Source organism: Podarcis raffonei, chromosome 2, assembly GCF_027172205.1.
Source record: "Podarcis raffonei isolate rPodRaf1 chromosome 2, rPodRaf1.pri, whole genome shotgun sequence".
Classification (NCBI taxonomy): domain Eukaryota; kingdom Metazoa; phylum Chordata; class Lepidosauria; order Squamata; family Lacertidae; genus Podarcis; species Podarcis raffonei.
Window position 1 is genome coordinate 44,364,740 of NC_070603.1, and position 51,795 is coordinate 44,416,534.

At 42.9% G+C, this 51,795-nt stretch overlaps 3 protein-coding genes across 10 annotated transcripts in view; all 3 read left to right on the forward strand.

The window, feature by feature from the left end:
• LOC128407684 (volume-regulated anion channel subunit LRRC8E-like) overlaps positions 1 to 2,278 on the forward strand; it is an 11,098-nt gene extending 8,820 nt beyond the window's left edge. For all 5 annotated transcript variants that reach the window (XM_053376368.1, XM_053376365.1, XM_053376367.1 and 2 more), the window contains exon 3: positions 1 to 2,278. This exon is cut by the window's left edge and continues 288 nt beyond it. In XM_053376368.1, the coding sequence (XP_053232343.1) occupies positions 1 to 1,965 (1,965 nt within the window). In that variant the 3' untranslated portion in view covers positions 1,966 to 2,278.
• A 5,354-nt stretch (positions 2,279 to 7,632) lies between these two features.
• On the forward strand, positions 7,633 to 11,829 carry LOC128407686 (volume-regulated anion channel subunit LRRC8D-like). 2 transcript variants are annotated; one of them, XM_053376374.1, is made up of 2 exons: positions 7,633 to 7,934; positions 10,793 to 11,829. In XM_053376374.1, exon 2 carries the CDS (start codon positions 10,819 to 10,821, stop codon positions 11,827 to 11,829), a length of 1,011 nt encoding a protein of 336 aa, XP_053232349.1. In that variant the 5' UTR covers positions 7,633 to 7,934; positions 10,793 to 10,818. The 2 variants fall into 2 exon arrangements, with proteins under 2 accessions (XP_053232349.1, XP_053232348.1); XM_053376373.1 differs by having other exon boundaries at positions 7,635 to 7,934; positions 10,664 to 11,829.
• A 5,187-nt stretch (positions 11,830 to 17,016) lies between these two features.
• MAP2K7 (mitogen-activated protein kinase kinase 7) lies at positions 17,017 to 48,916 on the forward strand. 3 transcript variants are annotated; one of them, XM_053376369.1, is made up of 12 exons: positions 17,017 to 17,207; positions 24,489 to 24,536; positions 37,164 to 37,314; positions 38,173 to 38,239; positions 38,381 to 38,494; positions 38,819 to 38,938; positions 39,066 to 39,173; positions 40,402 to 40,581; positions 41,370 to 41,450; positions 41,955 to 42,097; positions 43,019 to 43,064; positions 43,455 to 48,916. In XM_053376369.1, exons 1-12 carry the CDS (start codon positions 17,084 to 17,086, stop codon positions 43,590 to 43,592), a joined length of 1,320 nt encoding a protein of 439 aa, XP_053232344.1. In that variant the 5' UTR covers positions 17,017 to 17,083; the 3' UTR covers positions 43,593 to 48,916. The 3 variants fall into 3 exon arrangements, with proteins under 3 accessions (XP_053232344.1, XP_053232346.1, XP_053232347.1); XM_053376372.1 differs by lacking the exon at positions 17,017 to 17,207 and adding an exon at positions 24,770 to 24,829 and having other exon boundaries at positions 24,508 to 24,536; XM_053376371.1 differs by lacking the exon at positions 24,489 to 24,536.
• Positions 48,917 to 51,795: the final 2,879 nt, after the last annotated feature.

The window sequence follows — 51,795 nt, forward strand, 5'->3', positions numbered from 1 at the left end:
AAGTTTCCTGGGACCAGCTCCAAAATTGAGCATTTTATCTCCATCGTGAGCAAGTGCTTTGACTCGCCCTGGACTACTCGAGCCATCTCTGAAGTCTCTGGGGATAACCAGGAAAATGCATTCTTAGAGAAAGGGTACCGGAGGAGGAAAAGCAGTGCTCCCAGCGAGACAGCTGAACTCAACCCACCCGGGGGATCGGTGTCAGAAAAGAAGGTTTCAGAGTCCTCCCCGGTTAGCCTATTGGACAAAAAGGAAGGGGAGCAGGCCAAGGCTCTCTTTGAAAAGGTGAAGAAGTTCCGGCTCCACGTTGAAAAAGGAGACATCCTTTACACCATGTATATCCGCCAAACCGTTCTCAAAGTCTTCAAGTTTCTCGTCATCATTGCCTACAATGCAGCCTTGGTTTCCAATATCAGCTTCATTGTGCCATGCACTGTCAGGATGGAGGATATGACGGGCTATGACCATTTCTGCTGCAACCACACCAAAGCCCACCTCTTCTCCAAACTGGCCATCTGCTACATCTGCTTCCTTGGCATATACGGCATGACGTGTCTCTACACGCTCTACTGGCTCTTTCACCGGCCGCTGAAAGAGTACTCCTTTCAATTTGCACGCAACGAGACAGGCATCAGTGACATTCCTGACGTCAAGAACGACTTTGCTTTCATGCTCCACCTCATTGACCAGTATGATTCCCTCTACTCCAAGCGCTTTGCTGTGTTCCTTTCCGAGGTCAGCGAGTTCAGACTCAAGCAGATCAACCTCAGTCATGAGTGGACGGTGGACAAACTGCGGCAGAAGCTGCAAACCAACGCCCAAGGCCGGCTGGAGCTCCATCTCTTCATGCTACCAGGGTTGCCTGACACCACCTTTGAGCTGAATGAGCTGCAGTCCCTGAAGCTGGAGCTCCTCAAAGATGTGACATTCCCACCCTCAGTGACTCAGCTGGCCCAGCTCCAGGAGCTCACACTGATCAACTCTCCTGTCAAGCTCTCTTTCACCTCTCTTATGTTCTTCCGTGAACAGCTGAAGGTAATGACTGTGAAGTTTGATGACATCAAAGATATACCACTATGGACCTACAACTTGAGAGGCTTGGAAGAGCTGCACATCTCGGGACTTTTCAGTCCAGAGATGGGCCGGGCAGGAACTCTGGAGAACCTGCGCGAGCTGAGAAATCTGAAGACCTTGACTCTGCACAGCAACATCTCAAAACTGCCACCTAGCGTGTCTGATGTTGCCGCCCATCTGCAGAAGCTCAGGATCTACAACGATGGGACTAAGCTAGTGACCCTCAACAACCTCAAGAAGCTCTTCTCTGTGCAAGAAGTGGAGTTGATAAACTGCAACCTGGAACGCATCCCCCATGCTGTCTTCAGCCTAGTGAACATGCAGCAGTTGGACCTCAAGGATAACCAGCTGCAGTCCATTGCGGAGATCATCAGCTTCCAGCATTGCCGCAAGTTGGTGTGCCTCAAACTTTGGCACAACCACATTTCCAGCATTCCTGAACACTTCCGCAAGCTCAAGACCTTAGAGCAGCTTGACCTCAGCCATAACCGCATTGAGGTCCTCCCTTCCCAACTATTCCAGTGTTCTAGGCTGCACACTTTGGACCTTTCCTATAACAATATCCAGGTCATCCCCCCTGGGATGGGAGTCCTGCAGAGCCTTCAGCATTTTGCCATTTCTCACAACTCCTTAGAGGCACTGCCAAACGAAATCTTCTTCTGCAAGCAGCTCAGGGTTCTCAAAGTAGGACACAACAAACTGCATCGCCTCTCTGACCGAGTGAGTTGGCTGCCTTCGCTCTCCACGCTAGACTTGAGAGGAAACCCACTTCAGGCCCTTCCCTTGGAGATTGGCCAGTGCCCAGTGCTCAAACGGAGTGGCCTGCTGGTGGAGAGCAGTCTTTATGAGGCGTTGCCTTTGGAAATTAGGGAGAAAATGGAGGATCAGTGATGAGGAGAATGATAAAGGGGACAGGGGTGTCCTCTCATGTGTTGGCCCCATTGAGTCCAAACATGGACTGAATGGGGGAGCTGGCTGAAGTTCTATCTTCGGCTGGAACCAAGGAGGGAATGGGAACTTTTCACCCTAATAAGGGAGCAAAGGAATTGAAAAGACACAACAAAGAGCAAAAGTAGAAAGTGACTTTTTAAAAAATAAACAACCCTGTTTTCTGAATGGATAAGACCTCAGGAATTATCCATTGGGGCGGGGCCGGAAGCACAGCTACACCTGACCAAATCATCATTATAGCTATTTTTGTACATGTGTTGTGTACTGGTGTATCTTTGTGAAATGCCCTGGGGCTTTGCGGGATTGTTTTGTTCAAAACTCCTTTCTCTGTTCCCTTCTCCTCATCAATGTGTTCAGCTCGCAGGCCTGTAGCTTACAAAGCCCATCTTTTGAGCTTATTAGAAAACGTTCTTTTCTGCAGTTTCAAATGTCTATATATCATGGGGTGGGGAATCAGGGACAGGCAACTCTTCAACAGGTAAATAGCCTAATTCCTTTTACTTCTTTGTTCAAAGAAGGGCTGTGTTCCTTACCAATGGACGGCCAGAGCACAATGCCTTCACATACCACTGACTGTAAGGAATCTTATGTTTGTGTGTGTCTGTGTACCTATGCATGTATATCTTCATCCCTTCTGATTTCTGTTTTTGTCACATTCTAATCAGGGTGACAAAGGGACGCGGGTGGCACCCTGGGTTAAACCACAGAGCCTAGGACTAGCGGATCAGAAGGTCGGCGGTTCGAATCCCTGCAACGGGGTGAGCTCCCGTTGTTCGGTCCCAGCTCCTGCCAACCTAGCAGTTCGAAAGCACGTCAAAGTGCAAGTAGATAAATAGGTACCGCTCCGGCGGGAAGGTAAATGGCATTTCCATGAGCTGTTCTGGTTCACCAGAAGCGGCTTAGTCATGCTGGCCACATGACCTGGAAGCTGTACGCCGGCTCCCTCAGCCAATAAAGCGAGATGAGCGCCGCAACCCCAGAGTCGGTCACGACTGGACCTAATGGTCAGGGGTCCCTTTACCTTTACCTAATCAGGGTGACATTGGTTTATCAGTTCTGCTTGAGTGCTAGAGCTGAACTTTCTGGCTGTTCAGATCTCTTCCCACTTCAGGCTAGGAGAGCCCAGCACCTCAGATCCTCTTCAGAACTCACTTCTTCTCTCATTACCTTCTCACGTAATTTCAGTGAGCACCACACATGGAAGAGAGGAGGAATCCTGCACTGTGAAAACCCATCCTCACTACCACTCATGAAATGCCACCTCATTTCCCCCTGGAGCCTTTAATCAGTTCTTCACATATTCTAATCCCATCATAGGTTAAATTAAGGAAGTCACTTTCTCACTCCTCCTATAAGCACAGACATTCGTTCTACCCATTTTCTGTAATCAAGGCAGGTAAGTGCCTTTTGCTTAGCACATGAAGGAGATGTGGGACACACACACACCCACACCCCGCCGCCGCCTTTGATTCAAGTTGGCTGAGCTGATTTCCCAGGTGGCTTGGGCTTGCTTCTGTTTCATCCCTTTGGGTCTCAGCTCTCTTATGGCCTCTTGAGACACAAGCAGACTCTTCTGGGCCTGCTATAGCCTGGCCTTCTCTTCCTGCTTTACCTGATTGCAGAGCACTTTGGGGCATGTAAAAGCCATTGGAAAAGGGACCTTGCTTCCTCAATGGCAAAGCAACCCAAAGCTGGTCTCAGAATCCTACCGGTTGGCAGCAGACTGCTTCATATCCAGTTAAAGTATGTTTAGAAAAAGTTTATTAAAGATAAGAGAGGGCTGAAATGCATGGCAATAAGAAACAACAGTGCACACTTTTAGCAGATGCTGTGCTAGCGCTCTCTCTCTCTCTCTCTCTCTCTCTGTGTGTGTGTGTGTGTGTGTAATGTTCCTAACCCCCCACTTGTCTTTGCTCATAGAGTTGCTTTGTCCTTAGAAACCTCACAATCTGGTCCGAAATAGTTTAGTTCATATGTCTTCTGCCAGATTCAATACATAGAGGTGGTTGGATAATGATTTCACCTTCCATTTGTTGAGAACTAGTTGCTTGAGGGAACTTACACAATAAGGGAGAGGTTGCAGTAGTCCTGCGTAATTATTGTTTTGGTTAATGAAGTCCTAAATTCAGAGCCTGCTGAACAACGAAGGCTGAAGTCCTGTGCACACATAACGGGAATAAATCCCACGAAGCTCAGCTGGACTGGCACTTGAGTCAACATTCATAAGACCAAATAGAAAAGTGGCAAGGAGACAGCCATATCTATTTGCACTCTTACCAGCAGTTCTTGGGACTCAGCTGCTGAGCCTTGGTTTAGACAGGAGCAAGCTGTGCCCTACACTGGGGCAACCAGTCAGCCAGCCAGCCAGCCAATGCTTCATACCTGGGAATGGCACAATAGGCCTCATTCCTCATGCCATGGTGGTTGGAGGAGGAGGAGATGGGTGGGAATGTGAAGCAATGGGTGGGAAGGAGAACCTGCTATGTGACTCACTGGGAGAAACCAACCAACATAGCTGCATTTTGGGAGTGCTTCTGAGGCCATAAAATTGGAAGAGGCTGTTCTGCAGCAAGGTTGTAAAACAGGCCTATTGTGCAGGAACATGCTTTAGTAGCATGAATAACACTGCTGGTGTTAACACTGTGGTGGGAGGCCTGGTGTTTACATGAGCATGCACCAAAGTAATTATTTGGCAGTTCACACTTTTGTTTTCCTGGAAAAATGCATTTACAGTGGTACCTCGGTTTAAGAACTTAATTCGTTTCGGAGGTCCGTTCTTAACCTGAAGCACCACTTTAGCTATTGGGCCTGCCGCCGTGCCGCCGTTGTGCGATTTCTGTTCTGAACCTGAAGCAAAGTTCTTAACCCGAGGCACTATTTCTGGCTTAGCGGAGTCTGTAACCTGAAGCATCTTTAACCTTAGGTACCACTGTACTTAAAAGACTTAAATAACATGGGGGGGGGGGTAGAAGAAACGCCAGCAGAATTAAAACAGATGTAAAACATTGTAAAAGGCCAGAGTTAATGTAAGAGATCTTCAGTTAATTGGGTAGGAGGCATAACTTAGTGGTAAAGCACATGCAAAAGGCCACCTTAGTCTCCAGGTGAAGGATAACAGGTGATAGGAAAGATTCACCTGCTTGAGCCGCTGCTCAGAGTAAACATTACTGGGCTAGATCGACAAAGAGCCCTACTTGGTATAAGGTAGGATCCTATGTTCCCATGTACTTGGTACTAAAAGGATATAAAGTGCCAGCTGGACTTCCTGGAGAGGACATTCCATAAATGCGGTGCCACCACTGAAAAGTCCCTTTCTCTGATCGCCACCAGTCTAACCTAAATAGGTTGAAACACTTAGAGATGGGCCTCGGAAGATGACCTATGCATTTGAGCAGAGGCCATGAGGCTGCAATCCTAACCCCAGCAGCTGCGAGTAAGCCAGGCAAGCGAGAAGCACAGTTCAAGGCCACATTCCAACCAGACACCTGAGGGCCAATGAAGGGTGTAGCCTCAGGAGGAGGCATGGCCTGGGGAGAGGTGTGAAGGGCCTGCATCTCTCCCTCCCTGCCCAGGTCTGAAGTTCCCCTGGGAGGTTCAACTGGTGCCTTTATTATACACCTTTAGATGCCAAGCAAAAATGTTCCTCTTCAACCAGACCTTGGGCTGACTGACATCTTGTACCCCTTTAAAAATTGTGTGTGGGAGGGGGTGAGCGGGGTTATTGGTTTATTTGTTCTTGTTTTTATCATGTATTTTGTGCTTTTATATTGTATTTTTAGGTTGTGAACTGCCCTGAGATATGTGGGCAAAGGACAGTATACAAATGTAATAAATTATCCTCTAAGCAGTACACCACCTTAGGTTTCAGGCAAGGAGTTTGGGAAAACACTGCACTGCACCACAGAGGAGTCTGTCAGAAATAGTTGGGATTGTCACTGTGTACATCCACTGCCTTTGATATGGGCAATGACTGAAAGGGTCCAGACATGATGGATTAGATGTCGGACTGGATCATTTGCTCCAGTAGCTACTTATGCCAGTATTGGATACCTGACAGATTTATATTCTCTCTTCGATCAGAGGCCTTCAACTGGTGGATTGGGGACTCACTACCAGGTTGCCTGATCTAAGGTGGGTCACAACAGCAGCACTACCACCATACAAATGTATGGAATGTATGGAATGAATAGGTCCCCAAATACTTGTTTGGATTACATAGGGGTCCTGTGTATGAAACCACAGAAGATTGTTGCAGCTTAAACATTTATGTGCTATGTCACTAGGTTCATTGGCTGTGTGTTGGAGCCTAATGCCACCTAGTGGTTAAACTTATTCAAGCACCTCAAAGAGCAATCATAAAATGCACTTTTATTTGTGAAAGTTGTGGGTGTTCAAACTCTACTAGACAAGGCTTTTCAGGTCTAAGTCAAATAGCTGATTCTTCAAACCCCATTGAAGACTCAGCCTATGCACAACTGTGATTTGCTCTCCTGTGCGATCAATTAGCTGCAGACTTCCTTTTGGAAGGGAAGGTTATACATTTTTAAAGGGAATAAATAAATAGGTGGTCACTTTCTATTCCCAATTTAGAATTAAGCCTCCTTACCAATCTTCACAGCATACAGATTTCTGGGATCACAACCAACCACATTGTTCAACTGTCAGGTCTTGCAAAGTTGTATGTGGGTAGAGCGGGTGATTATGTTTCTGTATTGCACAAGTGAAAAATAATGCAACTTTAAGGAGAGATTTTGCAAAACTGAATCAAGGAATACAGTACATGAAACCTTGACCAAAAAATATGGCATCTGTGCCAACTCTGACCACACATCAGAAAGGGCGGGACCCACCAGCTGATACATGCAAAAGACATGAGTCAGTCAGGTTTCAGGTCTTGTTATGGGACCTAGAGAAGCTGAGGGAGCTGAGCAAGAACAAGTGGGTGGTCCAAAACAGGGACAGTAGCTTAGGGTGCAGGCATCACAACAGAGAAGAGTCCCTCAGACTGGGGCTAAGGCCTTATTGGGTCTAGTTGGCAGGGATTGGCCTTTGAAGGTCACCTGACTGAATGCTCAGGTAGACCAGTATTACATATCGTTGAAGCAGAGTTCAGCCTGCCAAACATGCAGTTAAAGCAGAGTCCTGGTGCTGCAGAGATTAAGACACCAGTCTGCTGGGAGTCCTGGTTAGTGAACACACAGTGGGTGCCATGTAACAGGCCTCTGCCTCCAGGGAGCTTGCAGTCTACAAGAGCCAGTATGCTGTGATGGCTATCATGTTGGTATTACACCAGGGATACCTGGATCTTCAAACTGACCTGTATCAACTTGTGTGCCCTTCCCTTTCTCCTGTGTGGCTAGAGTTTCCATGTGCGTCACATTCTTCAAAGTTTCAATTAGTCCTTGATTCATTCTGAAAACCTTTTAGCCTCGTTATTTCACAGTTGTGTAATGCAGGAACAGATTTCTTGCTCAAGCCACTCCACCCACCCCGATGACCTTATGGCTGTTATTATCAGCCTTCCCTACCTCACAGGGTTCTTCCTTCCTTCCTTCCTTCCTTCCTTCCTTCCTTCCTTCCTTCCTTCCCCCCTCTCTCACATTTTTCCACTGTGAGTTACAGAAGACAGAATAAGAAGTGTGAGTGAGGGAGTTTGTCACAACCGGTAGCAATCCCTTTGCAAGCAAATGAATTCCGAGCAACGAGTTTTGCTTCCCTCCTCCTTCCTCCAGTCCTTTCGTCCTGCCTGGAGCTGCCATGGAAACGGAATAAAGCCTCTTGCACTGAGTACAGTGTGGTGTGCAGGCTTAATGCACAAGCAAAGGAGAGGGTCTGGGAGAGGAAGATCCTTGCAGACGGGAGAGAAAAGAGCAGAGGTTGTGCATGAAGAGTTCTAGAACCGCCTGCAGGTGAGGAATTGATGCCAAATGGGATAAGGAAGTCAGAGAGGGAGAGAAGGTTGGCATGTAACCCACGACCAGTGTTATAACCACAGCCAAAAAAATGCTTGTGTCTATGCATGCTAAAACCACCCTTCTAAATGATATTTAAGGACAGCCTGCTGCAGATCTAGCAACAGTGGAGTGGTTCTGTTTCAAGGCTGAGTGGCTGGGAGTGCATGTGTTTTGTTAGCGGATGTTTTAGGGTGCCCCCAACTGTTGATATTTTGTGGGAGGAATACAAACACATACTGGAACTTTAGGTTTGCACAGTTAAAGTGGATTGCAACCCTCTGTCATCCTAGTATCACAAATTCACTTTAAATAAACAACATTGGACTTTTCACAGTTTACAAAGTGATGGGGAAACGCATTCAAAGTATGGGATGAGTGAATTATTATTATTATTATTATTTATTAAATTTGTATAACACCCTATACTTGCAGGTCTAAGGGCAGTTCAATGACACGTAAACACCCTGCACGCAAATAAGGGTGAATGTCAGATAAATACTCTTTGTCGTATAACTACCCCATAAACAAATCAGAACAAACACTCAATGAAGATCAGACATTGTCCAACTATTGTGTAAGCTTTGTGCAAGCATATCAGGATGAATGTTGAATAAACAGGTTCTCTGGAGGAGCCCCGAATATCGTGGACGAACAACAACATTTTCAGCAGCAACAGCCAAAAGGAATTGGAATCTAAAGCAACAGCTTCTTTCAGAGACACCAGGATTAGATCCTCTCACAAACAACTTTTAGCACAAATGTGCAAATCACTTATTGGTATCTCTGCTTTTCAACTTCAAGTAACAGTAATTCTTCCATCTACTCAGAGTAGGATATCATTAAGCCTAGGCCATTTCCCACTTGCCTGATCCACTGTAGGACGTGGAAGACAAAGAAGGGGAAATGGAAAGTTGCCTGAACGCCACAGAGTAAACCACCCTCTGTATGGCCTTAAGGCATTTTTCCATCTTTCCGCTTTCCACAAAGCGAAGTCTGGTTACCGGATCTAAGGAGAAAACTGTGAGTAAGGAAGTGTTGTTGTTATTCATGACTTGGAGATAGGTCTTGCTTGGTGAGCATCTCAGCAGATGGCTATATGAATTATATTCTTAGAATTTTTTTTTAAAAACGTATTGAATATTTTTCAAGCCACTCCATCTCATTGCAATTATTCTTATTATTCAATTAGGTATATATACCCTGCTTTCTGCACCAAAAGCATAATCAAGACAGCATGCAGGATAAAATAATAACAAAAACAAACTAAAATGCAATGTTAAAAGCAATAACAAGGAAGCCACAATAGCAGCAAAAAAGCAAGGTTATTTTTTAAAAATTAAGAGTCCATAGGTCAGGGGTGGGAAACCTGTGGCTCTCCAGATGTTGCTGCAGACTCCTCAGTGGCAAAGGTTGATAGGAGCTTGAGGACGCAGCTACATTAGTAAGGAAAAGGTGTTTTATATGCGTTATAACACTGTGACACCAGATAGCACTGTGGAATTCCGTCTTTAGCCAACATGCTTTCCCGCTATGTTGTTTTACAACGCGTTTTCCTGAAACACTTTTTTAATGTGTCTAGATCCAGCCTAAGACCAGTGACAACCAGAGGGCAACAAGTCCCTCCCTGCCCTAGATTATTTTTTTTCCACATTTGGAATGGCAGTTCCAACTCAGCATCCACAGATGCCCTGCTGCCCACATTGGTCCCCCCCCCCCCGGGCGAGGGAGGACAGATTATGAGCTTTCATCTTTTTCTTTTTTAAAAAAGTAAGGCTTTAGCCTTCCAGGAAAGTTATGAAGCAAAACATACAGGTACCCTTCTAAGTGATTTCTGCAAGATGGGGGCTGCTGCCTGTCAATGCTTTTAACCAACGAATGAAGCTGTGATTTATAAATGTGTTGCTTAGACACCAGGCATTCCCCCTGTCCTTTAGCACACTTTTCCTGTTTCTGTCTGTCTTATTTCTAGTCTTTGGATTCTCTTTACTTTGCCCTTCTTTTCCCCGTAGCAGCCAGGATGCATCTTCCCTAAGGTCTCTTAGTGTTTACTAGTGTTTACTAGGGCTACCACCCAGGTAAGTGGGTGCAGGATGGCAGCCTAGACTTTGGTTTATGGTTGACACTCAGGAAACAGGAGGTTCTTGTGTCTTTGGCAGCTGTATGGCAGGCAGAAACTCAACAGGTTAAGGCAAGCCATTCCTAGTATGGAAAGCCTTGCCATAACTGTACTGTCTCTAAGTTTGGGTTATGCCTGACCACTTTGTTCATTAATGACAGTGCTATCAATAGTGCCACACAATGCCTGCTGTACAACTACCAGGAGAGGAGCATTCAGTGTGGCAGCATCAAAATGATGGAACTCCCTCCCAATGTGCATTATGCAAGTGCCTTCTGTTTTATAATTTCAAACACATTTCTGTTTAACTAAGCCTTCCTTGAAGCGTGACCAGTTCTGTATTTTAGTCGTTTATCGCTGAACAGTTTTAATGTTTAACTTTTTATATTGTTCCGTGTAACTTTGTATTGCTCACAGTTTAGGTATATAGATAGATAGATAGATAGATAGAGAGAGAGAGAGAGAGAGAGCGAGCGAGCGCACTAGCTAAATGTGCTAAACAAGCAGACTTTGTTTCAGTGCAATAGCCAAGGATGTTACTCAATTCCCACTTACCATTTGCTTCTAGTGATGTTTAACCTGACAGAAGTGACCTTCGTCGGTGATACCCACACTCGGTTCCAGACTCTAAAGCCTTGGTGGGATGTCCTGATGGACTACTTGGTAGTAGCGATGCTGATGGTCTCTCTCCTCTCAGGTACTCTGCTGATTTCTGTTGACCATATGACCTGCTTGCCTCTGAATTACAAGCTAAATGAGACCACAGCAGCTATGCTCAAGCCTGGAGCTATGGACAGTGCCACCAGTGAAGAGTTTTCTACTGAGAACAGTGGACGCCCAATCAACCTTGACTACCAGCAGTACCTGTACATAAACCATGTCTGCTATCAGAATGCTTTGCCTTGGTTCTCCAAGTATTTTCCTTACCTAGCACTTGTCAACTCACTGATTTTAATGGCAAGCAGCAACTTCTGGTTCAGGTACCCTAAGACGTCCTCAAAGATCGAACACTTCTTATCCATCCTCATGAAATGCTTCGAGTCCCCTTGGACCATCAAGGCCGTCTCTGAAATGGTCTGCCAGAATTCCCTAGACCTACCCAAAACCATGGATACTAGAGGGTGTCAAGAACAATTTATTTCCCCTTCATCCTCTCCTATCCTTGACTGGAAGGAGAGGGAGCAGGGCCGGGCGCTCTTTGAGAAGATCTGCAGATTCAGGGCACATGCTGAAGGTGCCAGCTTGATTTATATGGTCTACATGGGACAAACAATCTTCAAAGTTGCCAAGATCCTAACTGTGCTGGGCTACACCTCCAACTGCATAGGAGCCATCTCCTTTGAACATGTTTGCTGGCTGGACACAGAGAACCTCACCGGCTACTCTGTTTTCCTCTGTAACCACAGCTTGGCTTTCATTCTGCAGAAGTTGATGGTGACCTACCTGTTCTTGGTATTCCTCTATGGGGTGGTGGGGGCTTACCCACTGGTGTGGCTGCTGCGGCAGCCGCTGCAGAAGTATTCCTTTAAGCAAATGCGAGAAGACAGTCACTTTCTTGGCATCCCAGATGTCTACAACGACTTTGCTTTCCTCCTGCACATGGCTGATCAGTGCGACCAACTATACTCCTGGCGGTTTGCCATCTTCCTCTCAGCCATGAGCAAGAGCTCTTTGCTGGATGTGGGCCTTGAACACAAGGCAAGTATTGAAGGGCTGCAGCTGCATGTGCATTGATACTCAAGGGCATCAGAGAACTAAGGCTTCACAAGCTGCCAGGCTATCTAGATAGATAGATAGATAGATAGATAGATTCTTTATTGTCATTACACACGTGCAACATTGCACAAGTGCAACGAAATTGGATGCCATCCCTTAAAAACAACAAAGCAAAACAACAACAACAACCAACAAACCACATTCCAGCCACACCCACACCCATCAATCTCCCAGGTCACACTATCGAGTTACAGCATTCAAAAGGGCCACAGCTCTCGGGTAAAAACTGTTTTTCAGTCTATTTGTCCTTGACTTGATGTTTCTATATCTCCTGCCAGAAGGCAGTAGTGCAAACAGACTGTATCCCGGGTGAGATGAATCCTGCAGGATGTTGTTTGCTTTCCTAAGACAACGGGAACCGTACAATTCTTCCAAAGATGGGAGAGGTTGACCAATAATCCTTTGTGCTGTGGTTATGACCTTCTGGAGCACCTTCCTCTCCCTAGCTGTACAACTGGAGAACCAAGCACAAATACAGTATGTAAGAATGCTCTCTATGGAGCCTCGGTAGAAGGACACCAGCAGTCTCTCACTCAGATTGTTCTTCTTTAAAAGTCTGAGGAAATAAATTCTCTGCTGGGCCTTCTTCACCAGAGCAGTGGTATTTGCGCTCCAAGTCATGCCCTGATCGATAGTTACTCCCAAAAACCTGAATTCCGCCACCCTCTCCACCCGTTCCCCATTGATATGCAAGGGCTGAATGTCCGCCTTTTTTTTCCTGTAATCCACCACTAATTCCTTGGTCTTAGCCGTATTAAGAGCCAGATTGTTCTCTCCACACCAAACACAGAGCCGCTCCACCTCGTCCCGATAGGCGGACTCATCCCCTCCTGAAATGAGCCCTACCACCGTAGTGTCATCAGCAAACTTGATGATTTTGTTGCTGGAATAGGTGGCTGTACAGTCATACGTATAGAGAGCATAGAGCAGGGGACTCAACACACAACCCTGTGGTGAGCCGGTGTTAAGGCTAAGGGCTGTGGACATATGTGACCCTACTCTAACCCTCTGAGAACGTTCTGACAAAAAATCCAAAACCCAGAGACAGGTGGAGTTGGAGAGTCCAATCGCCTCTAGCTTGGACACCAGTCTATGGGGGAGGATAGTGTTAAAAGCTGAGCTAAAGTCCACAAACAGCAGCCTCACATAACTCCCCGGCTGCTCCAGATGGGACAGAGCAGCATGGAGAGTGGTGGTGATAGCGTCCTCTGTGGATCTATTTGCCCTGTATGCAAACTGGTAGTTGTCAAAAGTTGATGGAAGACAGGAAATAATATGACGGCGCATCTAGGGCCCTCTTCTGTGAAATGGAAGTCCTGAAGCTTGCAAACAGTCCCAGCCAGAAAATAGGTATACTAACCTTTTTCAATCCGCATTGGTCAAGATGGGCCCCACTGACCTAAGAAGGCCCACAGTGTTCCACATCACATTTCCTGACATTACAACCTGGGGCTGTCTCTCTCAGGGGTCTCCACCAGTATCTCTCTAGCAACTTTGGCAAGATGAAAGATGCACTGTTCAGACCTGTCCTTGTTGGGCTGGGATTATGAATATGGATTTCATATGGATATGAATATAGAAGAAGGGGTACAGCTCAATAGTTAAGCATGGGCTTTGTATGCAAAAGATCCTGGGTTCAATCGTTGGCATCTCCAGTTAGGGCTAGGAAAGGCTCCTCTCTGAAACCATGGAGAACTGCAGCCGGTCAGTAATACTGACCTAGACAGATCAATAGTCTGATCCAGTTTCAGGAGCCTCTGCTGAAGATAAGGCAAATTCACAAATGCATCCTTTAACTTTTGTTTCTGTTTTAATGCAGTAGTTTTTATTAGCTGCTCTGCAATAAAAACAACAGGTACCTGCATTGCCTGTGAACTTTCCTCCCTGGGGTTAATAACAGCGCGCTCTCTCTCTCTGTGGTTTTTTTTTTGGGGGGGGTGGATCAAGGAATTGGCACCAATAATTGGAAAACTTCAATAGAAACCAAAGCCTCTTCTGTATTTCTGCTTAAAATAACAACAACAACAAATAATACACTGACCTGGGAATAAGTCCAATAGGGACATACTTTTGAGTAAATATGCATAGGATTGCTGTAGCATTTATTACATCTGTTTTAGCCCTGGGATATTAACAGAGAAGCAGATTTGAGCTGGCATGATTTCCCTGAGCTATGCTGAAAGTAAACACATGAGCACATACAAATTAATGTATAAAACTGTAACATTTTCTCCAAATGATATTTTCAATGTTTGTTTGTTTGTAAAAAAAGGACTCTACAGTTTCAGTTTAAGAGTGTAAGGAGTTGTAGGTAGTGAAGTGATCCACTTTCTGAAACCAAAGGAGAATATTAGTCATATGATGGCACAATGGGCCATCAGTGTGCCTGGCTGTTAACCAGAAGGTTGGGACAGCTGTGGGCAGGATTCCTGCATCGCAGTAGGTTGGACTAGATGACCCTTGGGGTTCATTCCAACCGTATAATTCTATGATTCTGTTTCCAAGCCGCTCATATGTTAATGAAACAAGTGTGGGTTCAACAAGCCCTTCTGCCAAAACAAAGAAGATATGTCCTCCTGCACCTCCCTTTCCTGCCTGTCTTACAGGAATGACACTTTAAGGATATATGAAAAATGTGTCAATGAGGCACTGACACAAGAAAAGAGGTGTTTCTTACAGCAAGAATGAAAAATCACCATAACCTATATAAAAAAGGAGAGGCCTTGTAGCCCTGCAGTCAGAAACAATGATTTACAGTACAATCCTATACATGCCTTTCCAGAAGTTCTATTGTGGTTAATGGGGCTTCCTAAAGTAAGTGGATATAGGATTACAGTCTTAACTGGTAAGCAGATTGACAAAGGGCTAGTCCACATTTTCACTTATGTCATGCCTAGAAAGCATGGGTCCAAGTAGTTTCCTGCAGATTTCTGCATGACCCACACTTTCAAGGCATGGGTCCAAGCAGTTTCCCCCTTGCCCCGCTCCTTTCCAATTGAAAATCTGCTCTTTAGCAGCAGGATGAGAGGAAGTGTGGTTAAGCTGGGAGAGCAAGCTCACAAAGTAACCTTAGTAGTCTCCAGTTAAATGAGACAGCTCTGTGGTGTCCCCAGTTCCAAAAACAATTCAGGACAATGTCCCTTATTTTAAACACAAACAAGGAAGAATGCCAAAAACAGAAAGGGGCAACATAGTGGAACTCAGAAGACAAAAAGTACTGTACTCCCATAGAAATGAAATGGCCTGTTATGGTTTGCATTTTGCTGGAAGAAACCTATATTATCAGAATGTTCTGGCTGAAGGCAAAACATACTTAACTGTAGCTAAAGTCACACAGGTGATGTTATCTAAATTAGAGATGACAGGCCATGGCAGGAAAGTCAAAGGAAAACGAGTATGTAAAACTAATTAATGCATCTTGCCCCCCCCCCCCCAGCATTGCACCTTCCACAGAAAAATTCTAGGAGTCTGTAAGGATTCGACATTTCCTTCTGATACAATCTGTATATGTATTTTTATGTAGGTAAGAATCAAGTAGGTAAGGTGTGGGGAACCCATGGTCCTTCTCCACACATTTCTAGACTACATGTCCTATCATCCTTGATTCTTAGTAATGTCAGCTGATGGTGATGGGAGTTGGAATCCATCATCTGGAGGGTCCGAGGTTCCCCACCCCTGAAGTAGAAGGCATATATTTAAAGATGTGTGTGTCTTACGAGGGAGGCGTATGTGTATATGTATATATATATATATATACACACACACACACACACACACTTTTCTTCTTAAACCCTAACTTGATCACCATCTAAGAGAATGTAATAAAGGCTTGCTTTGCTCTGTACTTAGGTAGCTGTTCTCATAACATGCTTTCCTATGTACTTCTTCATGCAGCGCATAGTTAAACTATGAAACAGGAGGCAGCCTTTTGAAGAGGATTAGACAGATGGAGGATGCTGTCAGTGGCTACTAGCTGTGATGGCTACTAGCTGTGCCTCCACTCCTGGAGACAAAATGCTTCTGAATACCAGCTGCTGGAAACCACAGGCAGGGAGAGTGCCCTTGTCCTCCTTGTGAGTTTCCAACAGGCGTCTGGGTGGCCACTGTGAGAACAGAATGTTGGATTAGATGGGCCAGAAGGCTCTTCTTATGTTTGCACCAGACCCTTAAAAGTCTGCAGTTCACACTTTAGATGGGAAACAGATCCGTAGCAACTCTAAGGAATATAAGCCCAGCTCTTTCGACTCCCAGACCTGTACTCTGTTACACTGGATGTCCCTGCAAACATTCTATTATGGGTACTCCACAATACCAAGAAATAGACAACCTTATAAAAAACTTAGCAAACTGTGATTCCCAGCGGCCTTTCATGAGGTTGTAGCTGGTTCCATTGGTTCCGTATCTGCGCTTCCTAGTTTCATATTTGATTCAACAGGTCGGACCTAGCAGAAGCCAGTGCGACAGCTCCCACTAGTGCAATGCCCTGCAGTGCAATGCATCCTGCTCCGGAGTGTGGGGAGAACCCCCAGAATAGTGCAGGCGGGGGGTTGGGGAGAGAAAGACGGGAGAAAAGGCGGCATATAAATGCAACAAGTACACAAATTATAAAGAAGCACAAAGGAAACCCAAGCGCAGGCAGGAAAAAATGCTCTTCCATATTTGGAGCAGTTCAGCTCCGGCTGGTCTTCAAGTGTGAGAGGTACGGGCCATAGAATCACAGAACTGTAGAGTTCGATCCAGAGGGTCATCTACTCCAACCCCTGCAGTAATATTTTGCTCCCCGCGGAACTTGCACCCAGGACCCTGAGATTAAGAGCCTCAGGTTCTATTGACTGAGCAACCGGGCAGCATCTTCTAACAGCCCTCCGACCCGTCATGACTCCCAGACATGCTCCCTAGTCCCCATCAAAGCTGAGTGGAGATGCACGAATATTGGCGAGGAGAACGTCCAAAATATCATTGACGGCGCGGCGGTGCCGATACTGAGCTCGGGCAGCGCTTTGGAGCCCTCGCGCATGCGCGAGCGAGGAAAAGCCGCGAGGCAAAACAAGCACAGCGGGCAAAAGTGGAGCCGTGCCTTTGCGGTGGGCGGAGGAGGAGGATGATAATATGGTGGCCTGGTTGGTCCTTTCGGCGCGTGCGCACTGCGGTGTTTGTGTATTCTGGCTGCGCGGTGGCGGCAGCGTCGGCGGCTCCGGGGGAGGGGGGGAAGATGGCGGCGTCCTCGCTGGAGCAGAAACTGTCCCGCTTGGAGGCCAAGCTGAAGCAGGAGAACAGGGAGGCCCGGAGGCGCATCGACCTCAACCTGGACATCAGTCCGGCCCGGACTCGGCCTAGTAAGGGAGGCTTTGAGGGGGGAAACGGGGGCGGCGGCGGCAGGGGAGGCTCCGCGGAAGGGCCCCCCCTGCTTGGGCGACTGACACGGGCCCGCCTGGGCAGGAGCCCCGGGGCCGGAGGGATGCGGGCGGGGATGGGAAGAGCCGAGCTGCCCCGGAGAGGGGCCGGTAGGGAAAGGTCCTCCCGGAGAAGCGAAGGGGTCGGGAAACCCGGGGCGCGGAAACAAGGGGGCTCTTGTTTACCACGGAGCCTGGGGGAGGCGGAGGCCCAAGGCCAGGGCACACCGGGGCAGGGAGAAAGAAGCCCCAGGGGAAAGGTAAAGAATCCAGTGGGGAAGGGACTTGGAGGAAGGCGTGGGCGTGGGGGGCGGGGAAGAGTTCGAGAAGGAAGAAACATGTACGGAGCAGAGTTGGGACCTGGGACCCAGTGCCCGGGCCATGATCTGCGTGTGGGTTTTTATAGGAGGACTCAGGGTGGAAGGAGAAGAAATGAATGTAGCAGTAGGGGGCACCGACAGGAGGTCATTGGGGACCTTAGGTTAATCGATCTTCCTGGGGGTGGGAAACCACCTGTGTGTTGAGCATATGATGTGATGGCGTTAGTGGACCGTGGTTCTTTGAGATTTTATTTAAAAACGAGGACAGTACTTAGAGCTCAGAGTTGCTTTCGTGGGGCCAGGAGGAGTTACCATGTACTGTATTCTGATTAGAAAAATTGATATACAAGGAGTTATGCTGTAACTGTTATACTGGAGGAAGTAAAAGTGGATTTAGGATCCCCCAATTGCCATCTTATAACTATGTTTTTAAAGTTAGGGAAGTCTAAGCAACTGCTCACACCCTGCAGTGGAGAGGGAGGAGGGGTGGGTTAGGAATACCATGAAATAGCGATATGCTGTGCTCAGAAATGTCCCCAAGTGTATTCTTCTCTAGATCAGGTTCCTGTCATTTGCTGGACTAGTATCTTTTTGTAAACAAAGAAGTTCACAAGTGCTCTTTATTTAAGTTCTAACTTAAATACAGGAAAGTTCCATATTGTGTATATAGCAGCGCTTCCAAAACTCATATGGTTTCCCCACCCCATCTTGGATTAAAATTGAATGCATCTTTCACCCTATACTCAGATGTGTGTCAGAGATCCTCCTTGTGTCATAGTTTAGTTAATAGTGCATCTTGGTTTACTGTCTCTTTCTGTTTAGTTATCTTCGTTGGTGTTTCTAGGAATACCAAGCACTTGCCAATTGTACAATGGACTATGGCAAGGACTTACCTGTAGCCTCCATATGCTGAGGGATATAGACAGGTGTAGGCATCCAATATGGTGACTTAATTCTTTCAAGACACACTTCAGCCTCTCTCATGACACATTAGATGCTCCAGCATGCAGTTTGGGAATCACTGATGGCAAGATGTGAATATATTCACTTGAGAAGAGAGCTGAGGAAGGAACTTACTTATTTGGCATATTTATAGGCCTCCCTTTAATAAAGTTGTCAGGGTTGTTCACAGCCAGAAAAGCTCAGTCAGTAGAGTATGGGTCAAAACCTACAAACTTGAGCTACTGGTTTTGAACAGACTAAAATTTTCATGATCAACCAGCAGCCCAAGTTTTTATGCTTACTATACCTGTTTGACCCATATTTTGAGATACAGAGCTGAAATTTAACATGGAGTTAATAATTTTTTGTACCACTGAAGGATTTCCCCCTGTAATTGTATTGTATTGCTACTAGTTTACTTGGTACACAGGACAAAATATTAGACAGTGTGTTGATAACATGTATAAGTTTGTCATAAGCAACATAGAATGTATATTACAATGATAGTGACATTGAAAAGATTTAGAATATTTTTATATATTTATAATCTACTGCCAAACGATTTCTAATCGTTTGGCAGTAGATTATTCTAGCTGTATAGTCTGTCTCTGTGAATAAGGCACTTACCTGTGTGGCCAAGGTGAAATTGCCAAGGCGAGAGTGAAATGAACAAAATATATAAATCATAAATATTTTCTGACAAGCCAATGGCTTAATATGTTGATCAGAGTACTTCTGATAGTCATTCTGTGGTTGGAGCAAATCTCCAATTATAACAACTGAGACTTAAGCATGCACAGCTCAAAGTTTTGGTGCAGACACAGGGCTCTTACCTGTGCAGGTGGGTAGACTCTACCCCATTCAGTATAGTGCCTGGGATGTCTCTGTCCCTACATTTGCCTCTACTGCATGCATTTGCCTGCTGCTGGAGCAGAATCCAGAAGTAGCTATGTCACTGAGAAAGGGAGAAGATTTCCCTTTAAAGTCAGATAGAGGAGGAAAAATGTGAAGCTCATCTGTTCCTCACTGCTTTTAAAGTTGAATTACCTCTGGAATATGGGAGCTATTTCAACAGTGCCTGGACCTGCACAAACATCATGTGAGTGGATGCTTATTTATTAATTTTGATGGTTTATGTCCCACCTTTCAATCAAACAATTTTCAAGGCAACTTACAAGCAGGAGGTAACAATACAACCCCCCACCCCCAGTTCACACATACAATCTAGCAGCTGCTGGATGGGACCAGAGCTTGCTTTTCATCAGCTCTCTAGTCTCAGGGCAACTGGCAATTGAAGTTGAGTTTTCTTTCTAGAAGCAAGGGGGAGGGAGGAAGCAAATTCCGGCAGCTGCTCATTCTCTGGCTGATGAATGGGGCCAGACTGGTCTCCCTTTTGCCTTACTTCCTGTGAGGCAGGGGGTGCAGGTTCCCAGTGGCCCTGCTGTCCTGGCCAGAGACAGAATGGGATTGTCTTCTTTTTTCTGGTCCTTGTATTACATGATCTCTGCTGAGATAGAAATTGGAATGTGGTTGTTTCTTATCCTGGTAGTGTGGGAAGTAATTATATTATCCCATGCACCCACGTGGTTCTTGTATCTACATAGTACTGGGGTTTTCTGAATCCAGGATATAGAAAAGCAGTTCCAATAGTGTAATGCTAATATTTGAACTGTTATTTAATATCCAGTAAAGAACAAAGAGCAGATTCAGTTTTGAGACACTTTTCAAATCAGCTCACCTGGTGTAAGATGGCGGGGGGGAGATGGGAAGGGATGTTTTAGCTCCTACAACTAGTTGTGGGTTTAATGTGAGTGTAATGCTTTCTGGTTCCACTTTCCATTGTGGTTTTGTGGCTTGGATGTAGCTTTTTTCAATCCTGAGTCTAGAAGCTGGAAGTGGAGATTACACTGTGTATGTTACCATAGGTTAGTAGCTTATGTGTGTGTAATTAGTTAGGGGAGGTTTCTGATAACCCTCCCATGCATTCAGAGACTATGCGAGGAGGATTGTGGGGCTGCATGAGCTAATCCTGGCTCTATTGCCGCATCTAGCAGCCCTGTACCCCACACTTTACTATGTGAAAAGAGGCTTGCTGTGCATACTTTAATAATAATAATGATGATGATGATGTTATTTATTTGCTGCCCATCTGACTGGGTTACCCAACACTCTGGAAGGCTTCCAACAAAATATGAAACCACAGTAAAACATCAATCATGTGCATCAAGGTCCTCCACATAAGTTGGGATCTTGATGCACAGATGTTGGTATATTTGTAGAACCCCTTCTCCTGTCTGCTAATTGCAGGTGAATTCTTGCTGTGTAATTGGCAAGAGGCAATTCCTGCTCATGTGGTTCTGCAAACCCCTTAACTTTGAACACATGGGGAGAGTCATTGAACTAACCCCCCACCCAATTGAATAGCCATTTCTGATCTAGACTTTCTAAATATTTATTCAATGTACTTCTGTTTAGGTCACATTCTGTCTTTCTGAAATCTTGTATGCTTACTTTTCACACATTTGTGTGAGGGAGATAGTGTTCATGAATGCCTAATAATGTACCCCATTAACCTTAAGAATGTTTACAAAATATTTCACAAGAGTGACAGAGTCATGGTCCTTCCCTAATTAAGAAGCATTTCTTCAGTAAGAATAAGTGCTACCTTCTTATATGGTATAGTGGAACTAGAACCAAGGTCTGTATCCTTCCTACTTTGTTGGATGATCCACAGCTATCTAACAGAGAAAATTTACCAGATCGTAGAGGTAGAGGAGGTTTGTATTCATTTAAAAAGGACAAGACATACACTTGGTTTCTCTAGTGGAATGAGACAAGGGTAGTGGAGGTGAGAGATTAAAAGGAGAAACAAAAGTTCAAATATGTTTTATGGAGAATCCAGATGCACCTCCAGGATTTTTGTTTTACACACTAGCCTCAAACTTAAGTGTAATGTGAGTCTTTCAGTATGCTTTATGCAGAATAAAAAGTTTTTATTGAAGGTGACTTTTATGAATTTCAACTCTTTCTGTTTCATTCTAAGTAGTCCACAAAGGCAACAAAAAGCTATTATGTACTTATGTTTTTTGCCTTACTCTCAAGCTTCTGATATAAAACTCTGATTCACATTTCAGGCTATCACATCTCATTTTGCATGTGGGTATCCTTTTAGAGAATGAAATTTGAGAATGACTTATGTGGCCATGTCTTCATAATTGCAGGCTTTTTGTAAGAAGATGTTAATAGTAGTTTCTTGTAGAATATGTGTGACTTCTGGTTTGTGCTGTTGGGTGCTTATATGCCAGATGTAAATGAACATGATGAAAATGGAGTGTTCAAAAGTTGCCTTGTTAAAATTAACTCTTTTAAAACAGATCATGTTAATCTATTTTAACTTAATAATGACAATTTGAGACACCTTTTAAAATTATTAGCATGAGGCAAGTAGAATTTTGACAAGTTGCTACATTGGTATAGAATTCTCATGCTAATAATTCTTGTAACAATGCTCTTGTGTAAAAACACATTTCAGTGATAATTTGATCATAGCAACTCTATAAAGTTGTATGTACCACTTTTAAGAAAGGGGCTGTAGTTTAGAGAGATTTGCTTCCCAGTGTCTCTTAGTGAACCCATGACTAAAATGAGGGGGAAAGTAAAATGATGACTGAGACATGGCTTCTTGATTTATTTTATTAAGATAGTGAGGATCAGTTCTTGTTTATTCAGGCTCTTACTTGCAAAAATGGAGTGCAAATTGGGATTTCTTATACATTTACAATTAATATTCACACTAAATGGTGGCTTAAATTGAAGTTTTGAAGAGTATAAAAGTCCAAGAGAATATATTTGGAAGTACATCTAGGTTTTTAATGTGAATGATGCCATCATTGGTAGGTTATAAAACTGATTTCATTGTGACAGAAGTCCTACCAAGTAATCCTTATGGCACAGTTTTTCAACCATTTTGGGTCCATGGCTCCCTTGACCAACTACATTCTTTGTGCGATACCCCTGTGGGGCTCAGGAGCCCAGTTATGTAACCCCTTGCCTGTCGAGCTGGCAGCTCCCTTGTGGAGGGCTCCCTCAGCCTCCTCTCTTCTCCCCTCTCCTTGGGAGTCCTCTGGGCATCTGCAGCTGCTGCCTCTGGTCTCTGAGCTGCCTCCCCTGCCCCAAAGAGAGGTGCTTCCTCTCACTGCCCCACAGGGGCCTGGGAAGCATGCCCTGGTCAGCTCCAGACACACCATTCACCTGGGAGCTTGTAGCCAAGGCTTCTGCAACAAACAACTGTGTAAGCCTTTGAGAGGCAGAGATGGAGAAGGCATCAGATGAAGGGAGGGAAGGAAAGAAAGAAAGAAAGAGGGACAGAGGCCAGTATTGCCTGTGGCACCCCTGAACACCATTCAAGGCACCCCAGGGTGCCATGGCACACTGATTGAAAACCACTGCCTTATGCCTCAGTCTGCAAGAAGCAACACCAGAGAGCTTTTCATTGTATGTATATGATTTGATGTTACGAGCAGGTGTACTTTGCTTGCTGTTCATATTGCTTATAACATTATTTATATCAGTAAGCTAGTTAATTAACCTCCATGTGTTATCATGAAGCAAAGCAAGGAGTTCATATCCTATTTCAGATCTTGTTTCCTTTCAGGGCATGTCGTGGTGGTCCAACAGAATGAAAGAATAAATAAGGTGAAGGTTCAGAGAGTGGCGGTTTTCCTTTGATAAGCTAGAGTACGGGTGGGGAACCTAAGGCCCTACAGAGGTTGTTGGAATCCAGTTCCCATCATCCCTGACAATTGGCAGTGCTGTCTGGGTCTCATGGGACTTGGAAGTCTATTAACTTCTGGAGGACTCCAGGTCCTTCATCCCTGAGGTAGAGGCTGTTGGCAGAAGATACTGTTTTTATCAGTTGTTTTTTAATCTCATTAGCTTTCAAAAGCAGGAACAATCATTTCTGCTTCTACTTCTTGGGGATCAACTAAAAACTTTGCGATTTTTTTTTGCCTTTTATTTTTTCTTAGAGAATAGGCATATTTTATAACAAAAAAGAAATTACTTACGTGCATCAGTTGGGGTGGAAGTCTTTTAGAAAGCAGCTTTCAAGGGGAAATGAAGAGAAGTTATTAGCATCTGAGTACTTGGGTAAAAACTAGAACGTTTTGAATACCTAAAAGTAGAAAATATTTCATGAGTTGCAGGGGCATAAGGTTTTGAATATGGTGAGATGTTGCTTTTGAGAGGTCTGTTTTACATAGATAGAATCAAGGAGCATAATTTATGTTATCGTCTTTAGATTATCCTAGTCACCTCTTATGGTTTAAAATGCTGTTAGTAAACGTCATTTTGAGAGTATAGCAAGATCATGGCCTTTAAAGCAAGTCTTTATACTGTGATCAGACCTTGGAACATCACAGATAAAAGGTTTCCTAGGCATCTAGGAATATGAAATATTTGAACAGCATTGGTGCCTAAAAGAAGTGGAGTTTGATTCACATAATATAGTCAGCCAGGTGCAATCTTGGAACATAGACATTTGAGGCTGGCTTTGAAAAATTAGAGCTTTGCCCCTGGGTACTTTAAGTACATTTCATGTATATCTATGATTGTGAAGCACTGGGCTAGTTTGTTGATGAAGCCATAGTGAATGGGTTTTGCTTTCTGGAAGGAAGGAAGGAAGGCCATTGACCAGAACACTGCTGTGCAAGGGAATTGTTGACTAACAGAACAAGAACCATAGCTGTTTTCATGTTAGAAGCGCTAGGGATGTGAAACCTGTGGAATTGATTCCTTACTGTTTGACGCATCACATTTTCACCTTGTCTGTCCCCTTTGTTGGTTTCTTGCCACCTCCACTCTTTATCCTGAAATTGATTTGAATATGAGTTATTTTCATTTTGATGATTTGATTGTTTCTGTTGTGATTTATCGTGTTTTTTTCTTCCTTTTCCCAATCCAGTTATTGTGATCACTCTAAGCCCTGCTCCCGCTCCATCCCAACGTGCAGGTACCAGAACTTTTTATCATCGCAGCTTGGATTTCTTGCATCATTTATTTAATGCTTCCTTCAACTGCATAGAATTGCCACTTGTCTGCTTCTCTTCCAAGTGTGTGTCTGACCCTGCTTCCTTCCCCACTTTCGTATTCTCCTTTACTATTGATCTAGCCTTACTTGCCAAGACTGGCTAGGCAAAGCGGTATGTAAGGCCATGCATGAAAACATGTTTTGATTGTCCACAGCTGCAGTAGTTGCTTAGCACCTTCCTTTCCTGATGATGTCAAAGCACTTTCTGAAGACAGGTAACCATTAAATTTTCACACTGATATTTTCCACCTTCTATCTTCCACCTTCCACTTTAATGTGCCAGAGCCCTCAAGTGGCAAATGGCAGAAATTCATATTGCCATACATTTCCTTAGATTTTCCTGAGTGGAAAGGCAATGTCGAAATGTCAACCTGCATACAGCAAAATTAAGTAGGCTCTGCTTTTTGTGATGTGCAGTTGCCTCTGAGGTAGAACCCAGTAGCAAACTGTCAGTGCTGTTGCACACTAGTTTGCTTTAGGGCAGAAAGTCAAGACTGTCCTTTTAGTCAAGGGCAGCTGCTGTAGGGATTTTAAGATGGGAACAGAGTAGCCTTCCTTAGAGTTGAGCAGGGCTCAGATTTCTATGAAGCTCCTAGTAGTGTCTGCTGCATCCCACAACGGTGCCAGACTATGTTTCTGATATAATCTCAGGAGGGCATATATTTATATGTATTTGTTACCTTTGTATGCCTCTTTCCCCCAAAAGAATTTTGATTACTATTAACAGGTTTTCTATGCAGATTCCTGTCTAGGTATCTATTGGTCCCAAATATGCTAAGCTTCAGAGATGGACCTAAATGAGCTATTTCAGACAATTCACTGGGGCTTTTATTGCACATGTTTTGGAGATGTGTGCTGTAAATATATAATTGCTACCTAAATAAGCTGTAATTGGATAATATAAGGTCAGGTGAGAGAGAGCTTTATTTTATTGTTTTAAGAACATCCATTAAACAGTTAATAAAATTCAGTGAAGCACAGATCTAATGCCATAGCCTACATGATATGGGGTGGGAGTCTACAGCAGAAATAAAGCTAGTTCCTCATTTTTTAGTTGCTGCTGTTGCATGGTGCTGGAATCTTCCCTGCCTCATACAGAGAGCTGTCCTTGATCTTCTGGATGTTAAAATTATGCTCTGGAAGTTAAAAGGATGCTGTACTGTTAATATTGCTGTAGCAATATCTCTTACTAAGATTAATAAATTAATTAGGTTCTGGGCATATTGGTGCTTATAGAATCATAGGATCAAAAACTGTAGAGTTGGAAAGGACCCTGAGGGTTATCTCGTCCAACCCCTTGCAATGCAGGAATCTCAACCAAAGCATCCATGGCAGATTGGACGGGTCCATGGTAGTACATGAAGAGGGTTGCACTGTAAATGTTAAAGTCACAGCCTTGGCATAGCTTATCATGCCAAGTGTTTTCTTTAGTTTATGCAAATGGGTTTCTTCACCTTCTACCCTGAGCTACTTTAGCTGTGCATTGTGAAATAGCTACTGCATTGTTTTTCTACCCTAGAGGCAGCAGTCTTTGAGTATAGAAAGTACAGAGACCAGTCTGCCATTTTATCTAGTGGGTGCTTGCCTTACAGTGCTTTGAAGCCTTTCAGGATGGGAATGTGTTTCATTAGATTACCTTCCAATGCTTTCCAGTCTTGCCTACCACTAGCTCTTACCTGTGCTTTTGTGCTATGCCACTTGTTCTTTGCAGCTGCCATCCAGCAGAATTTCTTACCCTTCCATTTTCAAGTAGTTATTATTCTAACACTTTCTTCTGAAAGCAGCAAATTGGTAGTTTGTATGATTATTAGGTTTAAGCATGTGTTACTCTTGACTTGCCAGTTCATGGCAGCCATCTGAAGTGCACATGGTACAGGCAACTCATTGTTGACCAAGGTTAACTATGCAACCAGAGCAGCTTGCGAGCAAGGTGGGTTAGTTTCACTTGAGTCTGCACACCTGATCAGGTACTGCCACAAAATCCCATCTCAGCTCCAACTTTTTGGCTTCATTTTTTTCAATTATTTATTGGAAAACTTAATTTTAGTTAATTTCTCTTATATTTGAGTGAATGGGAAGATTCCAGCTTTAACTTTGAATTGTTTTTTTTTTCTATTGTGGCTGTATAGAAAGTTTAAAATATGACCACTGTGCCTTTTATTGCCTAGAAGTCTAATGGCAAAGAACAATCCCACAAACATTATTTTGTAAGCTGTCTATTGAATTGGCAGATGGAGAAACTTAGGTGACACTTGCAAATATATAGGATTGGCAACTACCTGTATAAAATACATTAGCTGTGTCTCAAAAAAACATGTTGCTACCTGAAATTCTACATGTGAGAGACCACTGGGACTTTAAAAGTAGACATGCCTAGGATTTTTCTGTAAATGGTGCACTTCCATTTCTTCTTTCTGGGTAAATGTAGTCAAAGAGGAACATGGCAGCTTGCTGCTTGAATTCCAAAGGAATTCACGGATCATATTGCTGGATAGTGAGTGAGACATTTTGCAATTTAAATGGTGCAATGCTACTTTTCCTCTCTGGTACACTTCTCCAATGATTAATGGACTGTTAGTTTTAAAATGGATATTCAGAATCTTTATTCTTTTCATTAAGGTAGAAGTGAAAAGGCATATAAACTATATGCATTTTGGAATGCAGGCAACAATATAGGCTTGAGTTATTTCACTAAGTACTGCTGTACAATCACTATCTAAGCCAGGGTTGGGGGATCTTGTTGGATTCTAATGAGCCCCAACCAGCATGGCCAGTGGTGAGGGATGGTGGGTGTTGTGGTCCAGGAACATCTGGAGAGCCACAAGTTCTGCATTCTGTTCTGTGGGACAGCATTCTGCATTATTATTATTATTATTATTATTATTATTATTATTATTATTTTATTTATACTCCACCCATCTGGCTGAGTTTCCCAGCCATTTCATTTGGAATAGGTAGTAGAATGCTTGGTGTTAAAAATGACCAGGTTTTGGAGGATGGGGAGATTAGGAAGATAGAATGCAGCTGCTAGAATTAAAATAAAACCATTTTTGTGCTTCGTTATGGAAGGAAAGTTTCCAGACCACAAAGACGGAGGCCCACATTTCTTAGCTTGCAGTTTCTGCAACCTGAAACTGCTCTTATCCCTCTACAGATGATTCTGTGTCATGCTCTAGTTAGCTTTTTCATTCAAATGCTGTCTTGGCCTTTGCCTGCTTAGCTTGTCTTCTCAATCACAAGAGGCCTGAGTTATGAAAGGCCTATAGATTGTTGTCTTGGGGGGGGGGAAAGATAGAGAAGCACTTGCAGTCCAGCAGCGGAACGGCAGGTTGGAGGTAGACATTATTAAAATGGCCCTTCTAGGCAATATTGTTTTTAAAGTCTCCTTGTGTGAAAAGAAGCTTTGCCTCCCATTGTTATGGAAGTCCTGCCTACTGTCCGCATCACAACCATTGGAGAATAAACAATTTCAAATATCCCCAAATGAAAAAAAAAATCCATACAAATTGAGCAATGATGACAAATTATGCCACTTGACTTTATTTGCATACATTATTTCACAGGGATGAACTCTAGATTGTATTTTTTAAAGAAAATTAAGCACAGAATTCAAGATTACTTGCTTATATAGAGACCAGCTTGGCCTTATATAGCAAAAAATCACTCCTTCGCAGAAATGTAACAGACCAATGATGCTTCACTGTATTTGTGACTCTGGAATGCTACCACATGCTACCACATGAAGGTCTTTTTAGTAACTAGAAGTAAAAAAACACACCCTTGAGATAACATGCTTTCTTCCTTTTGTCACTTCCATTGCCAGGCCTATTTTTCTTTGTAAAAATTTTTTTATAAAAAAAAATACACATAACATGCTTTCTTCCTTTTGTCACTTCCGTTGCCAGGCCTATTTTTCTTTGTAAATTTTTTTTTTAAAAAAAATACACATTCAAATAGAAAGCTAAAAGGGAGTGTTAAGTCTAGTCTTCATTCTCATTCCCTGTGTGGGTGGTTGGCGTTCCTTGAACCTCACTCATAATCATGTCTGTAATTTGCCTGACACAGGGTTAATTCAGTATATGCCAGGAAGAAACAGGATCTAAGTGATTGAATTTTATCCATTTACTTAGAACCATTGAAATTGGTCACCTTAAGTTGGTCAAATCCATTAATTTCAGTGATATGACTAACATTGGATATAAATCACTGTCTCTAAAGTACCTTCTATAAAAAGGCAGCCGATCTCCATGGCCCATGAAGAATGTATGTTCAGAAGAATGCCAGTTTGTCTGGATAGCTGAAATACATTTGTATGTGCCTTCATTTCATCATCTCTTGAGAGAAAGTGATCTTAGAAGTGACTACATGGTTTGTGAGCCTTGAACTTGCAGGGTGGTGAAAGTATTTGGTTTAACTTCAGATTTTGAACAAGTGCTAAACCTATGAATATTGACTGGGTTTTTAAAATTAAAGGCATGGGGACTGACACAGAGCATAATTAAATATAACCAAATATTTTTGGAAATATGAAGATTTCACAGTTATCTTTCTAATACTTCTGAAGGTCAGATATATTTCCCCCACCTAACCCAGCAGGATTGTGGCTTTAGAAATTTGACTTCCATTAGTTTCAATTTTTGATGGAAATCTCTTTGCTAAAATGCAGGACTTTTTATTTATTATTGCATAGATAGACATATTTCACTGAGAACATATCAGTAATACTGACTTTGTAACTCATTCTCTAGAAGCATCAGGGACTTAATTTCCTAGTTTATGACGATTTAATTTAACCCTTTATCACGTGTGGTTATTTCATGCATTCTTAATCAGAATATTAAATCACATTAAATCCACCGCTTCCTGGTTTAAAGTAACTAGTGGCTCACAAGCAGAAACAAAATGGAGCTATTTGAACTGGCTTTAGGGGAATGCCTTAAAGCTGCAAGGTGGGAAGTTTAAGCAAAAGAAAACATTATTATGCCATGAAACTCCAGGTGCCTTTCCTGAGCAGTCAGGTATATAAGCTCTATCAGCAGTCTCAGTTTAGAGGTGATTTGCAAGAATAATAATTTCCATGATTAAAAATAATAAGTTGGGAATTTGCCCTTAACACAAGAGATCTATTTTTCAAATACATCTGGTGCAAGTTTCTATCACATTTAATATGATGGGTACATTGAGCCTGGTTTCAACTCTGGTTAAATTGCTGGTTTAAAGAAAAGCCTTGTATGGGCATGCCAGCAGCTGGAACTAGGTTGTCCTTTTAGCTTGGCTATCACCATTACAGTAATTTAAGCTGATTTATGAAGCTTGCAAAATGTGCAAGTCTGCTCTGCCTGCACTTCTGCCTCCCTGTTCCTAGCCATTGTCGTTCAAAGTAGAGTTCATGTTGAATTCCGTCAGTGCTGGTCTGAAATGGCCATGTAGGGTTATGCCCCATAGCTGGCAAACCACATCATCTGAAGTATCTGGTGAATACTCCAATGTCAGCAGCCTAACTAGTGTTTCTCTTTTCATCTGCTTCCATTCTGTGTGCAGTACCTGCTTATGCCCATCAACTGAACCTTCCTGCTTTGCTCTGCTTCTGTTTTGGCTTTCTTCCATGTCCTGTTCTTCCCACTACAACCGTTTTCTTCCCCTTTAATGTAACCTTTTCCAGTGCTGTACTGGATTGATTGACCATTTCTGCAGCATGATTTTCTCCTTTGCTGTGGTTCTCCTTTTGGCAGACAGAGGCTGACAGGTTTGCATGATCAAGCTGTAGTGTAGCATGCAGGCTTCTTCGATTGAGAGCTTGAGCGGGGAGCGTGTTATAAGAATGGATTTCTCCTTTACAGACTATTACTATATTTGGATGCAAGGGGGAGGTGTGCAGTGCAGTAGGGTGTGATGGGGAGAATAGCAGCTAGATTTGCCATACAGTATTTTCACAAGCATTAACGTTTCTGGGTTTCTGAATTGGTATATTGATATCTAGGATTAAGAGAGTATACCCTTTATCCTGTTCGGTGCAGCATGATTGATAATCCTCTACTTTCTTCAAGCCCATCAGCTTCCAGGCAGAATTCTCTGCTGCTCTCCAGAGGGTCCCCATCCTATGGGACCATGCTAGTCTGGACAGTTCAGTTGAAACTTTGGTTCATATGCTCACCTTTCAAACTGCACATCAAAGAAAGCACATGCTTAACCCAAGAAGATTAAGCCCTTTTCTGTTTGCAGAAGCATCCTGACTGTCCTTGTGTTGGAGGGTACCTTAGCTCCATTAAAGATGGCGAAACCAGAGAGAAGCTGGTGTCCTTTCATGATATCTGCCTCTCTTTCTCCTTACTTCAACAAACGTGATTCTGCTACTGGTTCTGAAAACTCTTTCTTATGTTATAAAGAAGGGTATAAGAAGAAGTTCAAGACTTCATTAAGCCAGTGTGGTGTAGTGGTTAAGAGCGGTAGATTCATAATCTGGTGAACCAGGTTCGCTTCCCCGCTCCTCCACATGCAGCTGCTGGGTGACCTTGGGCCAGTCACACTTCTTTGAAGTCTCTCAGCCCCACTCACCTCACAGAGTGTTTGTTGTGGGGGAGGAAGGGAAAGGAGAATGTTAGCCGCTTTGAGACTCCTTCGGGTATTGCTAAAGCGGGATATCAAATCCAAACTCTTCTTCTCTTCTTAATGTGGAACCTGCAGATCTCAGAGATAAACAAATCCCAAGTTACAGTTGAATTGGGGGGAAAGTGAAAGCTGTGACTTCTGTCTGTCTTACAACATATGAGTAAGCCCCGAGATTAATATATGCCACTCCTCTTCCATCAATCAGGAGAGGCATATCACATAGTTCAGACCCACTACCAGGGGCCAAGCAAGCACAGTTGCATTGTGCTAGATATGGCACATATGATTCAGATATAAGCCAGCCTGGTACAAAAACTCGTATCTACCTAGATAATTGTTTGTGTGTCAAGGCAGCTGAAATGCAGTTTTTTGGCAAACCATATTCCCAAATAGAATTACTCACTGCCAAACTGGTTTAGTCCCATGAGACTGACTGTATAAGAAACATTATGTTCCTAAGGAGGCAGGAGAAAACAGCAATGAATTCTTTAGAGCAGGGGTACCCAACATGTTGCCCTCCATATGTTGCTGGACTTGAATTCCCATCTTATCTGACCATTAGCCAAGCCAGCTGGGCTGGTGGGAGTTTGAGTCCAACAGCATTTGGAGAGCACTGTGTTTGCTACCGCTGCTGTAGAGGCTTCTGGAACACATTTTTAAATGGCAAAACTGCTACTTCTTTGCCAATAAACTTTGCAGTGTTTGTCCATCACAATACTCTTATTAAGGTATTATTTTCACTTTATAGGTTTCACTCCCTCCAAGGTTAAATTATGCTGCTTCATTGGTCACTGGCTTGCTTTTGTTAATAGAGATTCTTAAGCAACTTTAATCTACTGCTTGCAGTTTGCTATAGGCACAATCCTATCTGTGCTTGACAAATCAAAGTGTTCCCAATAGTAGGAAGCCCCAAACCACTGCTATAAGAGCATGCAATAGAGAGCTATTGGAGAGGTAAGACTGAATGTTTTATAAGAGAGATAATTTTTTAAAAAACCAAGTGAAGCCAGAAGAAAACTTTTGAGATTGTAGCTCAGTTCACTTGTAAATGTCTACTCAGTGTGGGACTTGGTGAAATGATGGTTTTCTATCCAGAAAAATCTATGAAAATTATCATTTGCTTATAACTGCAGTCTTTTTTGTTGTAGACATAATCCTGACTCATCCTTTTGGTATTTTGGCCCCTGGATCCCTTGCTCTTTCAGAACCCTGAGGTACTCATTAAAAAATGTTGTAGGAAAAGAAACAGATACAAAATGTAATTCTAAATCAAAAAATTGTCCCTGATTCTTTAACTTATAAACAGAATATTGCCCGAAACGATCTACAAAAATGGTGTACATATTTAGATGACAGTCAAAAGTGTTTGACGGATTTGAACTGCAGAGGCTTAAAATACTATAGTGATATGCACCTATGTCCAACCCAGAGTCCATTTATTTGAGAAGGTCTGTTCTGAGCATGACTAATGTTGAATATCAGCATATGTTCCAAGAAAACTTTGAAATGATATGGATCCTACCAGATGGGTTTTTAATGAGCTTAAGAACAATCTCTGTTCATTTTTGTAGTGTTGATTTTCAAAATGGATGGGCTGTCCTCTCAATGCAGAATTCTGTTAACTTCACTAATTGCTGTAGCACTTTGCTTTTGAAGTCACTTGCAAAGTAATATACTCTTTTTTTAACCTATGCACACTGGTGTGGGAAGAAAAGCCAAATTATAAAAAGAATGAAAAAGCCAGTTAAAGGAATAAACTCATACTAAGTTTTTTTATTCTTTGCATTGTTTCTGAGAACACTCTTCCATAGCTCTCCCAGGGCAAACCAAAGATATGTTATGGTGCTGAAAAAGGTTTTTTGAAATGCTATGTGTGGCTCCTTTAAATCTAAAGCCTATGCCATTGAAAACTTTATGAAAAATTGTTGCCAAACCTGAGCTTTAATACAACATAGCTGTTCCATGAGCAAGACTGCAGTGTTTCTGAAAACTATGGGAGACCAGGAAGGAATATCACATTAAATAATGGTTTCTTAAATTAATGTAATTCAATAGTGTTTGAGACTTCATCAGAGTTGAATCTCCCATTTTTGCAGCAATAACATTTCCACCTCTTTTAAATAGTTTTTATCCCCTAAAATAAGCAAAAAGGTTAATGCTTTTCATACCTACTAGGTGGAGACAACCTGGAGAGCAGATGTTTGTATGATGACACTTATATTTCTACCATTGATCTGCCAGACTTGATCTGCTATTTGTGGAAACTAGGCCTTAGCTAGTTAGCTGCTTCTAAGATTAGTGACTTAGCTAGTCAGGACCCACCTATATCCCCCAGTCCTTTGATGGAAAGTGAAGCACCTTTAGATTCTTCTGCTCCTTTGCCCAACATATCCTCCAAACTTCTCATTAGAAATTTGTGTTCACTGTTGCAACAGAAAACCTTAATAAAACCCATACTATTTCCTTTATGTTGTATTTATCGCATACATTGTAATTAATGCTTTAATCTTTGCCTTTCTGGTAATTGAATAAGTTTAGAGAAATTCAGGGACGCGGGTGGCGCTGTGGGTTAAAGCCTCAGCGCCTAGGACTTGCCGATCGAAAGGTCGGCGGTTCGAATCCCCGTGGCGGGGTGCGCTCCCGTTGCTCTGTCCCAGCGCCTGCCAACCTAGCAGTTCGAAAGCACCCCCGGGTGCAAGTAGATAAATAGGGACCGCTTACTAGCGGGAAGGTAAACGGCGTTCCGTGTGCTGTGCTGGCTCGCCAGATGCAGCTTGTCACACTGGCCACATGACCCGGAAGTGTCTGCGGACAGCGCTGGCTCCCGGCCTATAGAGTGAGATGGGCGCACAACCCTAGAGTCTGGCAAGACTGGCCCGTACGGGCAGGGGTACCTTTACCTTTACCTAGAGAAATTCAAGGTAGCGCTGAGGAGATTGCTCTATCGGTGCAAGCAGTTCTGCTTGTTTGATGGAAAAACCTCTACACTCTCCCTGTGTCATTCTGGGGAGTCTCTAGAACACGCCCCCCCCCCCCAGCCACTGGGTGGGCATTGGGGGGAAAATTGTTGTGTGGTGGAAGCATTTCATGGACTTCTGCTAGTGAGACCATTTAGCTGAATCTGGCATCTTGTGCTTTTTTGTCAATCTGGACTGCAGAAATTTTCATCCATTTCCTGTATTTTCTTTCTTTGCTTTCAGGTTATACTAGAAGCTCCTTTTCAGGGAATTTAAAAATCCTGCACTGGCCATTTTAGAATTCTCTTGTCCTTAGCAATAAAAATGATTATGCCTTTAAATATATATATATTTTAGAAATAGTCAGCTCTCCTTAATTAATTTTCTAGCGGAGGAAGCTTCCTTTTTGGAGTTGAATTCAGAGGACCTGTACTCCATTGGTTTGCTCCTATCCTCTGCCCAAAAGGATTATGTACAAGCATTTTGTGGTCACTTGCAAGAGAAGCAAGCATCACCTTTAGTAGTTTTCATGAACTGGTACTAATTGAGATGAACCACAATTTAAAAACCCCTTACTCTTCTGTTGCGGGTCTGTCTCACGTCCTCCATGATGTTGTCATCCTATAAATCTTTGTAGTGTGGACCGCACGCTACATATGAAACATATCAAGAAGAAGCTGATCTGAGTGTTAAAACATCCCTTGTTACAATCTCACTTCATGACCTCTTTTGGCTAGCCTCAGTATCCCTTTCTCCACCTGTTATACTGATCTACGTTACACAACACTTGTAAGGATTATGGATGCAATATAAAGGGAGCTCTTTTAGCAGAAGATGTACATTTTGCTACCTTAATAGAGCTTCATTGTTTATATTTTAAAAAGTACAGTCATACCTCGGGTTAAATATGCTTCAGGTTAAGGATTTTCAGGTTACGCTCCACGGCAACCTGGAAGTAACGGAACACGTTACTTCCAGGTTTCGCCGCTCGCACATGTGCAGACGCTCAAAATGACATCACGCGCATGCGCGGAAGTGGTGAATTGTGACCTGTGCACGCGCAGACGTGGTTGCGTTCGCTTCAGGATGCGAACAGGGCTCCGGAACAGATCCCGTTCGCATCCAGAGGTACCACTGTATACCTCTTTAGATCCCAGGACAGAATTCTAGCTAGCATGTTGAATTGCACTGTGATCTGTTATTCATGGCTGACACAGCTGCTCTCAAAGTGGAATTGGGGGATGCCCAAGCATTGAGAGTGGGTTCACTTGTTAAGTATTTTGTACAGAACCTGGCACAATTCTTCCGAATCATAATTCCTGTCTGAAATCATCACTTCAGCCCAACTATCAGGAAACTGGTACTTGAGAATCCACTTTAGTAGCGGCAACCTATCATAACTAACTGACAGTAGCAGCACTTCTCTCTCTGCCTCTCCCACCTTAATATTTGCAACCTTGGGGGGGGGGATAGAAGTGTTTCAGAAATTAAAATTAAAAAATAACGTTGTTACTGAGTTCCATTGAGCAACTTTGTCATTGGCAAGATTGCAATATGGAAGCCAGTATTTCTACTTTAGCCAAGGGCTATTGTTGAGGTTGATGAAGGAAATTGTGTGTGGCTGAGCTTTTTATATTTCAAATGAGCAAGCAAATCCACTGGGGCCGGGGTGGGGAACTTGTGTCCTGCTAGACGTTGTTGAACTCCCACCTCCCGCCAGCATGGCCATTGATCAAGGATGATGCAGGTTGGATTCCGGCTTCTGGAGGGTCACAGCTTCCCCACTCCAGCACTAGGACTTATTCACTAGTTGATTTAAGGGACACCCTGTTCCCATTTTTAGAAATAAGCCGTGGCACCAAGAATATGAGTTGCAGCTTTGTATTCTGCTTGATCTCATGATGCACTGCTTAGCCTCTCAGCTAAGTGGAGGTGAGTTGGGATGTCTGTGTAGAATTGTTGTACTCTGGCTGTGTGCCTCGCTGTGTCTTCCTATTTTTGGATTAAAACCTGTGTAGACACAGGAAACCAGGTAAAATATGAAAGGTTATGGGAAGAATTGCAGTATCAAATAATTGTACACATTGTGCTGGAAAGATTAGATATAACCATTCAGCTACTAACAGATGTTGCTAAAACCTGTGCAGCATGACTTCTGCTTGCCTGTGCTATTCCCAGGATACTGCAGTTTCTTGATCTAGGTGCCCTGAAGGGTCCGCTCTTTTAGATTTGTTCAAAAATAGATAGTCGCCCTTAGAATGCTCTCTTCAGGCTTAGCAGAGACCTCTGTCTAAATATGCTAAGACCAAGCAGGAAGAAAGTTCTTGGTGCTATCTCACATCACACTCACTGCACAAGCCCCTGGGCAAAGAAACTAGGCCTTATCTTTAGTTCCAGAAGCAGGTTCTTTCTAAAAATGGATTTAATTTTAAACCACACATACTCTCCCTCCTGGTCCTAGGCCCAGATTAAACCTGCAAACAACTTGCCAGTATAATATCCACACAGTCATCCACACTGGTGACTACCAATGTAACATGAATATGCCAGTTTATGGCGTATTCCTAGTCAACAGATGCCTACTGTTTTGATATATGCATAGGCACCAACAATCCAATTTAACTTGCTGCATGGATCCTCATATGAGTGAAGCCTGGCCACCCTCTCAGGAAAACAGGGGAAGACCTATTTATTGTGCCCAGACAGAGCTATCCCCAGGATGATACAGTTAAAAGCTGTGGCTTCCACACAGATTTGAGAAGATGGGATTTTAGAACACCTTGGGAGTACAGTAGGGCTAAGCTGACACCTCAGAAGTCAAGGTAACAACTGACTTTTTATTGGAACCACAGGCTGGTTTTCTAGCACCCCTGCCTTCAAGACAAGAAACATTGTGGGCTTGGGCTGCAAAGGAACCTAGCTTGAACCAGGAGCCCATGCATTGCTGCCTCCCTGCCTGACTTTTCCTCTCCTCTCCTCTCAGCATTGCAGCTTCCCTTAGCCAACGATGGAAGTAGCCGTTCCACCTCTTTGGACAGCTCGCCCCAGCATCATCACACTCATCCGTCACGCCCCCGAAACTTTCTGGGCCTGCCTCCTCAGCCCCCCTTCCACATGAACAAGAGCATGGAGAGGTAAGCAGAACTAGACCAAATGAGGCAGGTTCCGGTGTGCTGTGCTCATCTTCTCTGCTGTATTGAGACAGGAGGGACCAACTTGTTTTGAGAAAGGGAAGCAGTTTGAAGCAAAGGTTTTGTGTTGTGCTTGCCATTTGATCAGACAGGTCTGCGCACAATACATGAAGCGTTTGCTGTCCTTGTGCCTGTACAGCCGTGGATAATAGCGTGTTGGGGAACTGAATGTTCTCTAGGCACTTTAATCTTGTTGCTTATTGCTATTGCCACAGTCTTAACAGCTGCTTCACACTGTACTTTTGATATAAGAGGCAGAGCTCCTGTCTCAAACCATATTTGTTAGGTAGATACGGAACTTTCATAACCCCTAGTTGCCTTGAGTTGCATTATTTTTTTGTAATATCATGTAATATCAGTAGCAGCCCATGCAAAGTTTAAACTCTCCTGTTTGTGAATTAACGGGCTAAGTTTGTCTGCTAAATGAGTGATTTATAGCATGCACACAAAAATATACAGTAATGGCCCTGGGAGTTAGTAGAGGACCTGCTGCTTTTTTGGGTTTCAACAGGTAATAAAAACTCATGATTTAACCTGCACTGTTCTGATCTGCAGATTGAGATGTCTTGTTATGTAAGTGACTTGTGAGTTGCTGGCTTTGAATTCATATTAGAAATTCTCTCATGATGGAGATCTACTAGTTCATAGGGTTCTCTAGATGCCCTTGTTGAGAAGAAGAATGTGTGGTTCTCCACAGAGATTGAGCCTGTTTCTGCAAAGAGAAGGGTCTGAGATGTTCGTATGCCATGGCTAAATGGAAGCAAACACAATATTTTTCCTTTTTTCTCTTTCCCTTTCTAGTATAGAGATTGATCAGAAACTGCAGGAAATTATGAAGCAAACGGGTTACTTGACCATCGGAGGGCAGGTGAGCTGACTTGACAGGTGCAGTAGTTCGAAATATATTGAAGCCTGATGTATATTAAGAATTAACCAAAAGCAACCCCCCACCCTTTTCAATATAAAATGGATTGACGAGTAGCTTCTCTATGTGCTCATCTTCTCACAGAGATACCAAGCAGAAATCAATGACCTAGAAAATCTGGGTGAGATTGGAAGTGGGACGTGTGGACAGGTGTGGAAAATGCGTTTCAAGAAGACTGGACACATCATAGCTGTGAAGGTGAGGTAGATCTACTGGGTGTTGAATGGAAGATATCTTAAGATGAAAGGAAATGGCAGAGTTGGACTTCTAGAGGGTTCATTGCTGGTGAAACTCTTAGGTGCCACAGATTATTTGGTTCCTGTGTCAGCTGCTGAGAGAGAATCCAGTTGGGCAGGATTAAGTGGGCCTTAACTTTCTTTGATGGAAAGTAGTGATGCTCTGTGAATTAATCATAAAGCAGTTAAGGGCCACGAGGCCCTTTGTGGGTCAAAGCATTATCACCCACGACTCTTTAGTCTCTTTCTACTTCTGCTCCTAATTCCCATTCTCTTCTCTGTTCAGCAAATGCGTCGTTCTGGTAACAAAGAGGAGAACAAGAGGATTCTGATGGACCTGGATGTGGTGCTGAAGAGTCATGACTGTCCTTACATTGTTCAGTGCTTTGGAACTTTCATCACAAATGTAAATGAAGGCGATGCTACTGTTTTCTCAAGTCCGCCTGTATTTTTCAATGTATTTAGAACAGCCACATCATAATAACCTTAACTTTTACTTCTTTTTTTTTTATTCCCCCCCCCCCGTCCCTTAGACTGATGTTTTTATAGCCATGGAGCTAATGGGCACATGTGCAGAGAAGCTGAAAAAACGAATCCAAGGGCCTATCCCTGAGAGGATCTTGGGAAAGATGACTGTGGCGGTGAGGGTTTTGTTTTTTGTTTTTTGTTTTGCTTTTTACATTTAGATCCCACATTTCCCCCATCTAGACATTGGCCCAGTTCACATGTCATGCTAAACATGGAACGAATAGCATGCTGGTATAGGCTACTTAATAGTACTCCTTCCTTGCTTCAGCTGTGGCAGATTCACAGATAAAACAAGCTATATATCTGGTCTGTCATGTCGCCTGGACTTGGGCTCATGGCTTGTTTCCTCCAAACAACTGATGAGTAGTTTATTCTTGGGTTACCACTTGAGGTTTTTTTGGAGGAAACAAGCCATGAGTCCAGGTCCACACAACATGACAAGCTAGAATCTGGCTTGTTTTGTCTGTGACACAGAGGAGCCATTAATTGCTTCCAGGTTTCCATGATCATGGCTTTTAAGGAGATGTGTTGTGCTTCAAACTCCTTCCTGCCTATGGCATCCAGGTATTTTTCTTTTTCAGCTGTGTTTTCTGCTGTTTTTGAAGGGACAGCAACCATTCTCCACTTGTTATTTGTTATTTTATATACCATTCTCCTCCATTTACTTGAGCCTCACACGTCTGTTTCTCTTTTGGCACACAGAAATGAGCTAAGCTTCCCTGCTTGGAGCAAAATGCTGTTGTGGACAGCAGAGGGAGTAAGATTTTTTAAATAGTGACTGCACTGTTGGGCGGATTTTGGCAAAATTTGGAACCCAGGAGTGGGTGCTCTGTTCTGTGTGGTTGTTTTGATTTCCTTTTGGCCATGTGCTGCATAATGAGATGTGGTAAAATCTAGGGCTCGGTTGAAGAGTCTGAAGTATTATCATACCCCACTGAAAACTATGAAGCCCAATATCTCACCTTAGGATTCCAAGAATAGTAACAGCATTTCAATAGTAACAACAGTTCATGAACATGCCACCTTTCTTTTTCCCCGGTGGTATCCCTGAAAACTGCTTGGTAATCTACATGACTGAAGGGCTGTGCTGTAACGCTGTCTCCCCACAAGTTGTTGTGTATACAAGACGTTTTGCCCCAGATAGCTGAAACTATCTTTTCCAAGTATCACGAAAGCCTCAGACTGATTGCTGAGTGCATAACCTTTGTTCTCTAAGCAGCACATGTTTTTACAGGCACGTTGATAAAAGGGTATCATGAGTTCTAGACTAGTTCTGAGTTGTTTTCCTTACAGTGAGCAATGATTAATTCTTCCGCATTGTTTCCGATGTGTTGCTTTCAGATTGTCAAAGCGCTCTACTATCTGAAAGAGAAGCATGGTGTCATCCATAGAGATGTGAAGCCTTCAAATATCTTGTTGGATGAGAGGGGGCAAATCAAATTGTGTGACTTCGGGATCAGTGGGAGGCTGGTGGACTCGAAAGCCAAAACCCGGAGTGCTGGTTGCGCAGCATATATGGCGGTAAGAGATTGGCAGATGGCGAGAGAACAGCAGCAGGAATCTTGCTGCGCTGTGATGGAACTGAGTAAAAAGAAACCTAAAAAAACAACAACTGACGACGTATGTTGCTCTTCCTACAAATTGCTCAGAATAGCTTGTGTATGATTTAATTAAATACTCTTTATTTGTTAAACTTTTATGTCATTCTTCCTCCAAGCTGCTTTGCATGGGTTGGGTATGATCCCTAGCAGTCTCATCCTAGCAGTGCTCTAGGCCAGACCCGCTTCGTTGCAGCCGTCGAAATGCACCATGTGTCTCGATAACTTCTCTCCAGGACTAAGAATTCCATCGCTTGCATTTTACTATAGAAAGTTGTCACTAGAATTGGCCTGAGCTTTTGGGAAACTGTATGGCAACTATTACGCAGATGCTGTTACGGTATCAAAACAGCCTGCATTTTGTCTTAGCAACATCCAGTAGGATTCAGCTAAGTTTTTGTGTGCATGGAACAAGGCCCACTCATGCAGTGAGACTCTCCCTCGTCTCCCCATGTACCCAGGTGCTTCCCCCTAAATCTGCTCTGGAAGGTTGAGGGAACCCCCAGAACAGGTTTAGGAGGATGGGGGAAGTCTTGTTGTGTGAGTGGCGTTCATTCTGTGTACACCCACACACCCACTTCATGCTGCATTCAATTCCACCATGGTTTGGCTTCTGTAATTAGGGGAATCTTGCTAGGTGCAGATAAGAGACCAGTAGCAAAGAGTAGCAAAGATTTTTGACTGAATTTGTAAAAATCTTTTTGTTTCCAGCCCGAGAGAATAGATCCCCCTGATCCCTCAAAACCAGATTATGATATCCGTGCAGATGTTTGGAGCCTGGGCATCTCTCTGGTAAGTAAAACCTGCTCCCCATTTTTAAGGAAATTTGTGTACCTTAATATGCTTGTTGGGATCTTCAGGTTCTGGATCATATCTCAACCATCCTTTAATGTATGCAGTGCTTAATACATGACATAAACAGCAATAAGCTTTGGGGTGAGTTTTTCTTCAATTTTTTAAAATGGAGTTAACTGATTCAAAGGAGGCTGAATTCTGGCTATCCTGAACCCCATTTTTGTCTCTGCTGTTGAGGCTGGATAAGCCAAGTGATCATTCTGTTCCACATTTCTTCCCTTTCTTGCTCTCGTCTCTTTCTGTACAATCATTTAGAATTGTGTTGTTTGTATGGATTTTTATCTATTTGCTTTTGTTGTAAACTGCCCTGCGGCTTATATGCAAATAGTGGCATATACATCACTGAAGCATCATTGAAGAGATGCTGACGATAATAATGCTTTTTAGATTATTCCCATTTTTAAGCACTTATTCTTCATTTCTCTACCACCCCTAATGCAGGTTGAGCTGGCTACAGGTCAGTTCCCCTACAAGAACTGTAAAACAGATTTTGAAGTCCTCACCAAGGTGTTGCAGGAAGATCCTCCCCTTCTCCCAAACAACATGGGATTTTCTGTGGATTTCCAGTCCTTTGTGAAAGACTGGTGAGTGAACTGCCTTAAATTCATGTTATGTAGAGCGGCTGCTTCAACATTTCTTACATAGACAGGAAGCCCTGCAGTTCCAGCTGGTTCCTCACTTTCCTGCTGAACTCTTGCACACCAGTTGCTTTCTCAGATATTGGTTAATGTTCATTCTAGGGCACCCCATCTTCAATACTATTAATAGTGTAGGTAAAAGAATTGGAACTGTTCTGCTTGTTCAAACTGGTACCATGCTCTTCTAAAGACTGAACTCAACCTGTGCTGGTGATTTCCACCTAGAAAGGAAATCCCATATCTGCCTCCAGGACAGCTGTGCTTAAATTCTGGGCTAGCACATTGTTGTGTATGACCTCTTCTGGTCTACACATTCCTGGCTCTTACCTCTTTTCTGTGTCTGATGTACCGGTTCTTAAAGGTGCAGGAAATCCTTCATTGCCATGGAAATAAAAAGTAACATGTCGTAAGTTAGTTACATTTCCCCACCCTTCCTTGTTTCCATTCCTTCCAACAATTAGGCAGCTGTAAATGAATTGCACTCCTTGCAACTGGCATTGACACTTCCATAAATGTTCAAACAGAAAATCCACTTCTGATAGTGATTGTTTTGTTCCAGTTAACTTTGAGCTTATGTGTCCAACTTGCCATTCCTGGATTCCATCAAACAACCCCACGTAAGATTGTTGCAAACTGCCACGGGATACTGGGCATAGGAAGTTGACCCTGAAAGATTATTGGTATGGCAGGATAATGGACTTCATCCTGTTTGGCTGAGAGAGTTTGAAACTTAGAGTAGACCTATGTCAATATGAGCTCTGTTTGCAAGGATCCATTATGCATCAGGTAGTGGAAACATTCCGTGTTGGTTGCTCCATAAAATAAATTGGATCCTGTGTTTTGAATGTGTGTTTCTGTTATTTCTAGCCTTACTAAAGATCACAGGAAGAGACCAAAGTACAACAAGCTACTTGTAAGTATTGGTCACACCTCTTTCATTGTGAATATTTAAAAAAATCCCCCAGGGCTTGGAAAAAGGCCACAGTGGGTCCTTCTGCCAACCCTTAAAGTTTAGAAATAACCAGTAACATTTCTTGGAACTAGTTTGTGCCAACTGGCACGGAAGCTGAGATTAATAAAGTGACATCCTTTCTTTTCTCCACATAGTTTCTTTAAAGGAGAGGGAAAGTTCTTTTACTTTTTTATTTGACTTGATTTTTCCCTGCTCATGTTTGGTGCTGTTGTGTATCCTCCTCGTTGCTTAGCTATAGCTGACAACTGTTGCTCACAGCTCTGTAGAAATAACAGAGGTGGTGTGACTCCCTTGCTTATTTTCCATCTCGTTTTGCCTGTTCCTTTGCAGGAACATAACTTCATCAAGCGTTATGAGACACTGGAAGTGGATGTGGCGTCCTGGTTCAAAGATGTCATGGCTAAGACAGAGTCACCCCGCACAAGTAGCATCCTTAGCCAGCACCACCTGCCGTTCTTCACCAGGTAGCCATGTAGAGTGGCTATTGTGCCAAGGAAGGACCCCTTGGCAGACAGAGCTTGCAAGGTGGGGCAAGAGAGAGCACCACAACAGACACCTGCCCTCACAACAGCAACTCTTCAGTGGCATGAATTGTTTGCTTCACCTGCTCAAATCACCCTTGCCCATGTTGTCTTTTCCTTCAGTATTGCCATGAAGAGATGGGGTGGCTGTCTGGTCTTTCTGGAATGTGGGTGTGTTCTAGAGCCTTTGGCATTTCTGGCGCCAGGCAGCCCAAGAATACAAGGCCTTTTCCAGCCTGTGCTTGTTATCTTTCTGTGATAGAGCGCCTGCCATCCGGAGTTGCCACGAAGTGACAGCTGCTCCCTGCTTGTCTCTCTCCACCTTGTCTGGAGGCTCAACAGTGACCCTTGCTCACGCACTGTGAACAGACACAAAACACACAAAAGGAAAAAGAAGATATTTTTTTTACCACTTATTTATTAAGTTTGGACTTGTGGTGCTGCGGGCCGCCTGCTGCACCCGTTCACCCATCCCTGCGTTATTAATGTCTGTTTTTGTTTTTTGTTTTTTCATTTGTGTTTTTGGGATTGTATTTGCTGAGGGGGAATGGGGCTGGACGTAGATGGGTCGTCTGCTGCTTTAGATTCTGAGCTTAGCTGTTGCTGTTGTCTTGGTTTCATTTTTTCTTAGGGCTTGGGGAGACAGGAAAGTGTAGGTTTGAGAATTATTCTCATCCAAGAGTAGCTCAGTTAAAGTGAATTTTTCCCTCTTCAATTCTTTTTGAACTCAGGGGTTCCTATTCTTTTGTTTTGAGCGTGAACAAAGTTTTGTCAGTGGTGTTTTATTTACCAAAGTGTGTGTTTGGTGCTAGGATAAATGCTTGTTCATTTTCTTCCAGTATTTAAGAAAAGGAAAAGCAGAACTTAAAAGATAATCCTGGCATCAAGAAAGCCATTTTTAAAAAAAGATTCAGCCCAAATGATTCTTACTGCTGTGTCTTAGGGATTCTTTAATATATTTAAATACATTTATGCCCTATTGTGGACTTTATTGACTCGATTCTTAACTGGTCACAAGTGTGTATCTCCAGTTGAGAATTGGTCAGAGTTTGCTCTTTGGAGATCATGGGCTAGAATCTGCACTGTCTGTCTAGATGCTCAGACTTCATGAAATCTCAGACGCGGGATTCTAAATTATCCAAAAGGCTTGGAGGATGAAGGCTGAGCACCCTCCTCAATCCTACTCTTTCAGAATAAAGCTTTTTTTTCTGCTAGTGTTTTTAACAGGATAAGAAGCCAGAAGGGACAGAATTCCAGTCAACTCTAATTGACAGGCATTCCCAAAGTGTTGGGGCCATGCTGTAGGCACCAAGGTCTCTGGGTCATTGAAGTTGTCATATAAACCTTTAGGAGCAACAATTGCCACCATCAGCCTTGGGAATGAGAGGTGGTCAGAGACTTTGGGAATGAATCCTGGTTTTCTTCTTGAGTCAATTCTGCCAATAACAATTGCATTTCAGGTAGTCCAGAGGTTAAAGCACAGTCCTGAAGCTCTGACTGTTAACCTGAAGGTGAGGCTTATTCCTGCTTTCTCTTGCTAGCAAAGGTTGGAGTACCATAATCTTAGCTCTGGTCTCAATCCTATGGATATTTGGGTTAGTGTGGTTACTTGTGGCGCAGGCATGATGGTGCACTGCATTGTCAGATGCCATACTATACTAGATGTATAGATCAACTTCAGAAACCCAACACACACATGCACACAGAAGTTTTAGACTAAAGTCATAACAGTACTTGGGATGTCCTGAAAAGGAGATGCACTTGTGGTCATTGATGAGGCTGGGCTGTCTGCTTAGTACAAGTCCTTGAGACATGATTCCATCTATATTCTGGCTGTTTCCAGGGCGGAGCTCCTATATTGTATTATGCTTCCAAAGGGAGCCAAAATTAGGTGCATTCAGTGGCAGAATTAGTGGAAGGAGGAGCAGTTATAGCATAATCCATGTTCGGGCATGTCCTACAAAGTGCTTGGGGGTGCTGGGCAACCTGCCAGAAAGTCAGACCAGACCAAGAGCGTCCTTTGAAAATGGGGCAGTGCACTTGCTTGATTTGTGAAGAAGTGTGTGTGTGTTTTCTGTGACTGATTAGATTTTTAGAGTGGATAGTTGCTAACAAAATGAGGCAAGTTACCAAAGAGCTTGGAGGACATGGAGAGTTCATTTCCTGAGAGGGTGGAGGTCTTCATTCCTTGTGACTGGGACATCGTTACAACACAGTGTGGAAGTTCAGTTATTCTGCTGACCTCAGTAGTGACTGTTAATGTGGCAGCATTTTTCGGAATATGAAGGAAGGCAATTTCATTTGCACACAGGCTTTATGAGTAGGTGGTTTTGTGCCTAAAAGAAAATGGATGGAGTGTATTATATGAAAAGACATTTGCTGTATGAGAGAAAGTTGGAAGTGAAGAGCTGGTAAAAACTAAAGGGCAGTGAGCAGAGACAGAAAGTTTCAGATTTAAGAGGCGTCCATACTGTTGAAACAGTGAGTGAATATTAATGGTTTTTATGGAAGTGGAGTAGGAAAAGCAATGAAGTTTACCTGTGGGTGTAAAACAGAAGGTGGTGCTGTGGTGCATGTTTAAGAGATGCCTAGCCTCCAAGATGAATTCCTTTAGTATTGTGGAGGGTTCAACAACATGTTTATTTAGCCTCTTCTGTGAACTTTGGCTATGATGTCTTCCTAAACTCTCTAGAATTTCAAGAAAATCTGAGTGTTTTCCAAAGACATTATGCCACAGTTTGAAAGTAGCTTGAAAACAGTGTGCTAAACCATAGTTTGAGAACCAGGAACAAACAACAAACTCACACACTTACCTTTCCCATTAGTGATCTGATCTTGTTAGAGTAAACTACAGTTTCCCATTGGATCTGAAATAGTAAACCGAGCTGTTACAGTTCTCTAGCAGTAATAATAAACCATGGTTTGATCCTGGTTAGTAAAATAACAGTTTGCCAATTCAGACATAATGGGGAATTGCGGCTGAAACTAACCAGGATCTCTGCGCCAACACAGGCTGGGGGTAAAGGGGGAGAATGCATGCCTGATCTTTGCTTACTTCCTAAACTTTGATTTAGAGAGTCAGTAATGGACATCCAGACGTGGTTTTGATTTCAAGATACTGAGTCGTGCTTTTCAAAAAAAGAAATAAATGGGTGGTTCTGCATAGGCACAAGACTTTGTTATCTTCAATAGCAAGATCTTTTTGCCGTATTGGAAGCTCTTTGGGTAGAGGACATAGTAGAAATGCAGTTTTGTGTTTCACTTGAGCAAAATAACAAGAAAGCTCATATTAAGACTACTTGGAGATATCATCTGTCAGGGTGAAGGGCATAGGAGATCATTTTGCCACAGAAATGTGTTTTGGTTAGGAATTGTTCAGGCCTCCCAACTTCAAATTGATACAAGAATGATCCCATAAAGATGCAGATTTGAGATGTCACTTGCACACAAAAAATGGTTTGGAGAAGAGTAAAGCATGCTTTCTAGGGCATCTTCCACAAGATGACAAGAATAGCAGTACACTGTCAAAATATTGAACTGCCTAGAGAAGGAGTGGGGAGAGGCTAAAACCCTTTATAGCAGAGGACAAGATAGTGTCTGAAAGATATAATGAGAAACTCATAGGAGAACTAAAGCCCTGGTGACCAGTAGGACCAGTTGCAGTAGTCTTCTCCGTGGATGATCAGGGTGGCCTGTCTTTCTCAGTGATAGGCCCTCACCCTTCTGCTTGCTTTTGCACAGTCCAGCAATTGCGGAGTTAATCACCACTTTTGAGAATTCATCTTGGAAAGTAGGCTGGTAGTCATCAAAGGTCTGGGCGTGTTTTGTCGGGGAAGTGAAGCACCTTGGGTAGAGAATGCTGGAGTAGGTGAGGGAACAGAGGAGATATTGGAAGTGTGAAAAGTTGGACTTGAGATCCAGGTGGAAGAACAGCACGTGCAAGTTGAGAACAGCACTGGGCTGCGTGTAGAAGAAAGTGGTGTTTAAATTGGATGTCAAGTTAATGTGCGGAGTGTACTGGGAAGTACAGAAGGTGTGGGAAAGAGATAAATAGAAAGGGTTAGTAGAAGCAGTCCAATGGGAGCCGTTTTATCGCCTTGTCCTAAAAGCTGGGTGTGCCCTCTTTTTGGCTCTACAACCTGTTCTTCCATTGGACTTCTATGAAATGTACTTTAGCAAATGAAGTATACTAGTTGGCAGAGAATTGGTGATACATGGTATGACAACTGGCACTGGTACCTTTCCAAAGTGGCTGATATCTAAAAGTGGAACTAGCAGTGGATCTACCTTCTGGCTTGACCTAAAAACCATGGTTTAGCTTTAGAGCACAGAGCCTCTCAAAACTTTTTTATTAGCAGTTGCCAGCATGAGTTGGTTAGATGTGCACCACAGCCCTAATCTTTAGTGGCTGGCTAGGCCCTGGAAATCTTAAATCAAGAAGCATTGGTTGGAAGTTAGTTGAGAGTACAAGAATGTTATTAGAGCACTGGGTTTTCTAGTGCTAATGGAAAGCAGGTGCCCCTAATGATGGGATTGGCTTTGCAATGATGAGATTTTTCTCTTTAAAGATGGCTTTTGGGTTTTGTTTCTTCTTGGTGTTTAAGAATTTGTAGGTATCTGCTTTGCTGCTCCTAAAAGCTTTATTCCGTTTAAGATTCCAAGTGATGGAACTGTCAGGTCCTATGAATAAGTGCCTCCTGTAATGTAACTCCTGAAAAGCTATTTTGTCCGTTGATTTTTTTAGTGGATATTTATTGAACATTTGTGTCGTATCTTGTGAACTTGGAATTTAAGAAAAGAGCCCTTAAAAAAAAAAGTTGCTTAAAATAAGTAACTTCAGCCTTGCGCTGTTTTAACTTTCCATCTGGAAGCTTCTTCCAGCCATTAAATAAATATATAAATCTTTTGGCTCTCCTTTCTCTAGTGCCTCAAGACGTCAAGGTTTAGAAGTGCTCCTCCCACAAAGTTGTGAAATAAATTTGCCTACATGTTTGGAAATGTGACGTATGAGATTTTTCCTGCACATTTCATCATATGTACAGCAGAGCAGTAGCTAGAAGAGATACCAAGAGATTTCTCCAGGTGTCTGAGTTTGTGTTCTTGTCTTAGCAAGGCAAAAGATACCAGCAAGGGTCTTCAAGGGAATTAGACTGTTTGCATGCAGGTACTTCAGTACATAGTGAAGTATGTACTTGAGTATTTATAAAATGACTATTAGATGAAACGCAGTACAATGACTTGGTAAAGTCCCAGAACTAAATCAGATTTATATATATATATAAAAAAAAGAAGTTGTGCAAATGTCACTTAAGGTTAAAATTCAAAATTGAAAATATTTCTCGTGAACTGAAAATTTATCCTGATGGAGAACATGGCCAAAGTGTTCAAAAAAATGGGAGGGGTAGATTATAAAACATAATATTTACACAGGTTCAGAATTATTAGATTGTTGTTCAGCATTTGAAGCGGAAAGCTTCTGGGTTCACTTTTAAAAATTTGTCCCTTTCAAGAAATGAGTTTGGATACAGTATTCTATTTCCCTTTGGACTTGAAGCTCTCAAACACGGCAGACCACCCAAAAACAATTGACCTCTTGAAGAGCCTGGTTCATCTTCCCTTTACTTCAAGAGAAAGCAAGAATAACCTCTTATCAGGAGATTGCCTAACTCTCAAATGTGGAAGGGTGTTTTCCATTCTCAAAAGAAGGTTATAATTTAGCTTGCCATGGTGGGGGGAGCATACAGGGGTGGGATAGGTTTGGGAAACGTTAAAGGTTTTTTCAAACGTTCAAAAACACGGGATGTCTTTTCAAGAAAAATTGAGGAAAAAAATGCAGTTTTATTGCATTTTTTAAATTATTTTTTTAATGTATTAATTTAGAACAAATCTTTGTTAATGTTATTTTTAATCTGGATGGCTAAATGTTTACAATCGCCTGCCTGACATCTGCTCTTAAAGTGTGTGGGGATATTGGGGTGGGTGGGGCACAGGTGTGCAGCGTGTGGTGCATGCAATTCAAATGGGGGATTTTAAAACAAACAAAACTGTAAAAAAAAAATCATGCCAAAGGTAAGGCAGAGACTAGCTGGGTAGATGGTTATATTCTAGACATTAGCATTTCACTATATTCTCTATATACCATATATTATAAATTTGCATGTTAAAGTAAATAGAAGTAACTTCTATCTTATACAGAAAGGGACTTTAACTTTGGATTACTTGTAAATTTGGTCACTTGTCTTGATTCAGGACTGCCTGAACACCTTAAGCTTTAGGGGCTGCTTGATTTTGTTTTTGTATTATTTTTGTAGCCACCAAACTTTTGCTTTGCTGCCTTTTCATTAAAAAGGGCATGATCCAAAGTTTCATAGAGGGGTTTGAGAGCAGAGCTACTGAGTGGTGGCAGCCAAATTGACTTGAGTTGCAGCCACCATAGAACTAGTAGCCAATTTGCTGTATCTTCTCCAATGCTGTATCTTCCTTTGCTGACCTGTTATACTGAAATCGGCGTCATGAAAACACTTGGAAGCTTTGTATCACGGACATCCACCAGGACAATGCTGTACTCATGTGAGCAGTCAGAAGGTTTCAGACGGCCAGCGGTTTAGCTTTGCTTGCTCAACCAACCTCCCTCATGTTAGTTCCAAGTAATCAAAGCTACACTTTTGTGCACATTTATTTATTGCCCACAGGGAACTGTGTGTGTGTGTGTTTAATTTATTTTTTAAAACTTCCCTTTCTTTGACTTCTTATGGAGGGTGTATTTTTCATTTATAGTATTTGGTAAGTGGACTGTTTTCTCAAAGTGGAGGAATGGAGCATCACAAACAGATTTAATTTCAGGTTGCAGACCACAGTCCAAATTAATTCCAGTGCTTGATTCTTCTCTAAGAGACTTGAAATGCTTGGGCTGTGGTTGGGCACGCGAAGTCTTGGAATCATGTAACTTTAAAATTCCCGGGATTCAATATCATAAGGCTAAGAGTCGGTGAAGTTGCTCATAGGTAATATTGGAAGAAGGACTGAGGCTGGAAATCAAGAGAATCATGATTATGCAGATTGACCAAACTCTGTGTTGAAGAATTCATGAAATTTGCTTTAAAATGATAATTAAGCTGATAAGTTGAATATTTATGCTTGCCTGCTGGCTTCAGAATTTTAATGTAGAACAAGTGCTAGTCAGTTACCTTTTAAGAATTTTTTTTCTAATGTAGATCAAGCTGTTCTAGGTTATTTTCCAAACACCTGATTCACAAGAGTTGCAGTCAAAAACATGAGAATTTATAGCCCTGTAAAAGAGGAAGATTGACCAGGAGTTGGAGAACTTGCAGACACCCTGCCAGTATTGAGTTTTATTCCCAAGTAGAGAGAAAATACTGTTCCTCTGTACCTGTAGTGGATTTTGCCCAAATACAAGAACACAATATTTCAGAATGGTAGCATAGGAATTGGCATGTGACATGAACTGATGGGGGGGTGCCTGTAGGTAGAGGAAAGGGACTTAGGAGAGACAGTTCACATTACTTGTTTCTGTCACATCCTAGTTTTAGAGATGGTTTGTACACTCACACAGGGAAGTTTGGAGAAATGGTTATCTCTGAGAACTTTGGGATCAGGTCTGGAGAGAAATCCTGTTTTGTTTATCCTGCTTAAGGGGAGCTTCTTAAAAACAACAAAATTGTCACCATATATATATATATACACTTACCTGTAGAGTGATTCTTAATTTTTTAAAAAATAATAATTTGGCTCTAGTTTCACATTGGTGCTGTAAACCAAACCATTTAAAAAAGAAAGTAATGCTCTATATACCAAAGTATTTCAGCTATTTGTTTGGAAGTTTGTGGAGTTTTTAATAGCATAACCATCTCCTTCCTATCCCCACAGCAGGCCATTTTATTAGTAGCTCTCCTTACTTACCTCCAGTTTAATGTCCGGTTAATGGACCCTCTTTATCTTGTTGGAGGGTTTTTTCCCACCAGCACCAGCAGTTGTTCCCAGAGCCATTTGTCACGGGCAAGAAAAGGTTTAATGTGGCTTAGTATGCTAGATGTTATAATGACGTTCAGAAAGCATGGAAATGGCTTATCCCAGGGATAACATGTTGAGTAAATTCCAATAAAGTAAGTACTGGAGTTTGTCTCAGAAGA

Excerpts from the sequence above, each read along its gene's own strand:
- LOC128407686 (XM_053376373.1), top strand. The coding sequence starts at position 10,666 with ATGTTTAACCTGACAGAAGTGACCTTCGTCGGTGATACCCACACTCGG.
- MAP2K7 (XM_053376369.1), top strand. The coding sequence starts at position 17,084 with ATGGCGGCGTCCTCGCTGGAGCAGAAACTGTCCCGCTTGGAGGCCAAG. Across the intron at positions 38,939-39,065 it reads TTGGAACTTTCATCACAAAT|ACTGATGTTTTTATAGCCAT; the intron begins GTAAATGAAGGC and ends CCCGTCCCTTAG. Across the intron at positions 42,098-43,018 it reads CAGTCCTTTGTGAAAGACTG|CCTTACTAAAGATCACAGGA; the intron begins GTGAGTGAACTG and ends TGTTATTTCTAG.